At 47.3% G+C, this 65,969-nt stretch overlaps 1 protein-coding gene across 2 annotated transcripts; it reads left to right on the top strand.

Moving 5' to 3' along the window:
- The first annotated feature begins 6,669 nt into the window (after positions 1-6,669).
- On the top strand, positions 6,670-57,348 carry HCK (HCK proto-oncogene, Src family tyrosine kinase). 2 transcript variants are annotated; one of them, XM_033186072.1, is made up of 13 exons: positions 6,670-6,954; positions 25,871-25,991; positions 28,764-28,806; positions 29,162-29,261; positions 30,069-30,167; positions 34,789-34,892; positions 38,906-39,055; positions 39,413-39,565; positions 41,334-41,513; positions 43,262-43,338; positions 48,852-49,005; positions 54,171-54,302; positions 56,809-57,348. In XM_033186072.1, the coding sequence occupies exons 2-13, from the start codon at positions 25,872-25,874 to the stop codon at positions 57,009-57,011; spliced, it is 1,515 nt and encodes a 504-aa protein (XP_033041963.1). In that variant the 5' UTR covers positions 6,670-6,954; position 25,871; the 3' UTR covers positions 57,012-57,348. The 2 variants fall into 2 exon arrangements, with proteins under 2 accessions (XP_033041963.1, XP_033041964.1); XM_033186073.1 differs by lacking the exon at positions 6,670-6,954 and adding an exon at positions 23,460-23,484.
- The last annotated feature ends 8,621 nt before the right edge of the window (positions 57,349-65,969 follow it).

Here is a 65,969-nt window from a genome sequence, read left to right on the forward strand (position 1 = left end):
TCTCTCTGAGCTCCTTTAGTCGTCAACTGCTACCACTCTGACCCAAGCTCCCATCATCTTGCCCTTGGATGATTCTCTCCCTGCTTACTGGTTTCCCTCCTTTCCCTTGCCCCTCCAATTCATTCCCTACCTAGCAGCCAGACAGATCCTGTGAAAACATAAGTTTGGCTCACTCCTCTGTTTAAAACCCTCCAACAGGGCTGGGCGCGGTGGTTCACACCTGTCATCCCAGCACTTTTGGGAGGCTGAGGCAGGCGGACCACCTGAGGTCAGGAGTTCAAGACCAGCCTGGCTAACATGGCAAAACCCCATTTCTACTAAAAATACAAAAATTAGCCAGGCGTGGTGGCAGGCACTGTAATCCCAGATACTTGGGAGGCTGAGGCAGGAGAATCGCTTGAACACAGGTGGCAGAGGTTACAGTGAGCTGAAGTCATGCCACTGTACTCCAGCCTGGGCGACAGAGTGAGACTCCATCTCAAAACAAACAAACAAAACCCTCCAACAGCTCCCATCTTGTGTCAATTAAAATTTAATATTGATATCAAGATGTCTGTGGCCTTCACAATATGACCCCACTCACTACCTCTCCAACACTGTCTCCATCACTCTTGTCTGCACCCTCTGTGTTCCAGCCACACTGGGCTGTTTGTATTCCCTAAACACACCACGTGCTGTTGCTTCTCAGGACCTTTGCTGTTACTGTTGCTTCTGCTTGGAACACAATTCCTCCAGATTATCATATGACTTATCTCTCCAATTTGAAACATCTTGCTCACATGCCACCTCCTCAGAGAAGCCTTCCCTGACCACCCTGTCTCAAGTCATACCGTCACTCCTCTTCATCCCACTACCTCTCCCTTTGCCCTCCCTAGTTTTCTTATAACCCATATCATTCCCAAACATGGGATGAGTTTTCAGTATCTGTTTATTATCCATCTTCCCCTCAAGAATGCAAATTCTAAGCATATAGGAAGGAATTAATTTTGTTTATCGCTGTATCCTCAGCATCAAACATAGCGCATGGCACATAGTAGGTGCTCCATAAATATTTGTTGAGTGAATGAATTATCATACCACTCCCCTGTTTATAACCATCCAACAGCTTCCCATGGATGGTAGAATAAAACCTATGCCCCTCACAGAGGCCTACAAGGTCCTGAGTGGCCAGGTCAATTTCATGGACCTCACCTTGGGTCTCCCTCCTGTGCTAGACACAATGAGGTTCTTCAGACACACAAAGCACCCAGTTTCCTTAAGGCCTTTGTGTATTGTATTAGTTATCAACATTGCATAAAAACTACCCCAAAGTTTAAAGGCTTGAAACAATAAGAATTTATTGGCAGGGCATGGTTGCTCATGCCTGTAATCCCAGCACTTTCTGAGGCTGAGGTGGGTGGATTACCTGAGGTCAGGAGTTCGAGACCAGCCTGGCCAACATGGTGAAACCCTGTCTCTACGAAAAATATAAAAACTAGCCAGCATGGTATCAGGCGCCTGTAATCCCAGCTACTCAGGAGACTGAGGCAGGAAAATCACTTGAACCCGGGAGGTGGAGGTCGCAGTGAGCCGAGATTGTGCCACTGCACTCCAGCCCAGGCAACAGAATGAGACTCTGTCTCAAAAAAAAAAAAAGAAAAAAAGATATTGCCCATTCAGGGGAACCTTCCCTACCTTCCCCTGTTAACCTCTCAAAGCCCCTGTATGGAGCCCCACCCCTCGATAGTGCTTGTTGCAATTCCAACCTGCCTTTATTGGGGCAACCATTTGTCAAATGCCCTCCAGTAAGGGGAAAACACAATGAGAGCAGGGATTTTGGCTGCCTCCATTCTCTGTTGTGTTCCTTAACACTCAAGACTCATCACGCAGTATGTGCCCATTATTATGTTTGCTGACCAAGTGAGAGAATCAGAGACTTCAAACGGTTTGCTCAGGGCTACACGTCTAGAGATGGAAGGAGCACTAGAATCTAGGCCTTGTTACTCCTGATCTAGAATTGGCCCCCTGCCCCAGGACACAGTTTGTTCTCCAGACTTAAGTCACAGCAAAGTCCACCCTCATTTCAGAGTTCCTTTTATTCCATGTTCAAAAGGGTCCACTACCCACAGGGCAATATCTCCTTTTTAAAGTTATATGCTCCTTCTTTTATCTTTGGAACAAGGCAGAGTGAAACAAAAGCGATTTCGAAATTATACTTGAATCAGTGCCTGAGCAGCAGTTTGAAATCTTAATGATTAGGCTGTACTAATGATATTGATGCTATCCATATATAGCATACCTAAGCACTTTACTTACATTTCATTCTCAAAATGACCCGCTGAGGTAAGTAATAGTATTATTCCGACTTGACAGATGAGGAAACTGTGACTCAAAGAGGTGACAGTCAAGTCACCTCTTGTACAACATTACCCAGTTGGTAACGGCAGTGCCAGGTTTGAACTCTAGTCTCACTCCAATGATGGAGCATTTAGCACCCCTTTTTTTTTTTTTTTTTTTTTTTTGAGAAAGAGTTTTGCTTTGTTACCCAGGCTGGAGTGCAATGGTATGATCTCAGCTGTCTGCAGCCTCTGTCTCACAGGTTCAAGCAATTCTCCCACCTTAGCCTCCCGAGTAACTCAGCCTCCGGAGTAGCTGGGATTACAGATGCCTGCTACCACACCTGGCTAATTTTTGTATATTAGTAAAGATAGGATTTCACTATGTTGGCCAGGCTGGCTCAAACTCCTGACCTCAGGTGATCTACCCACCTCAGCCTCCCAAAATCCTGGGATTTCAGGCGTAAGCCACCGCACCTGGCCCTTAGCACCACTTTTGTGGTCAGCTATAGTCTCCATGACAATGAACCAATGAATAATTGAGTAGACAAAATGTTTGCCACCCCCAAAGACTTGTAAGGGGGTGTTTCAGAATACAATTTGTAATTGTATAAATGTTCTTTGATGCAAATATTGGTTAGATGGGAATTTTTTGAATTGAAAAGAATGACAATGCCAAATGTTGGCAAGGATGTGGAACAACTAGAAATCATAAATCACTGGTGGGAATGCAACATGGTGTAACCACTTCAAAAACCAATTTAGGCCAGGCATAATGGCTCACACCTGTAATCCCAGCACTTTGGGAGGCTGAGGCAGGCAGATGGCTTGAGCCCAGGAGTTCAAGACCAGCCTGGGCAACACGGTGAGACTGTATCTCTACAAAAAAAAAAAAAAGAAAAAGCTGGGCATGGTGGTGTACCTGTAGTCCCAGCTACTCAGGAGGCTGAGGTGGGAGGATCGCTTGAACTCAGGAGACAGAGGTTAAAATGAGCCAAGATCATGCCATTGCACTCCAGCCTGGGTGACAGAGCAAGACCCTGGCTCAAAAAAAAAAGAAAAACAAATTAGCAATTTATTGCAAGTTAGACATACACTTGCTATATGACCCAGCAATTCCAATCCTAAGTATTTACCCAAGAGAAATAAAAATATGCCAACACAAACACTTGTACATGAATATTTATAGCAGCTTTGTTTATATAGCCCCAAACTGAAAATGACCCAAATGCCTCTCAACAAATAAATGGATAAGCAAATAGTGTTACTTCTATACTATGGAATACTACTCAGCAGTAAAAATGAACAAACTACTGGAACATGCAACAGTGTGGAAAAATCTCTGAGTATAAGAAGACAAACACATAAGAAACATACTGTATGACTCTATTTATGAGAAATTCTAGAAAAGACAAAGCTAATGTATAATGGCAAAAAGCCAATCAGTGGTTACCTAAGGCTACCTAAGTGTGGGAGGAGTTGACTGCAATAGGACATAAGGGAACTTTTTGGGGTGATAGAAATGTTCTATATCTTGATTGGGGTGGTGGTTACACAGGTATATATATTTGCTAAAACTCATCAAGCTGAATATTTATGATGGTAGATTTTATTCACGACAATAAAGTTGACAGAAGCTTTGGGAAAATGCACAAGGATTTCAATTGCAGCATTACTGTTAGGACAAAACATTTGGGAAACTGTCCATGAACAGGATCACGTGTCAGCTCTCTTGTTCTTTACTATCAGAATAGCAAACTTTTGGAAGGAAATGTAGCTGATGCTAGTGCGGACCCTCTACTGCCCCCTGGGCCTTTACTAAGAGCTGCACTTCTCTTCCTGGAGACCCTCTGGTGGCTGAAGCATGCATCAGGGAGGCCAAAATGCTGGAGGGTCAGTATCCCCGAAGTACCCCTCATCCGGTGTCCAACAGGAGTTGGTGTGTAAGTGCCCCAGCTCCCTCACCTGACAGGTGGAGTAACTCTGAAGTGGGTATATCTCCAGAGATCCCCTGCAGAATTGAATTCCAGTTGCCCATAATGGTAACTGGCTTCATGATACTCTTTTTAACTGGCTTCCCTCCCTTCCCTGTCTCATCCACCTACTCCCCTACTATTGTCTTCTGCATCTCTTAAATAAACTATTTTCACTTGGATCCATGTCCAGGGTCTGCTTCTGGGGAACACAAATTAAGACCAATGGATAATACCAAGGGTTGGTAAAGATAAGGGGAAATGATGGGAGAAAGAGTGGGGCAGTGGCGATTCTGCAAACACCTGTCATTCTTGGCAAAGCAAGTCCTTACAAAATTCTAATGTAGGACGGTAATGTGTATGAGGATGTCCACTGTGGCACTATTTACAGTAGTGGGAAATTGTGTGCAATCTAGGTGTCCATAACTAGGAGAATGGATAAATAAAATGTGAAGGATGTAAACAGTGACTACACATATGGGCACTATCTTTGGAAACATGGCTGGATATTAACAACAGTGATGGGGTGGTGGGAGGGAATGTACAAAAATTGATGAGTAACATTAAACATACATTCAGAACCTTATCTGTTTTTATAAAAAGCATATACAGGCTGGGTGCAATGGCTCACACCTGTAATCCCAGTACTTTGGGAGGCCAAGGCATGAGGTTCAGTTGAACCCCAGAATTCAAGACTAGCCTGGGTAATATAGCAAGACCCCATCTCTTTTTTTTTTTTTTTAATTTATCTATGCCATACCACACCGAACGCATCTGATCCTGTCTGACCTTGGAAGCTAAGCAGGATCAAGCCTGGTTAGTACTTGGATGGGAGACCCCCTTAAAATAGCACTGTAGGATAAAGAGAAGGAAAAAAGGCACATATACCAAAAACGTAAGAGTAGGGTCATTGTCTTTTCCATTCATGGTTCTTCCCCCCTTGCCCACCAGGGGACATTTTACAAATGTCTGGAGACATTTTGTTGTCACAACTAGGGAGGAGGACGCTATAGACAACTAGTGGGTAGAGCCCAGGAATGCTGTTAAACATCCTATCATTCACAGGACAGTCCCCCACAACAATTACGTGGCCCAAATGTCAATAGTGCCAAGTTAAGAACCCTGCATTCCCCAGCCCCCAGGACAGCACTGCTGAATGAATTATGAATGAATGAATGAATGAATGAAGAAATGAATGAAGAAATGACGGTAGCCTGATCAGCTGGTAGAACGGGAATAGAGAGACACAGTATGATTCTTGTACATTTTGGAGATTTTGGAGGTGTGTTACACAGAATTTAGGGTGATAGCCCCTGTCTTTTCAGGAGAGGGTGTGTTCTGCCCTTGCCTGGAGCTGGGCACAATCCCATCCACTTGGGGCCTCAGTCACCCTCCAGCCTGACTCCTCACCTCCCCAGACCACCTCCCCCAGTTTGGGAGTCCTCTGAGCTGCCAGGAAACCAGGGTGGTTCCTTCGGGCGGGGAACTTTGCATGGCCAGGGTAGTTCCTTTGGTCGGGGAACTTTGCATGGCCACGGTGGTTCCTTCGAGAGAGGAACTTTGCATGGCGTCTGAATGGAGCAGGCCTGCGGAAGGGAAACCGCTGACCACAGACAGGCCTGGAGGTCTCGGGCCGCGGCGCTGGGGAGGGCCGGGCCAGAAGGGAGGGGTCGGAGTGGTGGGGGAAGGGGATCACGATGCTTCCGGGGTAGGGTAAGGCCTTTCCAGGGTGGGGTTGGAATCTTTGAAGACTGTAGCAGGAATCCTTTGATAGGTGGGGTTAGGATCCCTGAAGGACAGAGTTGGAGTCTTTGGACCGGTGGGATAGACCCCTGGGGATTAAAACTCTTAGGCTGCAGGACATTGGGATCGCCCAGGAGCAGGAGCGGTATTGGAACCCCGGGGTTAGTGTTCTAAATCTTTAAGGCAGGGTTAGAATCCACTGAAGTGAGAGTTCGGATCTTTCCATTGGGCAGATTAGAATCTTTGGGGGCAAGTTTAGTTTAAAAATCCTTTGGCGGGGCGGAGTTAGGATCTTGGGAGCATGGGGGCGGGTGCTGGGGTTCTTAGACGGGCGGGTTCCAATCCCTAGGGGTGGCATTTGGGATCCTTCGGAGACTGCGGTAGGACGCTGGGCGGTGGGATGGGGAGGTGTTAGGGAGAGTAGAGCGGAAGGAATGGGGGTTAGCATTCTTGGTGGACGCGTTAGAAGCCTCCGACGGATGGTGCTAATTTTTTTTGTTTTCTCTCTTGGTGGCGGGTTTGGGATCCTGCTTGCAGGAGACGGAGGCTATGACCCTTGGGGAGCCGGTTAGGATCCTGGGGTGGCTTCTGAATCTTCGGGGCGGTGTTAGGACACTTGGGGCGGAGTTAGCATCGCTCAGGGCGCGGCTATAGCGCCCAGATGGCCTGCGGGCACCACCGCGTCCCTGGTCCCAGTCCGGGAGCACGTCGGAGGCTTAGAGGCGAGTGGGAAGGGACCCAGACAGTGCAGGGCGAGACACGCCCGCGGCACCAAAGCCCCTCCGAGCGTCGCCCCCGCCTCTAGTTCTAGAAAGTCAGTTTCCCAGCACTGGCACCCCGGAACCCCGGGGGGCTGCCGAGCTGGGGGGGCGCTCGAGCTGCGAGGATCCGGGCTGCCCGCGAGACGAGGAGCGGGCGCCCAGGTGAGTGCAGCGCACAGGGGACCGGGAATATCCGGCCCGCGAGGGGGTCCCAGGCGGCGGAGGGAGTCCAGGGGAGTGGGGAGGGCTGGTTACCGGTGCTGCTGAGGGCAGCCAGGGGAGACGGGAATGTCGGGGGAGCCGCGGGTAGCCTGCGGGATGAGGGGTCGACAGCCAGGGGAGGGTGCCCAGGAGAGGGGCGGCACTGCTGCGGACTGGTGGATGCCCGGGGGAGGGGAGGGGAGGCCAGTGCAGTGACTTTATCCACCACTTCTCTGGGCTGTCCAGGTTCCCCTTCTGCGGCGGGGTGGGGGGTGGATTTTTTTTTAATTTTTTTAACAAAAAAGAAGAAGGAAAGGATGGGGCTTCACAGAGCCCGGGAGGGGAAGGCCTTTACGGTTCCCGGTGGGGGCCGGGTCACGCCGGGTTGGCAGCCGGCTTGGGGAAGGGGGCAGATGGGCCGAGGCCTGACGTGTGAGCCACACCCAGGCCGGCTGCAGCTGGTCGGCTCTCTGCCCCTCCTCCCACAGCAGGTCTAGGTCAAACCCCTAAACCTCCTGGCCCAAGACTGCTGCATGCCCTGACACTTTCCTCCTTGTTGGACGAATTCTCCCTCTCAGGATTCTGTGAGACGGAGCTATGAAGTCTTTCTTGCAAGGATGCAGGAAATTGGAGTATGTGAGAGGTGGTGCGTGTGAGAGACAGTTAGGCTAGTGGGTAGGGGAGGGGGCTTCTAGAGGCAAACTGCCTGTTGGGCCTGGTGTAGAGGATCTGGCCTTTCTTTGCTTCTGTTTTCACAACTGCAGGATGGGGAGAGTAATAGTACCTCCTTCACAGGGTTGTTTAGAAGATTAATTGGGTACTGAAGGGGCCGGGTAGCGTGACTCACTCCTGTAATCTCAGCTTTTTGGGAGGCTGAGGCAGGTGGATCTCTTGAGGTCAAGAGTTTGAGACCAGCCTGGCTAACATGGTGAAACCTCGTCTCTACTAAAAGTACAAAACTTAGCCGGGCGTGGTGGCACGTGCCTGTAATCCCAGCTACTCTGGAGGCTGAGGCACAAGAATCACTTGAACCTGGGAGGCGGAGGTTTAGGTGAGCTGAGATCCGGCCACTGCACTCCAGCCTGGGCGACAGAGACTCTGTCTCAAAAAAAAGAAAAAGAAAAGAAAAATACTGAAGGAAAGCTCTGAGAGTACTGTCTGACAGTACACAGGCTTAATGTATCTTAACATTGCCCTAGCTAGACACATGGCCCCGCGTTCTCAGACTTCAGCCTACATCAGCATCACCTGGACTGCTTGTGAAAACACAGATTGCTGGGCCAAATCCTAGAGTTTCTGATTCAGTAGCTCTGTGCAGGACACTGAGAACTTCCATCCCTGGTGATGCTGCTGCAGCTGATCCAAGGATGACACTTTGAGAACCACTGGGGTAGCCTATGCCTGGCACAGAGAAAGGCCTCAATACATATCAGTTGCCTTATCCCATGGTTTTTTCTTTATGGTCCTTTTTTTTTAGGGGAGGGGGTGACAGGTTGAAATACAGAAAAGTGAAGAGAATCATATATTAAATATCCTAAGAATCCACCATCCAGAATTAACAAATGATAGCATTTTGTTGTGTTTGCTTCAGATTTTAAAAAATTAATTTACTAAAAGTAACAGAAAAATTTGAAGTCTCCCCACCTTGTGTCACTCTCAGTCCTGTTTCTCTCCCTCCCCAGAGGCAACCGCTGTCATGATTACAGTCCTTCCAGGCCGTGCCTTTAAAAAATGGATTTTGTATAAATGTATGCATAAACAGCACATATTATTGTTTTGTGTGCTTTAAAAATGCTAACTATGTGGTGGCTTATGCCTGTAATCTCAGCTGCTTGGGAGGCTGAAGCAGGAGAATGGCTTGAACCCGGGAAAGCGGAGATTGCAGTGAGCCGAGATCGCGCCATTGCACTCCAGCCAGGGCAGCAAATGCGAAACTCCATCTCAAAAAAAAAAAAGCTATCTAACTGTGAAACTTTTCTGCAATTCTGAGAAAGGGGATAGCAGAGGAGCATATTTGCCCCTTCTTATCATTAAGTTGTCAAAATCTATACAGGATGAGAAATAGAAATAGAGGCCTCATTCATTCCTTCCAGCTACTGCAGAGTATCCCAGCAGGTGACCACTCTACAGTATTTCTCATTCCCCTGTGGGTAAATACTCAAGTTGTTCCTAGGTGTACACTACAACGAACAATATTGCCAGGAGCATCCTGGATATGTAGCGTTCGCCCCATGTACGGGTGTTTCTTGAGGAAAACACCAAAAGGATGGATGGCTCCCCAGAGAGGGCACCTGTCACCCTCCCCTTTGTGCGACAGGAGTACTGAAGCCCGAAGGGTTACCCAGGGACTCTGGGGCAGAGAAGAGAAAAGAATATTGCTCTGCTGACCTCCCAGCTATCTCTGGATCAATGGCCCTTTTTCCAGGCCTCATGTTCTCTGCTGTAAGGCGCTTCACTTGCCTTACTCACTGTGCCTGGCACTTAGTAAGTGTTCAAGAAAATGGAAGCATGAATCTTTTGAGGGAACAACAACAATATTTTCATATATCTTTATGTAGTCTTCTCTATGCACTTTTAAATTAACATAATTAATATAATGCTACACATAGATTATATTTATCTTATTTGCTTTGTATTACATTGCAGCATTTTCCAGGTCATTAAAATGTTCTTAAATTTTTAGTGGCTGCATAATATTCCACTGTTTGCCTGTATTATAATTTGTTTAACGTTTTTGCCTGTATTATAATTTGCTTAACGTTTCTAACAGAGCAATCTTTTTTTTTTTTTTTTTTGAAACGGAGTCTCGCTCTGTTCCCCAGGCTGGAGTGCAGTGGCACAATCTTGGCTCACTACAAGCTCCGCCTCCTGGGTTCACGCCATTCTCCTGCCTCAGCCTCCTGAGTAGCTGGGACTAAAGGCGTCCGCCACCATGCCCAGCTAATTTTTTGTATTTTTAGTAAAGACGGGGTTTCACCATGGTAGCCGGGATGGTCTCGATCTCCTGACCTCGTGATCCACCTGTCTCGGTCTCCCAAAGTGCTGAGATTACAGGTGTGAGCCACTGAGCCCGGCCAGCAATCTTTTATACAGTTCAAAATTTTAAGAAATATTTTAATTGAGGTGAAATTCACATCACTTTATAAAATTAACTGTATGATTTTTAAGTGAACAATTCAGTGACATTTGGTATATTCACAACATTGTACAAGCACCTCTCAGTAGCTCCTAAACATTTCCATCACCCCTGAAAAAGGAAACTTCGTACCCATTAAGCAATTACCCCCATTCCCCCATCCCCCTGGCGACCACCAATCTGCTTTTTGTCTCTATGGATTAATTTATTCAGGACATTTAATATAAATTGAAGCATACTATGTGACTTTCTGTGTCTAGCTTCTTTCACTTAACATAACGTTTTGCAAGGTTCATCCACATCGTGGCAACTATTAGTGTTTTACTCCTTTTGTGGCCAAATAATATTCCATTGTATGAATATTCCACAATTTATTTACCCATTTAACTGCAGATGGAAATTCGGGTTGTTTCCACATTTTGACTGTTGCGAATAATACTGCTATGAGCATGCATGTGCATGCATGTATTTGTTTGAGCACCTGTTTTCAATTCCCTTGGGTATATACCTAGAAGTAGAGTTACTGGTTCACACAAAAGTTCTGTCTTTAACTTTTTGAGGAACTGCTATGCTGTTTTCCACCATCTTACATCTCCACCAGTAACATACAGGGGTTTCGATTGGCTTCACATCCTTGCCAATGCCTACTATATTTATTATTACTATTATTATTATTATTATTACCATTCTAATGGGTACAGAAAGCATGAATCTTAAACTCATTCAAACCAGGCTGCCCTCTGGGGGTTCTTACCCCTAGGAAGTAAGGCGAAAGTTGTCTACACTCTAAGGACTAGCCAGGGCTTGGACTTTAATCTCTCCTAGAAAGTACATTCTACAAGAGCACAAACATGTTTGTCCTATAAGCCACTGTATCTTCTAACGCCTGGCACCTGGCACATAGTAGGGCCTCAAAAAACCACTGAAGGGGCAAACGTAATGAATGTTGGACAACCTCCTCCCTGCCTTGCCTGAGATATTTCAGCTGCTCTCCCCCAACACCCCTCCACCCACAGTGATTATTTTTAATTAGTTGCTAACATTTAAATTCAGGAGAGCTCACATAATCTGGATTTCTGTCTCCTAAAAAATTAGAAGAGTTAGCAGCCCTGAGACTAGAACCCATGACTCCAGTTCTCCTCAGACAACCTCAGTGGAGCCGGGGACTGCCCTGGGCTGTCCAGCTTGCACGGCCCTTGCCAGGCCCACTTACCTCATGCGCAGAACCCTCCAGGTCCCTACAGCCATTTGAGTTTACAAACCCCACCCTTTGGGTCATGACAAGGCTTCCTTTTTTAAAGAAAAGGAACATGAAGGGCTGGGCGTGGTGGCTTACTCCTGTAATCCCAGCATTTTGGGAGGTCGAGGCAGGCAGATCATCTGAGCTCAAGAGTTCAAGACCAGCCTGGGTAACAATGCAAAACCCTGTCTCTACAAAAAATACAGAAATTAGCTGGTTGTGGTGGCACATGGCTGTAGTCCCAGCTACTCAGGAGGCTGAGGTGGGAGGATCGCCTGAGCCCAGAAGTTGAAGGTTGCAGTGATCTAAGATTGCACCACTGCACTCCAGCCTGGGTGACAGAGCAAGACCCTGTTTCATGAAAAGAAAAGAAAAGAAAAGAAAAGAAAAGAAAAGAAAAGAAAAGGAATTTGAAGCCTAGAGAGGGTAAATGACTTTCCCAAAGTCACACAGCAAGTTAGTGGCACAATCTCTCTCGGCCTCTGTCTTTCTTTCTTACATCTTTTTTTTTTCTTTTTTTTAGTTTTCTTTTTCTATACAAGTCATCAAGCAATCAGCTTCTGCCTTTCTAAATAAACCCCAACCATATATTGGTCCCCATCCCATTTCTCCAGTTTCCTCCCCCACAGGACTGGGAGTTTGAATGTGCTTTCAGAGGAGTGGGTAATTATGCAGAAGCAGCCTATGCTTGATAGTAAATGTGCCCTGGTCTTGGCCCCTGGTTGTGGTCCCACAAGCTACATCTTCTGGATGGCACTGTGCTAGGACGTGCACTCCTGACTCTCCCCTCGGGTCACCTCCCTGAGTTCCAGGCATCACCCTGAAATCCTTTGGCCCGGGAGATATAAGTGCAGCCAAGAGAACAGGAGTCCCCACCTCATCTCTACCAGAGAAATGACGAACAGTCAATACAGCACAGTAGACGACCCCGAGTCTGAGTGCCAGCTCTGCCAAAGACAGGTTGTGATGCACTGGGCAAATCTCTTCCGTTTCTGAGCCTCAGTTTCCACATCCAAAAAAAAAAAATGGAACTGAGGCCAGGCGCGGTGTAATCCCAGGACTTTGGGAGGATGAGGCAGGTGGATCACCTGAGGTCAGGAGTTCGAGACCACCTGGCCAACATGGTGAAACCCCATCTCTACTAAAAATGCAAAAATTAGCTGGGCATGGTGGTGAGTGCCTGTAATCTCAGCTACTCAGGAGGCTGAGGCAGGAGAATGGTATGAGCCCGGGAGGCGGGGTTGCGGTGAGCCAAGATCATGCCATTGCACTATTGCACTCCAGCCCGGACCAACAACAGCAAGACTCCGTCTAAAAAAAAAAAAAAAAAAAAAAAAAAAAGAAGAACCGAGAAGGATACTACTCATGATTCCTGCAGCATGATTCCCTTTATGTCAAAACACACAGACACACAGACACACAGACACACACAGACACACACACACACACACACACTAGTCCATCATAGCATATATGTCTTAGTTTGAGTTTCTCCAGAAGCAGACCCTAGGCAAGGTTTCAAACGCAAATAGTTTGTTTGAGAGCTGATTCCAGAGACCCTTCTAGGGGAGTAAGGAAGTGAGGCAGAGAACAAGAGGCAGTCAGTAAAGGTGTCTTCTCAGTCCAGTTACCACTGCAGGCACCTGGAGCTCAATCCCACTGAGGAGCTGTGGGAGCCAGGGTAGAACAGACTCGAGAGGTGAGGGAACCGGGGTATTTGTCCATCCACTCTTGTCTTTAGTTGAAAACTACTCCTGGCGGTGTGATAATTCTCTAGCACTTTCGGCTTGCCAAGCCCACAGGCAGAGCAGGCACCCAGTAGCCACAGAGAAATCTCTGAAGGTGCCGACAGCTGGAAGTCTAGCCAGAATGTGCGGAAATGGTAAAGGGCGGAGTGATAGAGGCAGGGCACTGACAGCCTCTGCTTCAACATACATGTTTGTAAATGCAGAGGCAGAGGCCGAGGCCAAATGCTGGCAGAGGCTAGCTGGGTCAGGGAAGAGGTGGCCATGGAGGGCTTAGAGAATTAGTAATCCAAGAGCGTCCTAAATGTATCTGTAATGTTTTAATCTTCCTTCCTTCCTTCCCTTCTTTCTTTTTCTTTCTTTCTTTCTTTCTTTCTCTTTCTTTCTTTCTTTCTTTCTTTCTTTCTCTTTCTTCTTTCTTCTTTCTTTCTTCTTCTTTCTTTCTTCTTTCTTTCTTTCTTTCTTTTCTTTCTTTCTTTCTTTCTTCTCTTTCTTTACCTTCCTTCCTTCACCCTCCTCCTCCTCCTCTTCCTCCTCCTCCTTTTTCTTCTTCTTTCTTCTTTCTCTTTCTTTCTCTCCTTTCCCTTCCTTCCTCCTCCTCCTCCTGCTTTTTTTCTTTGCTTCTATTTTCTTTCTTTCTTTCTTTCTTTCTTTCTTTCCTCTCCCTCTCTTTCTTCTTCTTTTTGAGACAGGGTCTCACTCTGTCTCCCAGGCTGGAGTGCAGTGACGCTATCATGGCTCATGCAGCCTCAGCCTCCTGTGCTCAAGCGATCCTCCCACCTCAGCCTCCTGAGTAGCTGGGACCACAGGCACATGCCACCATACCCAGCTAATTAAAAAAAAAAAATCTTATAGAGATGGGGTCTTGCCATGTTGCCCAGGCTGGTTTTAAATTCCTCTGCTCAAACGATCCTCCTGTCTTGACCTCTCAGAGTGCTGGTATTACAGATGTGAGCCACCATGCCTGGCCTGTAATGGTTTAATTTTTTTTTTTTTTTGAGACGGAGTCTCACACTGTCACTCAGACTGGAGTGCAGTGACGCGATCTCCGCTCACTGCAAGCTCTGCCTCCTGGGTTCACGCCATTCTCCTGCCTCAGCCTCCTGTGTAGCTGGGACTACAGGCGCCCGCCAACATGCCCGGGCTAATTTTTTGTATTTTTAGTAGAGACGGGGTCTCACCGTGTTAGCCAGGATGGTCTCGATCTCCTGACCTCGTGATCCGCCCACCTCGGCCTCCCAAAGTGCTGGAATTACAGGCGTGAGCCCCTGCACCTGGCCAATGGTTTAATTATTAACAAGAAGGATGCACTAATGTTTCACTAGGTGGTAAAAGGTCATTTTAAAAACAAAATACATACCCTTCAAAAATGAAAGAAACTGAGACCTTGAGCTTTGTCAATTATTAAAAAAAAAAAAAAAAGTAAAAGGATCAGCACATGTGTTACTGTGGCTTTGAGGATTCCATTTGTGGAGGACAGGTTTGGGGGCAGCTGACCTCTCAGTATCACAGCAGGTTAAAGTGAAAAGTGACCCTGGTGGTGAACTGGCCACTGTGTCCTCTCTGGAGGAGGAAACTTCCACTGAGTAGCAGCCAAGGAAAGACTGCTCCTCTCCCAGCGGAAGCGAGCAAATGTGCATCACCCTTCTCAGTTTAAACATATATTTATAGCTATTGGATTTCTTTTTGTTTGTTTGTTTTTGTTTTGAGATAGGGTCTCACTCTGTTGCACAGTCTGGAGTGCAGTGGCACAATCTTGGCTCACTGCAATCTCCGCCTCTTGAGTTCAAGCAATTCTCCTGCCTCAGGCTCCCAAGTAGCTGGGATTACAAGTGCCCACTACCACACCCAGCTAATTTTTGTATTTTTGGTAGAGACAGGGTTTCACCATGTTGGCCAGCCGGTCTCAAACTCCTGACCTCAGGCGATCCACCCGCCTCAGCTTCCCAAAGTGCTGGGATTACAGGCATGAGCCATTGCACCTGGCCTATTTATAGCTATTGTTTAGACAGGAAGTCTGGGGGCATCCAGCAGGCTAAAGGGGACTTCATTCAATAAGAATTTATTGAGCACATGCTGTGTTCCAGTTTTACATACTGGGGATATAGCAGTGAACACAACAAAGTCCTTACTGTCATATCTCATATCCTAATGGTCAGATGGATAATAAACAAATCAACAGGTAATACATTAGGTGTGTTAGTCCAGGTCCTTTTTTATTTTTTATTTTCTTTTTATTTTATTTTTTTTTAATACTTAACTTCAGCATACCCTGAGATGGTTCAAGTCCTTTGAGAAGCAGACTCCCATAGCATTAAATGTGCAAGACATTTATTGGAGGAAATGGCTATGAGAGAAAATGGGAAGAAACCAGGAGAAGACAGGAGAGCCATCAGATATTGAGGCACCTCTGGCCACGAATGAAAAAGAAAAGGAAGGAAAAAAGGAAGGAAGAAGAAAGGAATAAAAGGAGGATGTGTCTTGGACTGCCGTGCCATTTTTTTTTTTTTTTGTTGTTGCTTTATTTTGGTTTTTTTGAGACAGAGTCTCACTCTGTCGCCCAGGCTGGAGTGCACTGGCACAGTCTTGGCTCACTGCAACCTCCACCTCCCGAGTTCAAGCAATTCTCCTTCCTCAGCCTCCTGAGTAACTAGGATTACAGGCATGCACCACCATGCCTGGCTAATTTTTGTATTTTTAGTAGAGACGAGGTTTCACCATGTTGGCCAGGCTGGTCTTGAACTTCTGACCTTGTGATCCGCCCGCCTCGGCCTCCCAAAGTGTTGGGATTATAGGTGTGAGCCACTGTGCCCGGCTGCCATGCCAGTCTAAGGAAAGTTTGTCAAGGCTGTTAAGGAGCCTTTGGCCAAAGTCTCTTGACAGAGGTCCCCCAGACATGGGCAGGCTTCAGTCTCCCTGCCACACTCAGTCATTGGCTGGGAGCAGCCCACGACAGCAGTGATGGAGCCCATGAGAGCAGCTCTGAAGCATAGCAGCTGAGCCGCTGATCAATTTCTCCAATTGTACTCCTGCAGTTGGAGATCTGAGAGGTGCATCCTCATAACCACCATGTTTAAGAGGTGGTTAGGGGTATGAAGACTATAGCTGGGAACAGGCTAGACAGTGATGGCACGCGCCACCATGCCTGGCTAATTTTTGTATTTTTAGTAGAGATGGGATTTCACCATGTTGGTCAGGCTGGTCTCCAACTCCCGACCTCAGGTGATCTGCCCGCCTCAGCCTCCCCAAGTGTTGGGATTACAGCTGTGAGCCACAGTGCTCAGGATGACTTACATTTTAAAAGACTCACTTATTTGTAAGAGGCAGAATAAGGATTCAAACCCAGCTCCATCTGACTTCAAATCTCATGCTCTATTTTCAAACTGCCCTGCCTCCTGCCTACCTTGGAGATAAAATCATTCCAAGGAGGTTCACAGTTGCTCTGGAATTCTGAAATTGACCAAGGGATCCAAAAGTAACATTGAACATGCTATGAGTTTCATATGTGGTTGAACAAGTGGTTGAAACACATGCATCTCAGAGCCAACCCTATGGCTGAGCCAGGCAAATGACCAAAGGCCCTGAGGTCTCCTTCAGTATGTTGCTCTGTCGCTTGCCATCATGTGAGCCAGGGCCCACACAGCTTCTTAGGGCTGTTACTCCACCTGTCCAATGAAAATGCTGATCTCCCAAGTTTCTTCCTGCTTGCAAAATCAAAGTTTTGAGCTCTGTGAGAAAGAAGCTGAGGCTCAGTAAAGGGAAGAGGTGAGAAGTCAGGAGTTACCCCTAACTGTTTATTAGAGACAGTAGTCACTCAGGGATAAAGACAGTTCATTCAGAAGACAGTCAGGGAACCTGAGGAGAGGGAGCTGCTAGACTCTGCACCCCAAGGCACTGCTCAGGAAATTGACTCCTGTTGGGGAAATACATTTTTCCCACCCACCCCCATGGCTGAGCTGTTCTGAGAAGAGAAAGTTCCTGTAACTGAACAGCCTTAAGCCCTGGGCCCCCAGCGGTCTGCCTTCTTGAGAGTTCTGTTTGGGTTCCTCATTCTCCCCTTCCCCTTCATCGCCCACAGCCTCTAGGGCTGACCTCAGTGGATGATGAGAGGCAGGAGAGCTGAGTGCCAGTTGGACCTGCCACTGACTAGCCGGGGGACCCACTTTCCCATGGGCTTCCATTTCCCTATATGAAAAATAACTTCATAATTCTGCTCTGTTGACTTTAGCCAAGTATGATGAGGCCTATAGAGAGTAGAACATAATACATCCATTCCGCAAATGTGTATGGAGGGCCTATTAGATACCAGGAGCTTCTTTTTTTGAGACAGTCTTGCTCAGGCTGTAGCCCAGGCTGAAGTGCTGTGGCATGACTACAGCTCATTGCAGCCTCAACCTCCCAGGCTCAAGTGATCCTCCCACCTCAGCCTCCTAAGTAGCTGGGACTACAGGCACATGCCGCCATGCCCAGCTAATTTTTTTTTTTTTGGCAGAGACAGGGTCTCACTATGTTGTCAGGACCGGCCTCGTGCTTCTGGGCTCAAAGCAATTCCCCCACCTCAGCTTCCCAAAGTGCTGGGATTACAGGCATGAGCGCCTGCACCCAGCCTCTATAACCAGACCCTTTTAAGGCATAGCTGCAGTGCCATCAGCTTAATGAGATCCGTATTCCTCCCATCCTCACCTACTCTAATAGGTTAGTACCATCTTACCTTCTCTTCTACCAAAACCTGGTATCAGGGAGGTCTTTGCCATCAGTCATTCACACTTAAGTGTGAATCACAATCCCTTATAAGAAATCCCTCTGCACTCTTTGGGCAAGACTCTTCGATGTTTAAGGGGGAATAAATCCAACTCAAAACTGGCTCAAGCAGAAGGAGGTTACTGGAAAATCCCTGAGATATCAGCTTCAGGCAAGGCTTAATCCAAAGCTGGGAGTCTATATTTCTCTAATTCTTGACTTTGCCGTGCTGCTGCAGGTCTTTTTTTCCAGCTAGAAACCAAAGGCTGGCTCTTGTTGGCCAGAATTGAATCACATGCCCATCTCTGCTTCTTTCTTTCTCTCTTTCTTTCTTTCTTTCTTTCTTTCTTTCTTTCTCTCTCTCTCTCTCTTTCTTTCTTTTTGAGATAGAGTCTCGCTCTGTCACCCAGGCTGGAGTGCAATGGCGCGATCTCGGCTCACTGAATCCTCCACCCCCCAGGTTCAAGCAATTCTCCTGTCTCAGCCTCCCAAGTAGCTGGGATTACAGGTGCCTGCCACCATGCCTGGCTAATTTTTTGTATTTTTAATAGAGATGGGGGTTTCACCATGTTGACCAGGCTGGTCTTGAACTCCTGACCTCCGGTGACCCACCTGCCTCTGTCTCCCAAAATGCTGGGATTACAGGCAGGAGCCACTGCGCCCAGACACCCATCTCTGCTTCTATTACTGCAACTCTTATTGGCTAGATTTGGTTACAGACCCACCTCTACAGCCAGGCGTTGGAGTCAACTCTATCCCAAGCCGTAAACTGAGACTAGGGGAGGAGTAATTCCCAAACGAAAATTGGACAACTGTGTTAGAAGAAGGGGGAATGGATTCTATGCAGGAAAGAACTGCAGCTGCTTCTTTCAGAGAACTTCTCATCCAACATCTCATTTCACATTTGGAGAAACTGAGGCTCAGAGACAAGTTGAGACTTGCCTAGGGTCACACAATGACCTTATGGCAGATATGGGACCACAATCCAGGGCTTCACACCCCCAGCCCTTGCAGGCTTCTGCTTAAGCATAGAAGCTCCCAGAAAACCATCTCCAGCCCACTGCATGGATGCTCAGGCAGGCCCTGGCCTCTCCCCCTTGAGCTTGACTCTGAGAGCACAGGCCGAGTCTCTGAGGCCTCCACAGCCAGCATGGTGACTGTGGGAAGCAGCCTGTCACAAGCAAGCGGACCTCTCTCATTTCCCTCAGCAGAGGCTGAGGTGATGAGGAGCAGGTTTCAGGTTCCCAGGGTCAGCAGTGGCCTGAGGAAGTGTCTTTACCAGGGATCAGCAGTTCTGAGTGGGTGTGCAACCAGGCGGGCTACTTCTGCTCTCAGAGCCTGCTTTTGAAGCACATTAGACGAGAAATGCATATGCAGAAATTTTACACAATCCTTCACATCCCTAGTCACATAGGACCTCAGGCCAAGCCTGAGAAGCAAGGCCCCCTATTTAGCAGGAAAGAAAAATAAGGCTCAGAGAGGGCAAATGACTTGCTCAAGGTCACATCCCCAGTCAGTGGCAGAACTGCGATCCAAACTCAAGTATTCTGACTCCCAAGTTCAGCCTTCATTCTGCTACATTGGTGGATCTCAAATTTTAGTGTATATATTAATTTCCTGCAGAATTGTTAGAACTACAGATTCCAGGCCCTCACTCCCAGACACCGGTTCATTCAATCCAGAGTGTGACCCAATAATATGCAAGAATCAGTGAAGACTTTTTGAGTTCAAATGGCAGAAACCCAACTCAAATTGGCTTAAGCAAAACTGAGAATTTATTTGCTTGTGGACTGGAAAAATCCTGAGGTGTATAGGCTTCAGGCACAGCTGGATCCAGGTGCTCAATTTATCTTCAGGAATTACTTAATCTCCATACCTCAGCTCTGTTGTCCTCTCTGGTGGCTTCACTCTAAAGCAGCTTTTACTTTGATGACGTTGAGGTGGTTTCCAAGAACTCGAGGTTCCTACATCTCAACAATCCTTGTAGAAAGAGGGTGCTTTTCCCCTAATTTTTCCAGCAAAATCCCAGGGCAGACTGCCTCAGTGAGGAGGACGTATATGCCTATAGCTGAACCAATATCTATAGCCAGGGGGCCAGAGGATACGGGATTCTCTGATTGGCCAGGCCTGTGTCAAGTTGCCAATCCCTGAAGGCAAGGGTGGGATCCGCCCCACCAAACCCCATGCACTAAGTGGGAGAAGACTGGTGCTCCAAAGGAAAATCCAGGTACTGTTATCTGAAGAGGGACAGATGCTGAGGAGGCAGGAGCAAAAGAGGTTCTCTAGGCTTCTTGGCTAGAATGTTCACATGAATCGCCTGGGAACCTTGTTAAAATGCACATTCTGATTTGGGAAGTGGGGCCTGAGATTCTGCATTTCTTACAGCTCCCCTGTGAGGTTGAGGCTGTCGGTTCTCAGGCTAGCCACACTCTGAGCACCATATTGCATTTCTAAAGTCACTCAAGCCACTTTGTCACAAGGCACTCTGCAGAGAGGCCCTGGACTACATAAACCTCTTTCTTCCATCATTCTCTCCCCACCTTCACCCCATCGCCTGTTCCCAAACCCACCCAAATAATATCAGCGCCATCTGTTTGGGAACCACTCACCAACATAAAATGCTGCTGACAAATCACAGTTGAAGAAATTGTCCATTGTGCCCTCCAGTGACTTCTTTTTTTTTTTTTTTTTTGAGACAGAGTCTTGCTCTGTTGTACAGGCTGGAGTGCAGTGTCATGATCTTGGCTCACTGCAACCTCTGCCTCCCAGGTTCAAGCGATTCTCCTGCCTCAGCCTCCTGAGTAGCTGGGATTACAAGTGTGCGCCACCACACCTGGCTAATTTTTTACATTTTTGTAGAGTCAGGGTTTCACTATATTGGCCAGGCTTGTCTCAAACCCCTGACCTCAAGTGATCTGCCCACATCGGCCTCCTAAAGTGCTGGGATTACAGGCATGAGCCACCGCACCCAGCCCCCGTGACCTTCTTATGAGGAGCCACAGAACAAATTATCTTGAATTTATACTCAAAAAATACTTGTTTATGTTGACAGACAAATTGTTGTGCTTCCTGGGATCTTATGGTGATGTTGTACAAGTTTCCATTTTTATCTTGGCTACTAGGAAGCTCAGAGATAAATCTAGTACTCAATGGTAGTAGCAGTCCCATCCTGGGCTTCTAGTTCTATAATCTTTCCCTTCTATATGGTGCAGAGTAACCCTTTTTCAGACTTGCAGTGCTCTGTATATGGTTTAATATTATAAGCTCCCTCAAATCCTTTTTGGAAGTCAGTTCTTCTTTGGAATATTCTTGACTTTCCCCCAATCTTTATCTATTCAGATCCTCCCTGTTCTTCAAAACCCAACTCATTATCTTGCTGCTCAATTATTATTATAAACAGGTTGCTTTTTATACGAACTTATTAACATACACATAGGCACACACATTCATTTTACAAGAGTGGTTTGATGTTGTACATGTTTGCAGTTTGCGTTTTTCACCCAATAAGTATTTTAGCAATCTTTGCATGGCCCCTCCTATCTTTAGCACTCCCTAGTAGCTTCTTTTTCTTTCATTCTTAAAATTGTGGTAAAATACATATAACAAATTTTCTGTCCTAATCATTTGCAAATGTACACTTCAGTGGTATTCAATCCATTCAGAATGTTGTGCGACCCTCACCATCATCCATCTCTATAACTCATTTCATCTGAAACGCTACACCCATTGAACACTAACTCCTCATTCCCCCTTCCCCCAACCCTTGGCAACCACCATTCTACCTTCTGTATCTCCTAATAGCTTCTTAGTATGTGGCTTCGGAATGTAATTGTGTGTCCAGTCTCCCTTTCTCAACTCGGTCGTAGGAACTATGTCCTGATGCTTTTATTTTCTTTTTTTGTTTGTTTTTTTGTTTTTGCCCTGTCTTATGGTGCTGACAGACGCTTTTACTTCCTACTACATAAAGCGTGGCATGCCAGGCATGCAGCCATTCACTCACTGTGCATGACACTCCTACTGTGTGCCAGGAGGCACTGGGCTAAGCACTGAGGAATGCAGGCGTGAGCACCAGCCTTTCCTGTACTGCAGTGATGGGAGCATTCTCTCTCTGCATGTTTGGATACGGTAGCTCTGAGCCACAGAAGGCTGTTGAGCACAGATGGAGTCATAACTGAGATGTGCTCTAAGAGTAAAATCCACACTGAGATGTGAAGGCTTAGTACAAAAAAAAGAATGTAAAGTATCTCATTAATAATTTTTTATTTATTATATGTTAATAATTTTGATATATTGGGTAAAATAAATACATCTTGAAATTAATTCACTTGTTTCTTTTTACTTTTAAAAACCTGACTGTAAAAGAAATTTTTTTAAATGAAAAATAGGCCGGGCGCGGTGGCTCACGCCTGAAATCCCAGTTGTTTGGGAGGCTGAAGCGGACAGATGACCTGAGGTCGGGAGTTCAAGACCAGCCTGACCAACATGGTGAAACTGTGTCTCTACTAAAAAATGCAAAAATTAGCCAGGTATAGTGGCACATGCCTGTAATCCCAGCTACTCAGGAGGCTGAGACAGGAGAATCACTTGAACCTGGGAGGCAGAGGTTGTGGTGAGTGGAGATTGCACCACTGTACTCCAGCCTGTCTCAAAAAAAAAATAAATAAATACAATTTAAAAAATAGAAACTAAAAATAAATTTAAAAGGGAAATAAAAATAAATAATTTTTTAAAAAGGAAAAAATAAAATAAAATAAAATTTTAATTTTTAAAAATCAGGCTGTAGAAAACTTCAACTTATATTTGTGGCTCACATGACATTTCTGGGCCTAGTGACCATGAACATGGACATTTCTGATGCCCGGTCCACACCAGGCAGTACACATGGTTCTCTCATTTAGGGGGACAATCACATTTTACACAAATTTGACTCCTGCCAGTGTATCACTTTTAGAAAAATCACACTTTCAGCTGGGCATGGTGGCTCATATCCCAGCACTTTGGGAGGCCAAGGTAGCAGGATCACTTGAGGTCAGGAGTTCAAGACCAACCTGAGCAACATTGTGAGACCTGCCCCCTTCTCTGCCTCCTGTCTCTGCAGAAAATACATTTTAAAAGATTGACCAGACATGGTAGTTTGTAACTGTAGTCCCAGCTACTCAGGAGGCTGAAGTGGGAGGATCACTTGATCCTGGGAGGTCGAGGTTGCAGTAAGCACCACTGCACTCCACCCTGGGTGACAGAGCGAGACTGTCTCTGAGAAAAGAAATCACGCTTTATAGTGAGAAAATGGAACTCATGGGAATTCCCTATTTTAAAAAGAGCGAACTTCTCCAGTGTTGCAGTATCTAGGCTTGTGAGTCAGAGGAATTGCAAACTGTGCTTGCTTCATGCTCTGGGGCAGTGCCACGTCTGCCAGTAAACAGAAATGGTTGTGGTTAATGTTTCTGCAGTGCTTACTGCATGCTGGGCACTTTGACACTCATCAACTTGCTCAATGCTCACCACCACCCTGTGAGGTAGAACCCTCACCACCCTTTCTCAGAGGTGGCCTTGGATTGTGAATGAACACAGGTCTTCCAAGACCCCTCCCTCGGGACCCTGTGACCATCTTGAATATGTACATTGATCACGTAAGTGAAGCATACGAGGTGCTCAACACGTGTGGATTGGGAATCACAACGCTCGCAGCTGCAGATCGGTGGGTGCCCAGAGAGACAGAGTGAGCTGTCCTACCTCACACAGCGCTGCTCTTCCCAGAACATCTTTATGCTGACCAAAACATACGAAATGTGAGATCATTTTATGTCATACACGCCACACAAGATGCGTGTTTAATTTCCCAGAACTGTCATAGACATTTATCTCAAAGAGAGGTGCTGGTTTCAGTTTTAAATGCATGCAAGTACATTATAAATCTGTGATTAATTGTGATAATTTTTCAAATTAATGATCCAGCACTCCAAGAGTCTGAATGTGTTCCTTACTTTATTTCCAAAAGACAAATGAAGCAAAACTGCTCAAATCTTGAAGTGGCAAATCTTTCCCAATTCCCACCAGAAGAGGCAAATCCTTGTAAATAAAAGGAATCTTTTTTCGTTTTTAAAAGTAACTCGTCTGAGCCTAGAAATTTGGGCGTTTTTTTTCTTTGTTTTTTTCTTAAACCACAACACATGTTTATTTTAACAAGATAAATATAACTGAGTTCTAACTGCTTTAGAAGAAAATGGCAATTGTGCAGAGATGAGAAAAGCAAGCACTTCCTTATGTGGTTGTCACAGCCTGCCTTCTCAGCAAATGTGTGTGCACATTTTGAGAAAAGAAATGAAACATTTCTTCCACTTTTACAATTATGTTTTTACTCTACTCGGAGTAAATGTGTTTTGTTTAAGCATCCTTAAATTAATTGAATACAGCAGCAAAGTCTGCAAGCTCTACCTCCAAAATGTTCCCCAAACCTGTCCAATGCTTAACTCCTCTCTGCCCTCACCCTGCCCCGGGCCACCATCATCTCATACCTGAACATTTCGGCAGATTTCTCACAGGGTTCCCTCCCCTGCTCCCTACTGTCCATGCCTCACTCAGCCACCGGTGGGATTATTTAAAGTGCAAACTGAATTCCATCATTCTCCTGTCAGAAACTTTCCATCATCCTTAGAATAAAATCCAAAGTCCTCACTGGCCCTACAGGGTATGGTGGCCTCATCACCACCACCCTCTCCCCTGCCCATGAGCTTCAGCCACACTCTCCTGCTTTCAGTGCCTCCAACTTCTCTCCAAGCACGTGCCAGCCTCAGGGCCTTTGCATTTGCTGTTCCCTCTGCCTGGAACACTTTTCCCTCAGAGTGTCCCCTGACTGGCTCCTTCATGTCATTTAGACCGCAGGTTCTGTATCCCCTCCTCTGAGAGGTCTTCCCCAAATGCCCTGCCTAAAAGAGCCAGACCTGTTGTTTCCCGTAGCATCCTCTCTTACTGTCCTCACACTTTTCACTAACTCAATTTGTCCTGTTATTTGTCCTGTTATTTATTTGTTGGCCTATTTATTGTCTCTGTGTCCCATTCGGCTGCAGTTGAGTTCCTGAGGGCATGAACTTGCTTCCCTTTTTCACAGTTTAGAAAAGTGCCCAGTAAGTGTTGGCTGTGTAAATGGATGAATGAATTACCAAATAACTCAGAGAGAGACAGAGAGAAAGAGAGGAGGAAGAGGAAGAGGAAGAAAAAGAAGGAGAAGAGAGAGAGGAGGAGGAGGGAGGAGGGAGGAAGGAGAGGAGGGGGAGGAGGAAGGAAGGAAGGAAGGAAGGAAGGAAGGAAGGAAGGAAGGAAGGAAAGAAAGGAGGGAGGGAAGGAGTTATAAGCCATTTACAAAATGATACCAGGAATACAGTGCCTTGACAAACTAGATTGTTTGAGCCATGTTATGTGACCTCATCTTGTTATTTAACATAAAAATGGCAATTTATCATCTGATAACACTGTAGTTTTTCTGTAGTGTTTGCTCTGAGCCTGACACTGCACTGAGTGTTTCCCCACCATAGGTCTTATTATTGTCCCCATTTTGCCGATGAAGACCCGAGAGGTGGGTAGGGGGCAGGAAAGTGGTCAGTGAGGTGCTGCTGGGGTGGAGGGGCCAAGGATCAGCTGAGGCTTTCTGACCTGAGAGCCGGCAGTGCCCACACCTGCTCTGCCCCCCAACAGCTCGACCTGTTACATTTCTGTTATCCTCATGCCATCCTCTGAATAAACACCCATCACGCTGGTCCTTGGTACCCATGACAATGACAGCTCGTCAGCCCTGGGCCAGTGCTATGGCACGTGGACATGGGGAAGCCCAGAGGTGGCAAGGATGGAGTGGGCTCCGTGTGGGGACGATGAGCGTGCATGGAGCTGGAAGGGGAATTAATACTGGGAAGGCCAGTGGGAGCCAGTCTGGGGGCAGGGGACCTGGAATGCCAGCATCAGAAGACTTCCCCGCGTGAGGCTCTTGGTAACCGGGGCTCACCTCCCTTCTGTCTGCTGCAGGATGGGGTGCATGAAGTCCAAGTTCCTCCAGGCCGGAGGCAATATACTCTCAAAAACTGAAACCAGCGCCAACCCACACTGCCCTGTGTACGTGCCAGATCCCACATCCACCATCAAGCCGGTGAGTAGGGGAGGTCCCAGTTTCCCTGTGGGCTGCCAGATGCTGCCCCAACATTGCCTTAACAGCCTCCTGTCTTCCCAAGGCTGGGCAGGGTGAGCTTGGAGTGAAAGGGAGCTGACTGGCCACCAACAGTGACCTGACTCCACTCTCCGGGATGCAGTGCCAGCATGCATAGGGACAAAGAAGTCACCTCTCTTTTCCTGCAGCCCAGGTTTGACCCGTCAGCCTGGGCTCCACCAAACAGGTTGAGTGAGCATCTCAGGCCTCAGGCCTGGGCGGAAGCAAAAGCAGTGCTGAGAGTAATGAGTGACCAGTCATGATAGCAGCTGAAGTGACCATGTAATGGCAGTATCAGCAGCACTGCAAAAATACAGTAACAATTGTCATAGTAATAGTACCAACCATAATTACACGAGTATAAGACCAAGAGTAGCAGCAGGAACAACAGCAAGAGTTGGGCCGGGCGCGGTGGCTCAAGCCTGTAATCCCAGCACTTTGGGAGGCCGAGACGGGCGGATCACGAGGTCAGGAGATCGAGACCATCCTGGCTAACACAGTGAAACCCCGTCTCTACTAAAAAATACAAAAAAAACTAGCCGGGCGAGGTGGCAGGCGCCTGTAGTCCCAGCTACTTGGCAGGCTGAGGCAGGAGAATGGTGTAAGCCTGGGAGGCGGAGCTTGCAGTGAGCTGAGATCCAGCCACTGCACTCCAGCCTGGGCGACAGAGTGAGACTCCGTCTCAAAAAAAAAAACAAAACAGCAAGAGTTGAAAAAAGAGAAGCAGTCATGCTAGGAGAGGTATTTACCAACTTCTTTTATGTTTATACAGAGCTCACTATGAACCAAGCACTGTTCTAAGCCTTTACGGTTATTAGCACCCTAATCCTTACAATAATCCTACTGTGTGACACACAAATACATTCTTCTCAAAAATGAAACCACAGACCAGGTGCAGTGGCTCATACCTGTACTCCCAGCATTTTGGGAGGCTGAGGCGGGAGGACTGCTTGAGCTCAGGAGTTCGAGACTGCATGAGTTATGATCACACTACTGCACTCCAGCCTGGGCAATACAGGGAGACCCTGTCTCTTTAAAAAAATAAATAAATAAATAAAAAGAGAAGCTGCTTCGAACACCACAGTTTAGGTGTCATTTCCCCTATGCATGGACACTTAGATTATTTCACACATATAATGGAGCCTTTATTTAGGGACTATAAATCATTGGTGGGCCTATGATTTTTTCAAATGTAGTCAGAAAACACTGATCTGGACCAACCCCCTCACTGTGTTTTGAGGGGAAGGGTCAAGCAGCATCCCCAGTATGTCCAAGACCGAAGGCCAAGGCCACAACTCAAGAAACCTGGATCCTGGCTGGGCACGGTGGCTCTCCCAGCACTTTGGGAGACCGAGGGGGGCAGATCACCTGAGGTCAGGAGTTCGAGACCAGCCTGGCCAACATGGTGAAACCCTGTCTCTTCTAACACTACAGAAAATTAGCTGGGCATGGTGGCGTGCGCCTGTAATCCCAGCTACTTGGAGGCTGAGGCAGGAGAATGGTGTAAGCCTGGGAGGCGGAGCTTGCAGTGAGCTGAGATCCAGCCACTGCACTCCAGCCTGGGCGACAGAGTGAGACTCCGTCTCAAAAAAAAACAAAACAGCAAGAGTTGAAAAAAGAGAAGCAGTCATGCTAGGAGAGGTATTTACCAACTTCTTTTATGTTTATACAGAGCTCACTATGAACCAAGCACTGTTCTAAGCCTTTACGGTTATTAGCACCCTAATCCTTACAATAATCCTACTGTGTGACACACAAATACATTCTTCTCAAAAATGAAACCACAGACCAGGTGCAGTGGCTCATACCTGTACTCCCAGCATTTTGGGAGGCTGAGGCGGGAGGACTGCTTGAGCTCAGGAGTTCGAGACTGCATGAGTTATGATCACACTACTGCACTCCAGCCTGGGCAATACAGGGAGACCCTGTCTCTTTAAAAAAATAAATAAATAAATAAAAAGAGAAGCTGCTTCGAACACCACAGTTTAGGTGTCATTTCCCCTATGCATGGACACTTAGATTATTTCACACATATAATGGAGCCTTTATTTAGGGACTATAAATCATTGGTGGGCCTATGATTTTTTCAAATGTAGTCAGAAAACACTGATCTGGACCAACCCCCTCACTGTGTTTTGAGGGGAAGGGTCAAGCAGCATCCCCAGTATGTCCAAGACCGAAGGCCAAGGCCACAACTCAAGAAACCTGGATCCTGGCTGGGCACGGTGGCTCTCCCAGCACTTTGGGAGACCGAGGGGGGCAGATCACCTGAGGTCAGGAGTTCGAGACCAGCCTGGCCAACATGGTGAAACCCTGTCTCTTCTAACACTACAGAAAATTAGCTGGGCATGGTGGCGTGCGCCTGTAATCCCAGCTACTTGGGAGGCTGAGGCAGGAGAATCACTTGAACCTGGGAGGTAGAGGTTTCAGTGAGCTGAGATCACTCCACTGCACTCCAGCCTGGGTGACAGAGTGAGACTCCATCTCAAACAACAACAACAAAAACAAAAAACAAAAACCTGGATCATTTTGTTTGCTAGCTCTGCCGCTAATGTGCTGTGTGGTGCCAGGCGTGTCCCCTGCCCTATGTGGGCCTCCTCCCATGACATACAGGGCTAGGGTAAGATGGTCTTGGGTATCCTTCCCAAGACAGACCTTTCGTGGGTCCCCACACATTGGTCAGATTCATTCCCTTCTCCCATTTCTTCCCCACAGGGGCCTAATAGCAACAACAGGAACACACCAGGAATCGGGGAGGGTAAGTATCTCCGAGCAGATGCAGTGGAATCATGTGTCCTGCAGAAGATTCCACTAGGCTCACTCAGCTTGAGGCAAAAATCCCAAACAGTCAAACCCCCGTCGAGAATCCCCGAAATTTCCTCTGAAGTACTTTGCACAGGCTATTGTGTTTCTAGAACGCTGTTTAGTAACATGAACAAAACATATGTAGCTTTAAACTTGAGAATCACACCCAGCATGGTGAGATGCCTACTTATACTAGGAGCCACATATTGATGGGTGCGGAGCTGTGCCAGGTGCCAGGCGAGGGTCACCCAGGCCTGTGGATGCACTTAGACAAAACCTCACCCTCCGTGTGTCTCCCTTCCCAACAGGCTCTGAGGACATCATCGTGGTTGCCCTGTATGATTATGAGGCCATTCACCATGAAGACCTCAGCTTCCAGAAGGGGGACCAGATGGTCGTCCTAGAGGAGTGAGTCCCCATCCCACTCCCCCTAAGACAGACCTGCCTCCTCTACTCAACTATGTGCTCTTCTGTGCTTCCATAAAGAACCTGATAGATGGGCTATCTTATCCTGGGTACAAATGTCTAAAGAGAAGCTAATCACAATAGTGGAGGAAGGGTTTGCTGTCAACCTGGATGAAGGGGATTGTGCACTTACTAAGAGTGCACATCCAGCCTGGGATGAACAGGTGAAGCTTTCTCAGGGAAGCCTTCCTGGGGCTCCTGTGATTAAGCCACCGGTTTTTACCTGTGGACCAGGCCCCATCAAGGTGACCTTGCATTCGGAAATCCTTGGATCTCTGAGTTTGCCACCTCTGATCTCCTACAGCCTTTACCATCGTGGGTATAGTGTCCAGTATGTGCTGAATCCCGAGAACGGGAGAGGTCATGCCTGGTTGGGCCCCCAAGCCCACTCTCCCCTATTATCAGCCCCAGCTGAACCATTCTGAGTCTCCATGGGCACAGGACCCTGCCATGGGTATAGCCAATAAGACCAAAGTTACAAGTCCAGGGAAGAGGAGTGGAGCCAGATACCCAGGGCTCTGGGCTGTGGACAGGGTGATTCCAGACCCTCAGATGCACAGCAGGAACTGTCGTAAGGATCCCTACCCTAATCATGGGCACATGCTGGGGGGCTGACATAGTCACAGCCCTGTCCCTTACCCTACTGGCTTTCTGGAGGCAGGGGATTTTCTAGGTCAGTGCTGGGGAGCTTGAGGAGACTGGAGAATGATCCTTCTGCCCCTAACACCTTTACTCCCTCCTGTCCCTCAGATCCGGGGAGTGGTGGAAGGCTCGATCCCTGGCCACCCGGAAGGAGGGCTACATCCCAAGCAATTATGTCGCCCGCGTTGACTCTCTGGAGACAGAGGAGTAAGTATCCTATTTCCTACCTTCCAGAAAGAGTCAAGCAAAGTCAGCCTTGTTTGCAACTCAGGACCTCTGCACACACTGTACCACTGCCTGGCACATACTCTTCCCAGGGCTCTGGGCTTGACTGGCTCCTTCTCTTCCTTCAGGTTTCATCCTTCCAGTCAGGGAAGAGAGGCTAAAGTGGGTCCCCGCTGTGACTCTGTCTTGTGGAAACCTGTTTTATTCCCTTCTGAACATGTTTTACTGCAAAACGACCTTGTTTCTTTGGTTGGTTACACGAGCATTCCCTGCCTGCCCTGCAAGGAAGAGAGCTGGTGAGAGCAAGGACTTTGTCTGCTGCTTCATCCTCAGCACAGGCTGGCATGCAGTCAGTGCTCAGTAAATATTGTTGAATGAAGCATATGGTCTTGCCAAGAAGGGTCTCTGGAGAGGTGAGACAGCTCACACCTGGCCAGTCATCCCTCATTTGTTGTTTTGTTTTGTTTTGTTTTGAGACGACAGGGTCTCACTCTGTTGCCCAGGCTGGAATGCAGTAGCACCATCACAGCTCACGGCAACCTCAGCCTCCCCAGGCTCAGGTGATCCTCCCACCTCAGCCTCCCCAGTAGCTGGGACTACAAGTGTGCATCACCATGCCCAGCTAATTTTTTAGTCTCCCTATATTGCCCAGGCTGGTCTCAAACTCCCTGGCTCAAGCGATCCTCTCGCCTCAGCCTCCCAAAATGCTGGGATCATAGGCCTGAACCACCGCACCTGGCCCATCCCTCATTTGATTCATTCGACAAACACATGCCCATGACTCTTCAAGCCCAGTACCAGGCTAAGGGCTGTGGAAACAAATAAGATATCTCCCTACCCTCAAGGAGCTCCCCGTAACCCATCGTTCTTGGCTGTGGGTTCTTCTTGTGTCTAGCTTGACTCTAAAAATATACTTCAATCATCCATCCATCCACCCATCCATCCATCCATTCATCCATCCATCCATCATCCAACAGATACCTGTTGATTCCCTATTCCAGGGATACAAGATGACTCAGATGGGGCTCCCCGGTGGAGATGTTATCTGTATGGTGGATGAGGTTGATGAGTAAAAAGATGACTACACTGAGGGGTGGCAGTGCATCCCATTAAAAACCAGCCAATCAGAAGTTGACAAATGACAGTCCCCATTGTTTTGTCTCTTCTGCCTCCTCTTTCTAGCTAGATGGTACTATGGGTTTGGGATGCTTGCCTGTTAAAAATGAAAACGTTTGGGCTTTTCCCATTATAAAGCTGCCGCCTTCTGGTTGGGCATCGTGGCTCACACCTGAAATCCCAGCACTTTGGGAGGCCAAGGCATGCAGATCACCTGAGGTCAGGAGTTTGAGACCAGCCTGACCAACATGGTGTAACCCCATCTCTACTAAAAATACAAAAAAAGTAGCTGGGTGTGGTGGTGCACACCTGTAGTCCCAGCTACTCAGGAGGCTGAGGCAGAAGAATCACTTGAACCCGGGAGGTGGAGGTTGCAGTGAGCTGAAATATCACACCACTGCACTCCAGCCTGGGGTACAAGAGCGATATTCTGTCAAAAGAAAAAAAAATAATAATAATGCCACCCCTTCTTAGTGATCATGGAACTGGGGGCTCTGAGCTGCTTCTCTCTCCTTCTTCCAGGCTTTGCCCTGGGTCATCCCATTCTCTGTTTCTCCACTCCAGGGTCTGAACACTTACAGAATGCCTGGGTCACCTCATGTGGTCCTTGCAGCAACCTTGGAGGAGGCATGGCTGGTATTATTTCTCAAAGGCGACATAATTGCTAAGTGGAAAATGTAGAGTGTAGACAACATGAATGGGAGGTTATCATTTGCAAACAAAGGCAAAATAACCTAGGTGGGGGTTTCTCAGACATGAGCAGCATCAGCATCGCCCGGATTGCTGGCTAACAAGTGCTTTCCCGCGCCCCACTGTCAGATTCCGAATGTGCATTTCTAACAGGTTCTTGGGTGAGGTAGCTGCTGCTGCTGCTGCTCCCAGGACCCAGCTTGGGAACCACTGATCTAAATACACATATCTGGCCAGGCGTGGTGGCTCACACCTGTAATCCCAGCACTTTGGGAGGCTGAGGCAGGCAGATCACTTGAGGTCAGGAGTTCGAGAACAGCCTGGCCAACATGGTGAAACCCTGCCTCTACTAAAAGTACAAAAATTAGCCAGGTGTGATGGCGGGCGCCTGTAATCCCAGCTACTTGGAGGCTGAGGCACGAGATTCGCTTGATCTGGGAGGCAGAGGTTGCAGTGAGCTGAGATCATGCCAATGCACTCCAGCCTGGACGATACAGCAAGACTCTATCTCAAAAAATAGTAATAAAAATTAAAAATGAATATGCATATCTGTCTTCAGGGCACTCAGGGGTCCTTATGTCTGAATCAAGAAACTGCTAACAGAGGTTGCCTCTGGGGAGCACAACTGGGACCTTGGGAATCAGGGCAGGATGGAATCTTAGTTTCTCTCATTCCCCCTTGAAATAGGCAATACTTTCAAATGTTTCAAAATGCAAATGTGGGGAAGCATGCAGAAGAGAGAGTGAAAAGTCTTCTTCCACCCTGTCCCCAACCAGCCACTTCCCCTCCCCAGAAGCAACCAATTTCTCGAGTCCTCCCAGATGCTTCTTCCTTATATAAGAACAGACATCTCCTCCCACTTGTCTCACACAAGTGGTAGATACCACACACACTGTTCCATACCTCTCGTTCAGACCTTCCATGCAGCACCTCGTTCCTTTTTTTTTTAGACGGAGTTTCACTCTGTCGCCCAGGCTGGAGTGCAACGGTGCGATCTCGGCTCACTGCAACCTCCGTCTACCGGGTTCAAGCAATTCTCCTGCCTTAGCCTCCCAAGTAGCTGGGATTACAGGCATGCACCACCATGCCTGGCTAATTTTGTATTTTTAATAGAGACAGGGTTTCTGCATGTTGGTCAGGCTGGTCTCGAACTCCAGACCTCAGGTGATCCGCCTGCCTCGGCCTCCCAAAGTGCTGGGATTATAGGCGTGAGTCACTGCTCCCGGACACTTCCTTCCTTTTTATACCACAGGGGGTCTGTCCCGTAGATGTCCATTTAACCTCTGCCCCATACAGTGGTCTCTTAAGTTGTTTCCAGTCATGTACTGCAGCGAATCTCCTGGTGTATATGTCATTTCTCCCTTGTGCAAGATACATGGGATAACTTCCTAGGAGCAGAATTGTCAGGGAGACAGTTCTTACTTCTACATTGTTGAATATTTTACCATGGCACAAGTCACTTTACAACATGAAAGCAAACAAGGTAGATGGGCAACATAGCATGGTGATTAAGATCTTGAGTTCTGGAGTTAGACTGCCTAGCTTCAAATCCTGCCTCTACAACTTCCCAGCTGTGTGACTCTAGGCAAATTACTTGCCCTCTCTGTTCCTCAATTTCATCACCCATAAAATGGGGCCGGGAGCAGTGGCTCACGCCTGTAATCCCATTACTTTGGGAGGCCGAGGTGGGTGGATCACCTGAGGTCAGGAGTTTGAGACCAGCCTGGCCAACATGGTGAAACCCCGTCTCTACTAAAATTACAAAAAGTAGCTGGGTGTAGTGGTGCATGCCTGTAATCCCAGCTACTTGGGAGGCTGAGGCAAAAGAATCGCTTGAATCTGAGACGCAGAGGTTGCAGTGAGCCGAGATCATACCACCACACTCCAGCCTGGGTGACAGAGCAAGATTCGGTCTCCAAAAAAAAAAAAAAAAAAGGAAATGATACAGGTGATAACTCCATAGAGCTGTTGGGTAGACAGCAAGATAGATGTTAACTTTCTCCCCAGTTGTTAACAGAGGAACCAAAGGCCCAAAGAGGAAGGCAACTTGCTCAAAGTCAGACTGCAGGTTTGTGGCAGGGCCAAGGTGGGCTGAGGTCAGGTCTGCGGCTTTTTTCCAACTGCTCCTCACCCTAGTGAACATGAGAATGGATTCAGCTGCTGCTGCTTGAACTTTTCCACCCAAGTATCTCCAATACTCAGGAAGAATGAAAAAAAGATCCCAGGATATGATCCTAAGCATTAAATTCTTTCCAATCTCAAGTTGTAGCTTAGAAGTTCATGCCAACTTTACATTCAACTCTGTATATGCAGAGGAGGATTGGTTGTAAAGCTAACAAAACTCAGGCCCTTCACAGGCTTCCAAGGTCCCAAGAAGCCTGCAGCCTTGTGAAATCTGCAAAAGTAAGACTTTGACCACAGTTGGTTAAGACTGCTGTCTGTTTCCACTCTGTCTTCCTGTCCCTCACAGCAAACGGCACCGGAATGACCTGTCAGCTTTTTGCACTTGTAATGCTGTATTATTTTTCTTAAAGGAAGCTCCCCCACTCCAAATTGCATAGGTTTCAGTCTCAGCAAACAGAATTCACCTTGGTAAAATGTCTATTTTGATATCAAAAGAGTGGCTCCTTTCCCCTCTCTCCCCAAAAAAATCCTTGAGTAAAACTGATGCTGCAGGAAGCCAGACCCTCTGTCTCCTGACATCCCCCTGGGACTTGCATGGCCACAGGCACCCTGTGTAGGCAGGACAGGACTGCACAACCCCAAGTTCACATTTGTCCCCTCCCTTTTCCATCAGGTGGTTCTTCAAGGGCATCAGCCGGAAGGACGCAGAACGCCAACTCCTGGCTCCTGGCAACATGCTGGGCTCCTTCATGATCCGGGATAGCGAGACCACTAAAGGTGACACCAGCCCGCCCCACACTGTCCTCCCTGCAGAGGTGTCCCAGGTGGGACTGGCCACCACCCTTCCCTTGGAAAATGCCTTAGCAAAGGCTGAAAAATCTAACCAGGTGCTGTGGCTGCCAGGTTTCTCCTGCTCTTGACCACCTGAGCCAGGGAGGGTTGAGGCTCTGTGCCTGGCTTGGCCCTTCTAATTCCCCATAGCTGCCAGTTTAGGTCAGTGGCACTACTGCCATGTGGCTTAGGCCCTGAAAACAAAGAAACATCCAGCTGAAGCTTGATCTTCACTAACTTGGTTTTTCATTTGTTTTGGTTTTTGTTTTGTTTGTTTTTTGAGACAGAGTCTTGCTCTGTTGCCAGGCCAGAGTGCAGTGACGCGATCTCGGCTCACTGCAACCTCCGCCTCCCGGGTTTGAGCGATTCTCCTGCCTCAGCCTCCCAAGTAGCTGGGATTATAAGCACTTGCCACCATGCCCAGTTAATTTTTGTATTTTTAGTAGAGATGGGGTTTCACCATGTTGGCCAGGATGGTCTCGATCTCCTGACCTTGTGATCCACCCCTCTCGCCCTCCCAAAGTGCTGGGATTACAGGTGTGAGCCACTGCGCCCAGCCTGTTTTGTTCTGTTTGAGACAGAGTCTCACTCAGTTGCCCAGGCTGGGATGCAGTGGCACAATCTCACCTCACTGCAACTTCTGCCTCCTGGGCTCAAATGATGTCCCATCTCAGTCTCCCGAGTAGCTGGGACTTCAGGTAGGTGCCACCACGCTGGCTAATCTTTTCTTTCTGTCTTTCTATCTGTCTGTCTGTCTTTCTTTTTAGTAGACATAGGGTTTTGCCATGTTGCCTAGGCTGGTCTCAAACTTCTGGACTCAAGCAATCTCCCTACCTCAGCCTTCCAAAGTATCAGGATTACAAAGTATCAGGATTGTTTTTTGCTTTGTTTTTTTAAAAATACCCATAACAGACCAAGTAGGGGAGGCCAAGGCAGGAGGATTACTTAAGCCCAAAAGTTTGAGACCAGCCTGGGCAACATAATGAGACCCCATCTCTACGAAAAATTTGAAAAATTAGCCAAGCGTGGTGGCGTACGTCTGTACTCCTCAGTACTTGCAAGGGTGAGCTCAGATGATCTCTCAAGTCCAGGAGTTCAAGGCTGCAGTGAGCCATAATGGAGCCGCTGGACTCCAGCCTGGGCAACACAGCAAGACCCCATCTCTAAAAAAATAAAATAAAATACCTATTACAATATATCTTATCCACAAGCCTCTTTCCTCCTTTCCTTCCTCTGTAAGGAAATGAGGTAGGATGAGGTCACCAGAAGAGAATCAAGCCAGCCTTCTCTGGGACTCTGCTGAAAATGCTCCTTGGAAGCTTTTGGAAGTTTTAATGTCAGGTGACCAGCTTCCTGAAATTTCTGTGCTGCAAGGGTGGATTCATGCTGGCTGGGTGCATGGATGGCAAGAACAGGCCTGGAAAACATTGCGTAGCTCAAACTGGTATCAATTGAGGCTCACTGCCTCAAAGGAATGAACATCAGTAGGATTCTTGTGATTTCAGATTCCATGCGCTAAGTCCACCTTTACTATTTAGGTTCACAATTGCTTGACTCAAATAAGCCAAGTACATTGTATAAAATGTGACCTCACGGTACCCTGAAGCAAACAGATATGGGGACATTGATTAAAGGCATGTTCCTCGTGTGGCCCTCTACTTGACCCTCAGCTATCTGAACTGGCGACGCTTTCATGTGGCTAGGATAATGCTACTCACAGTCAGTGTGGCAGCTCAGTAAATGCTGGGGCTTTGCCTCCTCCCACCCAGCGAGCCCTGTTCAAGCCCCCAGGGGGAAAAAAAAGGAGACAAAAAGACAAAGCCGTGCACAGCCCAGCGCTTCTCCTCTCTAGCTGTGCCCAGGACAGCTTTTGGCTTGGGCTGGTCCATTCTGCAGACAAGGGCAAAGAAATCAAAGAAACCATCACAGATCTGTGGGGCAGGAAAATGAGCCTGGTCCAGCTTTCACAGCCCTCTGAGATGGGGCATGGTGGGAAGTGCAGCCGATGTAATAACAGTTGCAGCATGAGGCCCCTGAATCCCACCCTGCTGCTTCCTGGATCCTGCCACGCCCCATCCAGCCGCAACCAAGCCAGTCTCACCCACAACTGGGACAGAGTGGCTAAGAGCGGCTCTGGAGCCAGCTGCCTGGATTTGAATCCCAGCTGTGCCACTTACTAGCTGTGTGACTGTGGGTGAGTTACTTCACCTCTCTGGGCTTCAGTTTCCTCAATCTATAAATGAGGATGATGATATTATAAAACCCCTACCCCAGGAAGTTATTCATTTATTAAATAAATAATATAATTTATATAGTTATAATTCATTATAATGAATATTATTCTTATTCATTCATTGTTTATTTATGCCAAGTGCTTTGAACTTGCCTGGCATGTATGGTAAGCTACTATTCATTCAACAGTATAAACTGGCCAGGTGAGGTGGCTCAAGCCTGTAATCCCAGCACTTTTGGAGGCTGTGGTGGGTGGATCACCTGAGCTCAGGAGCTGGCAACCAGCCTGGCCAATATGGCGAAACCCCATCTCTACTAAAAATACAAAAATTAGCTGGGCGCAGTGGCACATGCTTGTAATCCCAGCTACTCAGAAGGCTGAGGTAGGAGAATCACTTGAACCTGGGAAGCAGAAGTTGCAGTGAGCCAAGATTGCACCACTGCACTCCAGCCTAGGTGACAGAGTGAGACTCCAACTCAAAAAAAAAAAAAAAAAGTTTAAACTTCCCCAAATCCTATGGCATTGTGCTATTATCATGGTAGAGAAAACTGAGATATAAGGACTAATAACTTGCCCAAGGGCATTCAGCTCATAAATGGCAAAATGGTGGTCATGAGCTGAAAGACTTATGTGTTTCTGGTCTATGTGATAATATAGGGTGGTGCAAAAGTAATTTCAGTTTTTTCCACTACTTTCGATGGCAAAAACTGCAATTACTTTTGCACTAGCTTAATATGTATGTTAGGTTCCCATTGCTGCTGTAACAAATTAATACAAACTTACTGGCTTAAAACAACACCCGTCTATTCTCTAACAGTTCTGGGGATCAGTAGTCTGACCTCACTGGGCTCAAAATGTCAGCAGGGCTGGTTCCTTCTGGGGGCTTCAGGGGAGAACTCATTTTCTTGCCTTTTTTAGCTTCCAGAGACTACAGCATTCCTTGGCTTATGGCCCCTTCCTGACATCTGTCCAAGCTCTTGTTTCCATCTTCACCTCTTCCACTTTGACCTTCCTACCTCCCTCTAACAAGGACCCAAGTGATTACACTGGGGCTACCTGGATCATCTGGAATAATCCCCCCATCTCCAGATCCAGATCCTTAACTTAATCACATATCTAAAGTCCCTTTTACCATGTAAGGTAACATATTCTCAGGTTCCAGGGTTTAGGGCATGAGCATCTTGAGGGACCATTATTGAGCCTACCACAGCATGTTCACATTTCAATAACTGAACTGGATTTCTGGATTTTTTCCAGAAAAGTCATAGCCTGAGTTCTTATGAAAAAGTAAAAAATACAGTATGGTTTCTTGACTTTTTGTAGGGTAGATGATAGAAAGATGGATCAATAGATCAGAAATAATGAAGATGATGATGATGATAGCCAACATTTGCAGAGTGTTCAGTTTCCAAGTAGTTTACAGGGGTTACTTCTTTTAGCCATCAGGCAATAGGATCAGGTAGGGAGGCATGAAAATGATTCCCATTTTACAGATGAGGAAAATGAGGCATAGAGAAGTGACATAGTCACGTGGCCAAGGTTTCACGGGCAGGGGTGTGGTAGAGCCTGGATGAGAGCCCAGGATGCCTGACCCCCACAGCCCACTCAGACCCTCGTGCACGTCTGCCGAGGTGCCAGCGGTAGCCTTATGGGGTGTGAGAGTGCTAACGCAAGGTGACAGGCCTCCAAGATGCCATTCTGAGGGGTTTCTCTTTGGTCAATTCAGGAAGCTACTCTTTGTCCGTGCGAGACTACGACCCTCAGCAGGGAGATACTGTGAAACATTACAAAATCCGGACCCTGGACAATGGTGGCTTCTACATATCCCCCCGAAGCACCTTCAGCACCCTGCAGGAGCTGGTGGACCACTACAAGAGTGAGTCCCACCCTGGGAGCGGGGGGGCGGCGGCATCCCCACCACGATGGGCCTGGAGACTCCTAGTCATGGATGCACTGCAGCCCCTGAGACCTGCTGTGTTCTTCCTGGCCATCCCCAGACAGATGCTTTGGGTGCTTCTGAAGGCTTAGGACTGTTGAGCAGGAGGGTGGGGTGGCCAGGATGTAGAGGTGGCACCCCGTCACACTCTGCTTGCTTGGGAATGTCTCTGATGGTGGCAACCAGGTGGAACACTGGACAGATCCAGTGGACCAGGCAGGGCGGCCTCCGAGGAGCAACCTCTGGCTGGCTGGCTCGGTGCTTGTTGCTCTCAATTGACCAGGGACTCTGTTCCAGAGGGGAGCGATGGGCTCTGCCAGAAACTGTCGGTGCCCTGCATGTCTTCCAAGCCCCAGAAGCCTTGGGAGAAAGATGCCTGGGAGATCCCTCGGGAATCCCTCAAGCTGGAGAAGAAACTTGGAGCTGGGCAGTTTGGGGAAGTCTGGATGGGTAAGGACCCAGGGCCAGAGCCCACAGGGCCAGAGGGTGGAGGGGAGAGGGAGGTCACTTGCTTCTAGGAGCACCTTATGGCAAAGTGGGAATGCTACCCAAGGCAGAAGTGGAGATTTGAATAATAGCCATAAAGAAGCAGTTCTCTGATAGCAAACCAAATTGTCTTGCTGTGCAAACACTGATTTGCCTTTGAGACCAGTCCTGTAGGGGTCAGAAACTTCCTTCTGGGAAGCAGGTGTGACAGATGAGGAATCCCTCCCTCATACAGAGTGGGGACTGCCTAATAGTTTAGGAATGAGATAACCAGAGACCTTTTCAGATAATGAAAATTAAGAATGGGGAAATGCAGCTTGGAGATTTCCAGGCAACTGATGAATAGGTTATTCTGAGCATCTACTGTGTGCTCAGCACTGTTAGGGTCTTGTGGGAAAATCAGAAAAGCACATCTCACAACTGCTGATTTTCCCCAAGAACTTAAAAACAACATTGCCTGCTTTGCAGGGGTGTGGGGTAGATGCAGTGCCCAGCCCAGTGTGGGGACCCTGCTGTGTTAATACTCCACTACGTTCCAAATGGGAGCGAAGACAACTTACAGGGATGCAAACAACTCAGCCAGATAAAATAAGTTTAAAATCCATGTATTTTGACTGCATTTATTGAGATTCTGCTGCATGCAAGGCCGGGCACGGTGGCTCACACCTGTAATCCCAGCACTTTGGGAGGCCGAGGCGAGTGGATCACTTGAGGTCAGTAGTTCGAGACAAACCTGGACAATATAGTGAAATCCCATCTCTACTAAAAATACAAAAATTAGCCAGGCGTGGTGATGGGAGCCTGTAATCCCAGCTACTCAGGAGGCTAAGGCAGGAGAATCGTTTGAACCCAGGAGGTAGATGTTGCAGGGAACCAAGATCACACCACTGCACTCCAGCCTGGGACACAGAGTGAGACTCTGTCTAAAAAACAATAATACAATTAAAAAGAATATGACAAAAAAGAAAATATGGAAAGGAAGGTAAGACAGATCTGAGTGGTGAGATTGGAAAGCCAAAAATATCATATAAGGCCCTAGACTCCTACTACAGGAAGCCCACAGTTCTAGATTGGAGCTTCCTGGAAGCCAAGGCAAAATAGAAACCCAGGCAATTATAAAACTGACAAGACCCATCAAATGAAGCAGGGTGGGGTGAGGTGAGGGAACAGCATGTGCCAAATCCCTGTGGTGGGAGGGGAGTTGGGTGCTTGAGGGACTGAGTGACCTGCAGGGTGACTGGCACATAAAAGGGAAGGGGAGTTTAGTGGCTGATGAGGCTAGAGAGGAGGACGAGGCTGGGCCATGCAGGGCCTGGGGGTCATAGTGAGTCTGGCATTTATTTAAGAACAATGTTAAGATTAAAGTGGGCAGTGTGTGTGTGTGATATAACCTGAGCGGTATTTTAACGCTATTTTTAAATCCTTGCAACAGCACTTCAAAGGCAAGGCTTACCATTTCCACTTTACAGATGAGGAAGCTGAGGAAGCACATTTCACACCTGCTCAGAAAGGTTAAGCAACTTGCCCTAGTGTGCACAGCTGGGAAGTGGTGAACCCGCCTTTCAACCCACATTTGTCTGAGGCCTAAGCCCATGACTTCGCTTCCCTCTCTGAGAGTTGAGATGAGCAGGAAAGGCTTTCTGGAGGAGGCAGGTCTGCAGCTGGGCCTTCTAGGGTGGTAAGGGAGACCAGTGGGCTCTGATCACCTTCCCTGCTCTCTATCCCCCTCCAGCCACCTACAACAAGCACACCAAGGTGGCAGTGAAGACAATGAAGCCAGGGAGCATGTCGGTGGAGGCCTTCCTGGCAGAGGCCAACCTGATGAAAACTCTACAGCATGACAAGCTAGTCAAACTTCATGCGGTGGTCACCAAGGAGCCCATCTACATCATCACGGAGTTCATGGCCAAAGGTGCTGCATGCTGGGGCTGGGGGTGCAGGCTGTGGCCTATACTGGTCAATTGCAGGCTCAAAGGTAGCTTGGACATGGTTCTTGCCCTTGAGATGGCCCCAAACTGGCCAGGAGCTCTTCCAACAAGTACTCATTGAGAATCTAATATGCAACAATTCAGCCCTTCTGGTTAGTGCGGTGAAATCATGTTAAGGGGTCACCGGGGGAGAACAAGGGGCTCCCAGGAGAAGGGAATGGGGCCAGAATACTCCTGGGCGATGGGAGAAGGGGCTTATGGTTCACAGTGAGCCTTAGGGGCCAGGGTGTGGTGGGGTGGTGGGGGTGCCACTCTCCCGCATCAGCCGTCTTCCCTGTACTTGCCAATGCCCTGGGAGAGGGAGCTGGCAAAGCAGCAGTTCTGCCCCCACCCCCACCCTGCCACAACTCAGGATTTCTTGGGGATTTTTTTAGGCCACTGTTTCACAATCATTTTCAACCCCTGACATTTTTTTTGTTTGTTTTTTAGGGACAGGGTCTTGCTCTGTTACTCAGGCAGTGGTGCAATCATAACTCCTGGGCTCAAGTGATCCTCCCACCCCAGCCCCCCGAGTGGCTGGGACCACAGGCCCATGCCACCACACTCAGCTAATTTTATTTATTTATTTACTTATTTATTTTTAGAGACAGGGTTGCCCTCTGCTTGCCCAGGCTGGAGTGCAGTGGTATGATCATAGTTCACTGTACCCTCAAACTCTGAGGCTCCAGGATCCTCCCGACTTAGTCTCCCCGGTAGCTGGGACTACAGGCATGCCCTACCACATCCAGCTCATCCCAAAAAAAAATTTTTTTTTTTTTTTTTTTGAGACGGACTCTCACTCTGTTCCCCAGGCTGGAGTGCAGTGGTGCGATCTCGGCTCAATGCAAGCTCCACCTCCCAGGTTCACGCCATTCTGCTGCTTCAGCCTCCCAAGTAGCTGGACTACAGGCGCCTGCCACCATGCTTGGCCAATTTTTTTGTATTTTTAGTAGAGACGGTGTTTCCCCGTGTTAGCCAGGATGGTCTCGATCTCCTGACCTCGTGATCCGCCTGCCTCAGCCTCCCACAGTGCTGGGATTACAGGCGTGAGCCACCATGCCCAGCTTCTAAAATTTTTTTCTAGAGACAAGGTCTCGCCATCTTGCCCCAGCTCGTCTCAAACTCCTGGGCTCAAGTGATCCTCCCAAAGCTCTGGGATTACAGGCATGAACCACTGAGCCTGGCCTAACATACATATTTGTAAATTTCTTCTAGAGATGGGGTCTTTCTATGTTGCCCAGGCTGGTCTCAAACTCTTGGCCTCAGGTGATCCTCTCGCCTCAGCCTCCTAAAGTGCTGGAATTATAGGTGTGAGCCTCATGCCTAGCCACTCTGCCCAGTTTTTGATAAACAGAATCATCTCACACAATCCCATTTAGGGCGATTTGAAACCTCAAGCCTTTTTCATTTTAACTGTGCAATTATGCCAGTCCTGTGAAGGCATGATCCCAGCCATCCAGGCCCAAGGGCTGTCTCAGTCACAGAATTCATCTAGCAATCAAAAAGTCACTTCACAAAAACTCAAATTCTCTTTCTCAAACACTAGGAATTGCAAACAAATATTTGTATTTAAATCTACTACTATGAAAAATCTTCACCACACACTACAGTATCAGACTGGTGCAAAAGTAATTGTGGTTTTTGCCATTAAATAGTAAAAGTAGTAAATGTTCCTCCCTTCTCCCCCATATAGGAAGCCTGCTGGACTTTCTGAAAAGTGATGAGGGCAGCAAGCAGCCTTTGCCAAAACTCATTGATTTCTCAGCCCAGGTGAGAGCCTAACGAGGAAACCGGGAAGGAAAACAGGAATTCAGTTTCTTTATTTGCCAAATATTTACTGACCACATACTGTGATGACAGCAGTAATAATAATGGGTAAAATGTATTGAGAGCTCAGTATAAAACTATGCTTTTTGCATGTATTTTATTATACATGTATTCATTCATTTAATCATCCTATAAGTTTTATAGGCTGGGATTTTTGTTATCTATTTTGGTATAACAAACCACCCAAGTCCTAGTAGCTTGAAACAACAATTGTTATTTCTCATGATCCTCTGGGTTGCCTGGGGTTCAGCTGGATGGTTCTTCTGCTTGTCGTGGTAAAATGAGGTGTGGATGCATCCTGTTGGCACTTGCCCAGGCTAGAATGTCCAAGACATGGCTCAGCCTCCAGGGTATCTCCACATGGTCCCTAACCACCCAATCACCCAGCCTGAGCTTCTTCACGGCACAGCAGCTGGGTTCCAAAACGGAGCTGGACCAGGAGCCAAGCCTTCATGAGCAGGCTCTCAGTAAGCCTCTGCCTGCATCAGGCTTGCTAATGGCCCATTGGCCAAGTCACATAGCCATGCCCAGAATCAGTGTGGGAGGGGACTGACCAAGAACACAAATCCCAGGGACGCCCCCTCCACCGATACAACAGTCTGGCCACAGGTAGATAATTATCAACCCATTTTACAGAATAGGAAATTGAGGCATAGAGCAGAAGGAAAGTACAGATGCAGAAACTGAGCCCCAGTGTGGTTAACTGGCTTGCATAAGTTACTGTGCTAATTATGGGGGATATAGCAGTGAACAAAATGAAAATGTTCCTGTCCTAATAGAGTTCACAGTCCAGAAGGTAAGATAGGTATTAAATAACTGAATCTCTTAGGGACCATGACCCAAGTGGTCCTGGCTGAGTCAAAACAGCACAGTATCTAACAAAGTAAATGATGTTCACAAATTGCAGAAACACTGCTAAAAACCTCATTTTCTTTCTCATGTTCCCCGTGCCCCTTGCAGCTTCTCTCACCCCCAGCCTGAGCAGTTTTTTACTTCTGTCCTCTCTCATGCTCTCTCTGATGTATGGAAAAACAGAGTGTAAGGACTGGGTAGTATTAGAGTGCATAGCTAGAGCATTTAGCCTGGTCCAGGAGCAATCAGAGAACGCTTCCTGGAGGAAGTGGCCTCTAGGCTGAGCCTGAAGGATTAGTAGAAGTTCAATAAATGAAGAGAAAAGGGAAGGGTCTTCTAGACAAAAGAAACAGCCTGTGCAAAAGTAGGTGAAGGAGTTCAGCCTACTCAGCAGGAGCCCAGAGGGTGGCTGGAGTTGAGTGAGACCCTGCCTGGGCCTCAGCTGGGCCTGCTGGAGATGGGCCAGGCAGGGCAGGGCTCATTTGAGTATGCAAATTCCAGGGGCCCATAGGACACCACAAGGTGTAACAAAAGACCCTATTTTCAGAGCCTGGAATGCCAGAGGCATACGGAAATGTGTTTTCACTCCAATGGGCCAGGTCCTCTGGGAGACAAGAGACTGGTCTGTTGCTAAATTATCATCTTCGAACTAGCAGAAACCCTGCTGGGCAGCAGTTACAGACTGGGAAAGAGCCACTCTCCCCATTTCACAGAGGGGAAAACAAACCAAGGGAGGAAAAGAGGATCTGGGCCTTCTTCATCTGTCCAGAAGCAGAGGTAGATTCAGAGCCCAGGGACAGAAAGGAGCCCACCTGGGGCCTTGGCCTTCACCTCCAGACTCAGAGAGGCAGCTTGGAGCAGCAGGTGGAAATAAGAGAACTGGACCATGCATGTGGTGTTTTTGTGGTCACAGCTCTGTGGTTGAAATGTTATGCAGTAGCTGCATATATACAAACAGGTCAAAACAGAGCTGCTCTGACTGAAGCAGGGTGGGGGCTTATCTGTGGCCTTTCTTTTGTCTCCCCCACTCATACAACCTTGAGGCATCCATAGGATTCAGTTTGAAGAGCTCTACAGGTCCTTCCAGCTCTGATGCTGTGACTCCCTTCGGAAGCAAAACCAAGTTCCAAGGCACGCTATTTGGGGGTCATGAAATCTCACCACCTTATCAACCTGCAGTGCTTACACCTGGGCCCAATAAACCTACTCGTTATTCATTCAGTCAGCAAATCCTTGAGAAGCAACACTATTAGCATCTGGGCTTAGGAGTCACACAGAGTTTTGTTTTGATCTCACCTCTGCCTGTGTAGCTTCGAGCAAGTTGCCTAACCTCTCTGAGTGCCACTTTCCCCCACTGGGAGCACTGAGAGCCACTCTTGAAATAAATACTTAACTATGTGCCAAACACTCTACTAAGCCTTTGATGTAGGCTTAAGGGATTCATCTTCACATGACCCCTTGGAACCAGGTGCTATTACAGAGAAGAAAAGCGAGGTACAGAGAGATGACACAACTTGCTAGACATCACAGAGCGGCAGTGCTCAAGCTGAGCTGGTCCAGCTCCAGAGCCATTAAGCGATTACCCTCTGCTGTCTCCTAAGTGGGGTGTCATCCCTGCCCCATTGAGCTCCTGTGAAAATCAGTAGCATATGGGCATCTGCCAGTGAGGATCAAACAGTGGTAACTACCAGCATTAGTTTAGTGCTTGCTCCAGAAGAAAAGCGAGGCAAAAAGGCTGGGCCGAGTAACAGATAAGTGTGGACCCCAAGCAACGCTTTTGGAGCTCCATCCCTGGCTCCACAACTTGCAAGCTGTGTAAGCTGGGGCCACTTACCTATTGCTCTGGGCTTCAGTTTTCTTATCTGTGGAAATGGGGCTGATAGCAAAAGTGCCTCCTCTAAAGCACATGGTAAACGTCACATAAGTGTTTAAGTATCATCTTATAAATAAGCTATGATACCTTCCATCAACTAAATAATTTTTGTTAACTGTTCATCTAAGGACCCATAAATTTCCCACACTCCGAGGGCCAAGATGCTGTCTCACTCCACCCTGGCAACCTCATCCCCATTTCATCCCCACCCCCACTATTTCAAACAAAATCAGAGTCTCTTCCAAGTTTTTATTGAAAAATCTGGGTCTCTGGGTCTCCCTTGGGCTTGACAGCTCAGGCCTGTAATCCCAGCACTTTGGGAAGCTGAAGCAGGAGGAGCCTTTGAGCCCAGCCTGGGCAACATAGTGGGACCTCGTCTCTCTAAAAAAAAAAAAAAAAGTTCTTTTTAAATTTAGTCTGGCGGCCGGGCGCGGTGGCTCAAGCCTGTAATCCCAGCACTTTGGGAGGCCGAGGCGGGCGGATCACAAGGTCAGGAGATCGAGACCATCCTGGCTAACACAGTGAAACCCCGTCTCTACTAAAAAATACAAAAAACTAGCCGGGCGAGGTGGCGGGCGCCTGTAGTCCCAGCTACTCGGGAGGCTGAGGCAGGAGAACGGCGTGAACCCGGGAGGCGGAGCTTGCAGTGAGCTGAGATCTGGCCAGTGCACTCCAGCCTGGGCGACAGAGCAAGACTCTGTCTCTAAAAAAAATAATAAATAAATAAATAAATAAATAAATAAATAAATTTAGTCTGGCATAGTGGCATGCACCTATAGTACCAGCTACTTGGGAAGCTGAGGTGGGAAGACTGCTTGAGCTTAGGAGGCACAAGTTGCAGTAAGCTGTGATCCCACCACGGTACTCCGTGACAGAGAAAGGCCCTGTCTCAAAAGAAATAAAAAAAAGAAGAAAGAAAAGAAAAAAGAAAAGCATGGGTCTCCATTCTAACTGCCTCGGGTGCCCCCTGCTGTCCACTCACTGCAAGTGCGCCGCCCATTTGCCTCAGACCTTGAGAAGCCCGCCGGTGGTGCTTTGATTTTCTGTCTGGTCAGATGCCCTCGCTTCCAGAATAATTTCATCAGACTGCACCCAGCTGCAGTCCGCTGGAGCTCTGGAGTGCTGGGTTATTTAGAGGCAGCAGGAAGCACTGGATTGGGAGTCCTCAGACTGGTTTGAGTCTGACATTCACAATTTTCCTGGTGGTGTGATCTGGAACAAGTGGTTCCATGTCTGTAAAACAGAGATCATGGTCATTCCTGCCTCAAAGAGCTCATAGTCCAGTTTGCAAACCAAAAGTGCTGCTTTCTGGGCATCTAAGGGTTCATCTTCAACCTCTCTTGTCCAAACCCTTGTAAGTAAAAATGTCTGCAAGATATAATCCCTGTGTTTTCATTAGAGGCTTCTAGGGCCCCTGGTGTGAATAAGAATCCTCCACGCAGTCTGTTATTCACTCAGCAGCCATGGTGATCTTTAAATGTACATCAGAACATGTCACGCTCCTGCTGGAAGGCCTCTACTATCTCCCCAGCACGCTCAGAATAAAACCCACCCTCCTCTCCTGGCCTACAAGGCAGTTCATGATTGGCGGCCTTCCTCTCCACTTCAACTCTCCACACTCTCTGTGGCATCATCTGCAGCCACACTGGCCTCTACTGTTCCATGAACACCCAAGCTCTTTCCTACCTCCATGCCTTTGCACCTGATGTTCTCTCTGCCTAGAATATTCTTATGTGACACACTTATTAATATCACCATTCAGATCTTTGATAAAATCTCACCCCCTCAAAGCAGGTTTCCCTGAACGCCCAATCTGAAAAAGCTCTCTACAGGTCATATTTTGTTACTCTGTTTTATTTTTTTTTCTTTTTGAGACAGAGTCTCGCTCTGTCACCCAGGCTGGAGGACAGTGGCACGATCGCAGCTCACTGCAGTCTCTGCCTCCTGGGTCCAAGCAATTCTCGTGTCTCAGCCTCCTGAGCAGATGGGATTATAGGCATGCACCACCACGCTCATCTTCTTTTTGTATTTTTAGTAGAGATGGGTTTTTGCCATGTCATCCAGGCTGGTCTCGAACTCCTGGCCTCAAGTGATCCACCCACTTCGGCCTCCCAAAGTACTAGGATTACAAGTGTAAGCCACCATGCCCAGCCTATTTTATCTTTTCTTTATGGTACTTACCATCTGCAGGAGCTTTGCCTAGCTCATCACCTGTTCAAGCAACATGTCTGGCACCCACAAGACACTCAGTAGATTTCTTTTGAGTAAATAGGTGAATTTTCCTTACCCAGGCTGGGGCATGAGGAAGATATGAGAGGTATAGCAGAATATGACATGAGCCTAGGTTGTCCCCAGAAAGACAGTTGAAGGTGAAAGTTCTTCATAGTATCCTAGGGTTCGTGTGTGTGTGTGTGTGTGTGTTCCTGGAAGAATAGGTCCTGGAGAAATAGTCCCATTGCTTTTTCCCTGAGAACATTTCAAAGTGCTCTCTGGAAGTCTTGGAACTCTTGAGAATCCCCCAAACTGGCCCAGGCCTTAGGGATGCCCCTAACCTGAATGGATTGATGGACGAATGCCACCCTGAGCCCTGGGGCCCTCCTGACAAAAGAGGGAGGGCTGGTGCAGACATTTCCCATTTTCTTCCACTTAAACACCTCTCTGCTGCTTTCTGGTGGGGCCATCTTGGCATAGGCCAGGTCTGAGGACAAAGGTGTCTCTGTTTGGGGTACAGATTGCAGAAGGCATGGCCTTCATCGAGCAGAGGAACTACATCCACCGAGACCTCCGAGCCGCCAACATCTTGGTCTCTGCATCCCTGGTGTGTAAGATTGCTGACTTTGGCCTGGCCCGGATCATTGAGGACAATGAGTACACAGCTCGGGAAGGTAGGGAACGCTGCCAAGCAGCCCCACGTTGCCCATTTGGATGGTTGTGAGTGTTGAGAGTTGATACTTGTGAGAGCGATTGGTAAAATGTGAGGGTCTGCCCCCGTATTAGCTGTGCATTCTTGAGCTTGGTGGATCCTTCTGGATAATGTTCTGAACTTCAGAGTCTCACCCAGACATTTTGAGGAGATTTTAGATCAGATTGAGAAGTACCGATAGATTTTAGAGGAAGTGGGCAAATATATGTTGAAATTAAGGGTAAGAGCAGCTTTGTGCATAACAGACAAAAATGGGAGGATATCCAGATGTCCATAGCAGGAGGATGGATGTATACACTGTGGTACATTCACAAAATATAATACCACGCAGTGATGGAAAAGCACAAACCGGCCAGGCTCAGTGGCTCCCGTTGTAATCCCAGCACTTTAGGAGGACTGCTTGAGCCCAGAAGCTCAAGACCAGCCTGGGCAACACAGGGAGACCTAGTCTCTACAGAAATTTTAAAATTAGCCAGGCATGGTGACGCATGCCTGTAGTTGTGGCTACTCAGGAGGTTAGGGTGAGAGGATCACTTGAGTCTAGGAAGTCGAGGCTGCAGTAAGCCATGATCATGCCACTGCACCCAGCCTGGTGGACAGAGCAAGATCTTGTCAAATAAAAAAAAAAAAAAGAGAGAGAGAAAGAAAAAAGCACAAACCAATGCTAAATGCACCAAAATGGGTAACTCTCACAGGTATAATATAAAAATGAAAGAAATTACACCAAAAAAAAAAAAAAAAAAAACAGAGTAGATGCCGATTGGTTCCATTTTTGTGAAATCCAAAAAGAGACAAAACTCGTAAATGGACATTCATGGCAGCATTCTTCCTAATAGCCAAAAAACGGAAACAACGCTCTTTAATGTCCACCAATTTATGAACAGATAAAGAAAATGTGGTATATCCATACAATGGAATATTATTTGGCCATAAAATGGAATGAAGTACTATGCCAGGCTAGAACAAAGATGACCCTTAAAAACATTACGCTAAAGGCAAGTCAACATGAAGACCACATATTGTATAATTCCTCTTCTATGAAAAGTCCAGAACAGGCAATCTTTTATTTTTCTTTTCTTTGAGATGGAGTCTTTCTCTGCCCAGGCTGGAGTGCAGTGGCTCAATCTCGGCTCACTGCAACCTCTGCCTACCAGGTTCAAGCGATTCTTGTGCCTCAGCCTCCTGAGTAGCAGGGATTACAGGCATGTACCACCACAGCCTGCTAATTTTTGTATTTTTAGTAGAGATGGGGTTTCACCATGTTGGACAGGCTGAACTCAAACTCCTGACCTCTGGTGATCTGCCCGCCTTGGCCTCCCAAAGTGCTGGGATTACAGGCGTGAGCCACTGCGCCCAGCTCAGAACAGACAAATCTAAAGAGACAGAAAGTAGATTATTGGTGCCTACAGCTGGCAGTGGGGAGTTGAGAGAAATGAGGAGTGACTTCTGTGGGTTTTTTGCAAGGAAATGTGATGAAAATATTCTAAAATCCATAACTTTGTGAATATTCTGAAAGCCACAGAATTATACACTTTAAATGGGTGAAATATATGGTCTGTGAATTCTATCTCGATAACGCTATTAAAGAAAGAAACAGGCAAAAATTTGTATAGCACTAGAGGTCAGAATTGCAGTCACCTTTATTTTCTGTTAGCTTAGTTTTTATTTATTTATTTATTTATTTATTTATTTATTTATTTAGAGACAGAGTCTCACTCTGCTGCCCAGGCTGGAGTGCACTAGCATGATCTCATCTCACTGCAACCTACACCTCCTGGGTTTAAGCGATTGTTGTGCCTCAGCCTCCCAGGCAGCTGGGATTACAAGCACGCGCCATCATGCCTGGCTAGTTTTGTATTTTTAGTAGAGACAGGGTTTCACCATGTTGGCCAGGCTGGTCTCGAACTGCTGACTTCAAGTGATTCACCCACCTGACCCTCCCGCAATGCTAGGATTATGGACGTGAGCCACTGTGCCAGTCCTATTTATTTTTTAAAGAGATGGGTGCAGCCGGGTGCAGTGGCTCATGCCTGTAATCACAGCACTTTGGGAGGCCAAGGCAGGTGAATCACAAGGTCAGGAGTTTGAGACCAGCTGGCCAATATGGTGAAACCCTGTCTCTACTAAAAACACAAAAATTAGCCGGGCGTGGTGGCGGGTGCCTGTAGTCTCAGCTACTCGGGAGGCTGAGGCAGGAGAATTGTTTGAACCCGGGAGGTGGAGGTTGCAGCAGTGAGCCAAGATTGTGCCATTGCACTCCAGCCTGGGTGACAGAGTGAGACTCCCTCTCAAAAGAAAAAAAAAAAAAAAAAAAGACAGGTGCTTACTCTGTTGCCCAGGCTGTAGTGGAGGGGTGAGATCACAGCTCACTGTAGCCTCCAATTCTTGGGCTCAAGCAATCCTCCAGCCTCAGCCTCTCGAGTACCTGAAACTACAGATACATGCTACCATGCCCAGCTAATTTTTTTTATTTTTTGTAGATAACAGTGTCTCACTGTGTTGCCCAGGCTGGTCTCAGACTCCTGGCCTTAAGTGATCCTCCTGCCTCAGGCTCTGAAAGTGCTAGGATTATAGGCATGAGCCACCTTGCACAGCCTGCAGTCACCTTAAGTAAGGGGGTGTTAACTGGAAGGAGGTAGAAAGGAGCCTTCTGAATTGCTGAAAATGTTCTACACCCCAACCTGATGGTGATTACAAGGGTATATACATATATAAAGCTGCAGCAAAATGGATATTAAAGATTTGTGCATATTATTTCATGTATGTTATAACACAATAAAAAAAAAATTTTAGGCCGGGCACAGTGGCTCATGACTGTAATCCCAGCACTTTGGGAGGCCAAAATGGGCAGACTGCTTGAGCCCAGGAGTTTGAGACCAGCCTGGGCAATATAGCAAGACCCCATCTCTACAAAAAATTTAAAAATAAGTCAGGCGTGGTGGTGTGAGCCTGTGGTCCCAGCTACTCAGGAGGCTGAGGTGGGAGAACTGCTTGAGCCCAGGAGGTTGAGGCTGCAGTGAGCCAAGATCATGTCACTGCACTCCAGCCTGTGTAACAGAGCAAGACCTTGTCTCAAAAAAAATAAATAGGGCCGGGCACGTTGGCTCATGACTGTAATTCCAACACTTTGGGAGGTGGAGGTGGGTGGATCATGAAGTCAGGAGATCGAGACCATCCTGGCTAACACGGTGAAACCCCGTCTCTACTAAAAACACAAAAAATTAGCCGGGCGTGGTGGTGGGCGCCTGTAGTCCCAGCTACTTGGGAGGCTGAGGCAGGAGAATGGCATGAACCCGGGAGGCGGAGCTTGCAGTGAGCCGAGATGGCACAACTGCACTCCAGCCTGGGCAGACAGAGCAAGACTCTGTCTCAAAAAATAAATAAATAAATAAATAAATAAATAAATAAATAAATAAGGGTAATGACTAAAGGAATAAAAGTAGAATGTATAATGTCTAAACCAGAAGAAGATAAGCAGGAAATCAAGAAAAGTCTCTAGATCCAAAGGAGGAAGGGAGAAAACACATATACACACACATACTCTCTCTCTCACACACACACACACACAAACACACACACAGAACATTTTCAAAACCTGACCGTGTACTCGGTCATAAAGCAGGTCTCAACAAATTCCAAAGAACAATATTCTATAGACCATGTTCACCAACCATGATATAATTAAGATAAACACTAAAAATGAATAACTAGGCCGGGTCCGGTGGCTCACACCTGTAATCTCAGTGCTTTAGGAGGCCAAAGTGGGAGGATTGCTTAAGTCCAGGAGTTTTGAGACCAGGCTGGGTAACATAATAAGATATTGTCTCTACAAATTTTATTTTATTTTATTTCATTTTTGAGATGGAGTCTGACTCTATCATCCAGGCTGGAGTGCAGGGGCATGATCTCAGCTCACTGCAGCCTCCGCCTCCTGGGTTCAAGCAATTCTCCTGCCTCAGCCTGTAGCTGGAACTACAGACACCTGCCACTACACCCAGCTAATTTTGTATTTTTAGTAGAGATGGGGTTGGCCGGGCTGGTCTCGAATTCCTGACCTCAGGTGATCCTCTTCCTCAGCCTCTCAAAGTGCTGGGATTACAGGCGTGAGCCACTGCACCTGGCCAAAAAAATTTTTAATTAGCTTGGCATAGTGGGGCACACCTGTGACCCCAGCTGCTCGAGAGGCTGAGGCAGGAGGATAGCTTGAGGTCAGGAGTTCGAGGCTTCAGTGAACTATGATTGTGTCACTGTGCTCCAGCCTGGGCAACAGAGTAAGATCCTGCTTCTAAAAGAAAAAAAAAAAAAAAATGAAAAGGCTAACTAAACCCATGTCAGGCCGGGCGCAGTGGCTCAAGCCTGTAATCCCAGCACTTTGGGAGGCCGAGGCAGGCGGATCACGAGGTCGGGAGATCGAGACCATCCTGGCTAACGTGGTGAAACTCCGTCTCTACTAAAAAATACAAAAAATTAGCTGGGCGAGGTGGCAGGCGCCTGTAGTCCCAGCTACTCGGGAGGCTGAGGCAGGAGAATGGCGTAAACCCGGGAGGCGGAGCTTGCAGTGAGCCGAGATCCGGCCACCGCACTCCAGCCTGGGCGACAGAGTGAGACTCCGTCTCAAAAATAAAAAAAAAAATAAACCCATGTCAGACTAGGTGGGAGGAGGGGCGAGTAAAGGGGGAGACACACAGTGACTGGTGGAAACCTCATGGGCTGGGAGCCAGAATCCTCCCTTTTCCCATCACCCGGGGTGAGAGGACTGAGACATTGGCTGCAACCTGGACTCAAGGCCCTCTGAAGTCTCCTTCTGTCCCCAAAGAGCTGTGGCCTCTGGGATTCCACTCTTCGGAGTTGTAGTTAACTGGGGTATCAGCTGAATCAACGAGGAGGCTTCTAGAGTGAACTTCCATGCCATACCCCAGGCCCCTCTGCCCACTCCTCCTTGTTTAGCCATCTGTCCTCAGGATGGATGTCCCTTGGTTCCACAGGGAGGCCACGTAACAGGGGAATTGCAGGTCTGCATGGGCAGATGTTGGCAACTATTGCCCTTGCCTGTTCCCCCACCTCAGCAGAGTCCCAACCCTCACAGCTCCCCAACCTTCCCCGACTCTGCTCTGTTCACCCCTGCAGGGGCCAAGTTCCCCATCAAGTGGACAGCTCCTGAAGCCATCAACTTTGGCTCCTTCACCATCAAGTCAGACGTCTGGTCCTTTGGTATCCTGCTGATGGAGATCGTCACCTATGGCCGCATCCCTTACCCAGGTAGGGAAGAGACATCAGCTCGAGGCTGCTTCCAGGGCATCCTGGCAACGGGTTCATCTAGACAACATGTCCATTCAAACTGAGTTCTTGATCCTCACCCCCAACTTTCCCTCACCTTTCCCATCTTAATTAAAGGCACCTCCATCCATCCAATGTCTTACGCCTGAAATCTGGGGGCTTCCTTGGCCCTTCCTTCTCTCTCACCCCTATGACTTTTTTTTTTTTTTTGAGACAGAGTCTCACTCTGTCACCAGGCTGGAGTGCAATGGCATGATCTCGGCTCACTGCAATCTCTGCCTCACAGGTTCAAGCGATTCTCCTGCCTCAGCCTCCTGAGTAACTGGGATTACAGGCGCCCGCCACCATGCCTGGCTAATTTTTGTATTTTTAGTAGAGATGGGGTTTCACCATGTTGACCAAGCTGGTCTCGAACTCCTGACCTTAGGTGACCCGCCTGCCTCAGCCTCCCAAAGTGCTGGGATTACAGACGTGAGCCACTGTGCCTGGCTGCGCCCCTGTGACAATGGAGCAGTCACAAGATTTTGGCCACTCAACTCCAAAACATATCCCACATCTCACCATTTTGAACCCCACAGTCTCCACCGCATCCAGGCCAGCGTCATCTCCCATGGATGGTGCAGCAGCCTCCTCATCAGTCTTACTGCTTTCTCCCTCCTCATCCTACAGCCTATTCTCCACTTACAGCCAGAAGGATAATTCTAAACTGTGAATCAGATCTTGTCCTTTCTCCACATTTTCTTTTTTTTTTTTTTTTTTGACAAGGTATCACTCTGTCACCGAGGCTGGAGTGCAGTGGTGCGATCATAGCTCACTGCAGCCTCGACTTCCTAGGCTCAAGTGATCCTCCCACTTCAGTCTCCCAAGTATCTGGGACTAGAGGCATGTGCCACCATGCCTGGCTATTTTTTATTTTTTAAATATTTTTGTAGAGACTTGGTCTCACTACATTGTGCAGCCTGGTCTCTAATTTCCAGGCTCAAACGATCCTCCAGCCTTGGCCTCCCAAAATGCTGAGATTACAGACACACACTACCATGCCCAGCTAATGTTTTAAATTTTTTGAGAGACAAGGTGTTGCTATGTTGACAGGCTGGTGATTTCCATTTTTAAGCGATGCTTTGGTTCAGCATGGAGAGTAAATGGGAGGGAAGGGGAACAGGGTGGCAGCCAGTGAGGAGGCCACAGCAGTGGCCCAGGCAGAGGTGATGATGGTCTGGACAGGGTGGTGGCATTCGTGACTGGCATACGTTGATGAACTGGTGCTACGTTTCAAAAGAAGAGAAGATCTGACTTGCTGACTTAGGAGGTGAGAGAGAGAGAATCAGGGATGATTACCCTGGCTTTGCACCATAGCGTGGGTAATGGTCTAGGGACAGAAATTGGAGAGCTCTGTTTTAGCTCTGTTAAATTTGAGATGACTTAAGTATAGAGACATCCAAGTAAAGGAAGCACTTGAGTTCATGAGTTTGGAGTTTGAGACTAATAATATAAAATTGGGGATCACAGATATTGAATGGCTATTCTTTTTTTTTTTTTTTTTTTTTTTGAGACGGAGTCTCGCTCTGTCGCCCAGGCTGGAGTGCAGTGGCCGGATCTCAGCTCACTGCAAGCTCCGCCTCCCGGGTTTACGCCATTCTCCTGCCTCAGCCTCCGGAGTGGCTGGGACTACAGGCGCCCGCCACCTCGCCCGGCTAGTTTTTTGTATTTTTTTAGTAGAGACGGGGTTTCACCGTGTTAGCCAGGATGGTCTCGATCTCCTGACCTCGTGATCCACCTGTCTCGGCCTCCCAAAGTGCTGGGATTACAGGCTTGAGCCACCGCGCCCGGCTGAATGGCTCTTCTTATGAATAACTAATAAAAACTTAAATTGAACAAGAAAATAGTCCCATCCATAGGTTGACATTGAATCTGGCCACCTGACTGTTTTGTCTTAAGGGTGCACTAGTCAAAACCAGGCAACACACAATAGAAGCTAAATCCATTAGGATGTGTTCCGCAGCAAGCAACAAAATAACAGACAAAGAGTAACTGAAACAGAAGCAAGCTATTACTCCCCATCTGCCATGGGTGACTGGTTCAGCAGTTCAGCAGCTGTCAGGACTCTGGGTTCCTGTCTCTGTGATGGTCTTGTCCATGTTATCAGATGGTTGTTGCAGCTCCAAGTATCATAAGTATCTCACAGTGTTCAAAGGAAGACAGAAAGGGTGCATTCTCCAAAGACTCTCCTCTAAGTGGGAGGAAAACCTTTCCTGGCACTCTCCCAGCAGACCTCCCCAGTAGCTCCCATTGGCCCAGACTGGGTCCCGGGCCTATGACCTAGCTGCAAGTGAAGCTGAGGGTGGAAGTCTCTGGCTTTCACAGTGGGAGGGGCTCAGCTTGCAAGCGAGGTGGGGAGTGATGGCTGCTGGGGAGGCCACAGGGCCTGCCACCCCTGGGCTCTCATTTCCCAACCGCTTCCTTTTTTAATTCCACGGCTCCTTTTCAGGGATGTCAAACCCTGAAGTGATCCGAGCGCTGGAGCGTGGATACCGGATGCCTCGCCCGGAGAACTGCCCAGAGGAGCTTTACAACATCATGATGCGCTGCTGGAAGAACCGTCCGGAGGAGCGGCCGACCTTCGACTACATCCAGAGTGTGCTGGATGACTTCTACACGGCCACAGAGAGCCAGTACCAACAGCAGCCATGATGGGGAGGACCAGAGTAGGGCCAGGGGGTGCCCAGGTGGTGGCTGCAAGGTGGTTCCAGCACCATCCACCAGGGCCCATGCCCCCTTCCTACTCCCAGACACCCACCCTCGCTTCAGCCACGGTTTCCTCATCTGTCCAGTGAGTGGGTTGGACTGGAAAATCTCTTTTTGACTCTCGCAATCCACAATCTGACATTCTCAGGAAGCCCCCAAGTTGATATTTCTGTTTCCTGGAATGGTTGGATTTCAGTTACAGCTGTGATTTGGAAGGGAAACTTTCAAAATAGTGAAATGAATATTTAAATAGAAGATATAAATGCCAAAGTCTTTACCAAAAGGTTAGTTTTCTTGTCCTTCCAATTCCTGAATATCTATTTGCCATCTTGCTGTATGACAAGTCAGAAAGTGTGAAGGACTCTCCTGGAGACCAGAAGTACAAAGACAAGTGGGGTTCAGACTGGGTGCAGTGGCTCCCACCTGTAATACCAGTGCTTTGGGAGACTGAGGGGCGGAGGATTTCTTGAGCCCAGGAGGTCGAGGCCGCAGTGAGCTATGATCACGCCACTGTACTCTAGCCTGAGCAACAGAGTAAGACCACGTTTCAAAAAAAAAAAAAAAAAAAAAGGAGAAGAAAGAAAGAAAAGTGGGGTTCAATGCTTGAGGTTTTCTAACTGTCCTAAAATAGTTGCTGGCTGTATTCGTTTCCTCTTGCTCCTGTAACAAATTACCACATATTTAGTGGCTTAAGGCAACACAACTGCATAACGTTACTGGGCCAGGCATAATGGCTCATGCCTGTAATCCCAGCATTTTGGGAGACTGAGGTGGGTGATCACTTGAGATCAGGAGTTCAAGACCAGCCTGCCAACATGCTGAAACCCTGTCTCTACTAAAAATACAAAAATTAGCCAGGCATGGTGGTGGGTGCCTGTAATCCTAGCTACTGGGGAGGCTGAGGCAGGAGAATTGCTTGAACCTGGGATGTGGACGTTGCAGTGAGCCGAGATTGTGCCACTGCACTCCAGCCTGGGCAAGAGATGGAGACCCTTTCTCAATAAATACATACATACATACATACATACATGTATAACCTTACTGCTCCAGAAGAGTGAGACCCTGTCTCAATACATACATGCATGCATACATACATACATACAAGTATAACTTTACTGTTCCAGAAGTCAGAGGGACTGAAATGGGTTGGCAGGGCTGCATTCCTTTTGGAGGCTCTCGGGGAGAATTTGTTTCCATGCCTTTCCCAGTTTCTAGAGGCTGCTCCCATTCCTTCACTCATCAGCCCCTTTCACTCATTACTCTAAATTTTGCTTTCATCATTTCTCCTCTGACTCTGAGTCTTCTCCCCCTCTTTAATTTGTAAGAACTCCTTGGACCTACCTGGATAATTCAGAATAATCGTTTCATCTCAGGATTCCTAATCACCTTTGCAAAGTCCCTTTTGCCATGTGAGGTAACATTTTCATAGGCTCTGAGGGTTAGGGCATGAACATCTCTCGGCGGGGGGCGCTGTCCTGCCTTCTCCACTGGTATCCAGGTGCTGGATGGGTTTTGCCTCCAAGGAGCTGGGTCTTCCAGGATGACAGGAATGGTTTCTCACGATTTGGGACCCTGACTTTCCTGTTAGGTCACATTGCTGCAAGAGCTGGTCAGTTTACAGCTCCCCAGAGCTGGGGGCTGCCTCCAGGGCTGGGGGCTGCCTGCAGACCTGACATTTCCCATGGTCAAGCAGCCATCATACTTGTCGAGGTGGTATTTGCCACTGCAGGAATCCTGGTCTGGAGATATGGCTGCTGAGAGTATCTAGTACCCTACAGAGGAAGCTCTCAGTGGAGAGGTGGGAGACCTGCATAGGAAGCAGAAGAGACAAAGTGGTGGGGGCTTCCCGAATGTTGCCTCAGCTGAGAGTCCCTGGCAGCTAGTTATTATCACACAGAGAAAGACAGAAAGAGGTGGACAATGGTTAAAAAGGAAACACCACCTTTCCATATTATTGCATCCCCTGAAGGTTGTACATCACATACCCGCCGGGTCCCAGGGAATCCTACACTAACTTGATTTTGTACCTCTGAGTAGGGTGGGGTTCTGACCTTAGGAACTGAATATAAGAACAGTGGAAAATAAAGCTAGTAGTGTTTCAACTTACCTAATTGGTAATTTCTTTCTTGCTGTCTAGTTTGGGATGTGGCTTGGGTACATGAAAGCAGAGCCCAGGGTCTTCTGATGGAAATTTGCCCTTATGATTTGTGATAATAATCTGATGGGAGGAATATACTTCCTTGTGCCACCAGTGTTGAACTTGACCATGAGACTTGCTGTAGCCAATGGGATGCTAGCACATGTGATGCAAGCAGAGGCTTGAAACGTGCTTGTGGGGCTGTGCTTGCCTTCCAGTCTTTTGCCCTGAAAAGAACATGGTCCAAGGAAGATGAGTGACAGATGGAGCAGACCTAGACCAACCTGCAGGCCTGAGCGCAGCCTAGATCAACTGAACTCCATCTGACCTGCGGACATGTGAGAGAGAAATAGATGCTTATGATAATAAGCCTTTGTGTTCCGGGGTTGTTTTGTTACATAGAAGTGTGACAGCCACAGCGAATGAGGCACGATCTCAGGAGTTGAAGCCTATTGCTTATGGACAAGGTTAAGGGATCAATTTCTGCTTTCTGCTCTTTCAATTTATACTGCCCAAACCAACACTGACATGTCCCTCTGGTCACTGAAAAGACAGGTCAAAACATGGGGATAGATACAACACCAAAAGCATGATCCACAAAAGAAAAAAAAAAGATAAATTGTACCTCTTTAAAATCAAAAACTCTGCTCTGCCAAAGACACTATTAAGAAAACAGAAACATGGCCGAGCCCGGTGGCTCACACCTGTAATCCCAGAACTTTGGGAGGTCAAGGCGGGTGGATCACCGGAGGTCAGGAATTCGAGACCAGCCTGGCCAACATGGTAAAACCCTGTCTCAATTAAAAATACAAAAATTAGACAGGTGTGGTGGCAGGTGCCTGTAATCCCAACTACTGGGGAGGCTGAGGCAGGAGAATCGCTTGAACCCAGGAGGCAGAGGTTGCAGTAAGCACACCATCGCACTCCAGTCTGGGTGACAAGAGCAAACCTCTGTCTTAAAAAAAAGAAAAGAAAAGAAAAGAAAAAGAAAACCATGATCCCCGAACTTGTAAAAAATATTTGCAAAAAATATCTCCGATGAAGGACTGGTATCCACAATATATAAAAACTCTTAAAACCCAACAATTGAAAAAAAAATCTGCTAAAATAGCTAAGATTCAAAACACTGATGACACCAAATGCTGATGAGGATGTGGAGCAACAGGAACTCTCATTCATTGCTGGTGGGAATGCACAATGGTACAGCCACTTTGGAAGGTATTTGGCAGTTTATTACCAAACTAAGCACAACCTACCACACAATCCAGCAATTGTGCTCCCATATGATTTGAAAACTTATATCTACACACACAAAAAAAACGGCACATGGATATTTATAGCAGCTTTATTCATAAATCCCAAAACTTGGAAACAATCAAGATGTCATCCAATAGGTGAATGGATAAACAAATTGTGGTATATTCATATAATGGGATATTATTCAGCACTAAGAAAAAAGAGCTGGCCGGGCACGGTGGCTCAAGCCTGTAATCCCAGCACTTTGGGAGGCCGAGACGGGCGGATCACGAGGTCAGGAGATCGAGACCATCCTGGCTAACACAGTGAAACCCCATCTCTACTAAAAAATACAAAAAACTAGCCGGGCGTAGTGGCGGGGGCCTGTAGTCCCAGCCGCTCGGGAGGCTGAGGCAGGAGAATGGCGTAAACCCGGGAGGCGGAGCTTGCAGTGAGCTGAGATCCGGCCACTGCACTCCAGCCTGGGTGACAGAGCGAGACTCCGTCTCAAAAAAAAAAAAAAAGAAAAAAGAAAAAAGAGCTGACCGGGTGCAGGTGCAGTAGCTCACACCTATAATCCCAGCACTTTGGGAGGCTAAGGTGGGAGGATTGTTTGAGCCCAGAAGTTTGAGACGAGCTTGGGCAACAAGTGGGACCCCTCCATATCTACAAAGAGTTAAAAATTTAGCTGGTTGTGGTGGCATGCAGCTGTGGTCCCAGCTACACAGGAGGTTGAGGAAGGAGGATCACCTGAGCCCAGCAGACTGAGGCTGCAGTGAGCCGTGACTGTGCCACTGCACTCCAGCCTCAGCAAGACAGCAGGACCCTGTCTCAATAAATAAATAAATAAATAAATAAATAAATAAATAAATAATTTTGGCCGGGCATGGTGGTTCACGCCTGTAATCCCAACACTCTGGGAAGCCAAGGCAGGTGGATCACTTGAACCCAGGAGTTTGAGACCAGCCTTGGTAAGATGGTGAAACCCCGTATCTACAAAAAATACAAAAATTGGCCAGACATGGTGGCGGGTGCCTGTAGTCCTAGTTACTCAGGAGGCTGAGGTAGGAGAACTACCCAGGAGGTCTAGGCTGCAGTGAGCCATGATTGTACCACTGCACTCCAGCCTGGGTGATAGAATGAGACCTTGTCTCAAAATAAATAAATAGCCAGGCACAGTGGCTCACACTTGTAATCCCAGCACTTTGGGAGGCTGAGATGGGTGGATCACTTGAGGCCAGGAATTCGATACCAGCCTGGCCATCATGGTGAAACCCTATCTCTACTAAAAATACAAAAAAATTAGCCAGACTTGGTGGCAAACACCTGTAGCCCCAGCTACTGGGGAGGCTGAGGCAAAAGAATCACTTGAACCTGGGAGGCAGAAGTTGCAGTGAGCCAAGATTGCGCCACTGCACTCCAGCCTGGGCGACAGAGTGAAACTCTGTCTCAAAAAGAAAATTTAAAAATAAATAAATAGGCTGGGAGTGGTGGCTCACGCCTGTAATCCCAGCACTTTGGGAGGCCGAGGCGGGTGGATCACTTGAGGTCAACAATTCGAGATCAGCCAGGCCAACATGGTGAAACTCTGTCTCTGCTAAAAACACCAAAATTAGCCTGGCGTGGTGGCAGGTGCCTGTAACCCCAGCTACTCAGGAGACTGAGACAGGAGAATCACTTGAACCTGAGAAGTGGAGGTTGCAGTGAGCCGAAATCGTGCCACTGCACTCCAGCCTGGGCAACAAAGAGCAAAACTAGAAAGAAAGCAAGAAAGCAAGAAAGAGAGAGAGAAAAAAGGAAGGAAAGGAGGGAGGGAGGGAGGAAAGAGAGTGAGAGAGAGAGAGAGAGAAGGAAAAGAAATTTTTTTTTTTTTTTTTTTGTTGAGACGGAGTCTCGCTCTGTCGCCCGGGCTGGAGTGCAGTGGCCGGATCTCAGCTCACTGCAAGCTCCGCCTCCCGGGTTCACGCCATTCTCTCGCCCCAGCCTCCCGAGTAGCTGGGACTACAGGCGCCCGCCATCTCGCCCGGCTAATTTTTTTGTATTTTTTTTTTTAGTAGAGACGGGGTTTCACCGTGTTAGCCAGGATGGTCTCGATCTCCTGACCTCGTGATCCGCCCGTCTCGGCCTCCCAAAGTGCTGGGATTACAGGCTTGAGCCACCGCGCCCGGCCAGAAAATTTTTTAAAAGTGCTATCCAGCCATGAAAAGACATTCAGGAAGCTTAAATATATATTGCTAAGAAAGAATCCAATCTGAAAAGATTTCATATTACATGATTCCAACTATATGACATTCTGGAAAAGCAAAACTATGGAGGCAGTCATAAAGTCAGTGGTTGCCAGGGGTCTGGCAGTGGGAGGGAGAGAGAGATGAATAGGTGGAACACAGCATTTTTAGGGCACAACCACCATATCAGCCTGGACAATCTTCCTCTAGACTCTCACCTCCAAGGGTACAGCATGCACTGCCAGTGCCCCACTGGTATCTCTTAGAGTGGGGTGGACTTTTCAGGGGTCATTATCCTGCGTCACTGTTTCTGAGGACTTTTTCCTTAAACTGCAAAAAGCTTCAGCTGCCAGTGTTCCCAGAAGGCTGAAAGTGCCAAGGAATTAACACCCTCTGGGAACAGTACTCAGCTAATGACTTCCAGAAGTTGATGTATAAACAGCCTTGCTCCCTTGCCCCTCGGTGGGGTAACTCTAAGATGTGTGGTTTGCATCATTTCCCAGAGCTGCTCCATGGGATTAAGCTTCAGTTGCCCACAATGGTAACTTGCTGGACAAATAGGCTTTCCCGGTATAGTATTAACATGAATGTGGGTTGATAGTTTTGGTTATATTCAGGAATAAGATGAAAGTGAAATAAAGAAGACATATATCAGAACTTGACTTAGTCAATGATATAAGCAAATTCTTTGCTGATCAGGGAAAGACTTTCAAATAAAGTCACATTTTTGTGCTAGTTACAAGGTAACAGCTATAGACACTGCCCACCATTACATTTAATCTGCAATATTAACATTTTTCTCGATCACTTTAAGTCTAGACCAGGGTTTGGCAAACTATGGCAAACTACGCTTTATTGGAACACAGTCATATCTATTATTTATGTAACGTTTGTGGCTGCTTTTGTACTAAGATGGCAGAGTTGAGTCGTTGTAACACAACCGTATGATTGGCAAAGTCCAAAATATTTACTAATCTGGCCCTTTACAGAAAAAAATGTTGCTAGCAAAACAAAAATTCAAGCCCCGTTTGGTAGCACTTCCTGACTTTTGTGGTGTCAACATTCCCATGAAGGCAAATTTCAAACTACCAACCAGAGCTGCATGATGATTTTCATGGGCACTTTTGCCTTTGTGGAACATTTCCTCCATAACATATATATATATATGTTACATATATATTTTATATTTATAAATAGAAATAATATATAGTTATATACTTATATTAAATATAGATAATAGTTTACAGCTGCAGTGTTTCCATATCTTGGCTATTATGAATAATGCTGCAATAAATATGGGGGTGCAGACATTGATTTCATTCCCTTTTGGATATATACTCAGAAGTGGGATTGCTGCATCATATGGTAGTTCTATTTTTAATTTCAATTTTGATGAACATTCATACTGTTTTCCATAGTGACCGTACCAATTTATACCCCTACCAACAGTGCGCAAGAGTTCCCTTTTCTCCACATCCTTGCCAATACTTATTGTGTGTCATTTTGATAATAACGGTTCTAAGAGGTGTGAAATGACTGCTCATTGTGGTTTTGATTGACATTTCCCTGATGATTAAGGATGTTGAGCACCTTTCCATTTACCTGCTGGCCATTTGTCTATCTCCTGAGAAATGTCTGCTTAGATCTCTTGCCCATTTTTAAACCAGGTTATTTGGGAGTTTTTGCTATTGAGTTGTTTAAGCTCCTTATATATTTTGGATATTAACCCCTTATCAGATCATTTTTGATTGGTAAATAGTTTCTTTAGCTCTGGTGGTCACCTTTTTACTCTGTTGTTTCTTTTGCTGTGCAGAGCTTTTTAGTCTGATGCAATCTCACCTGTCTATTTTTGCTTTTGTTTCCTGTGCTTTTGGTGACATATCCAAAAAATCATTGCCCAAGCCAATGTCAAGTTTCCCTATATCTTCTTCTAGCAGCTTTACAGCTTCTGGCCCTATAAGTCTGTAATCCATTTTGAATTGATTTTTGTATATAGTGTGAGATAAAGGTCCAATTTCATTCTTTTGCATATGGATACTCATTTTCAGGGATGATGAAAATGTTCTGGAGATGGAGGATGGTAATGACTGGCAACATTGTGAATGTAGTTCATGTCACTGAATTGTGCACTTAAAAATGATTAAAATAGTCAATATTTTGTTACATATATTTTACAACAATGAAAAAAATTTAGGCTGGGTTCAGTGGCTCACACCTGTAATCCCAGCCCTTTGGGAGGCTAAGGCAGGCAGATAACTTGAGGTCAGGAGTTCTAGACCAACCTGACCAACACGGCAAAACCCCATCTCTACTGAAAATACAAAAACTCAGCTGGGCTTGGTGGCATGCACCTGTAATCCCAGCTACTCAGGAGGCTGAAGCAAGATAATTGTTTGAATCCAGGAGTCAGAGGTTGCAGTGAGCCAAGATTACACCACTGTACTCCAGCCTGGGAAACAGAGTGAGACTCCATCTCAAAAAAAATATTTTTTTGGGGAAAAAAAAGAAACTTGCCCATGTTATGGAGCTAATGAGTGGTAGAGATGGGCTCTGAACCCAGGCAGTCTAGTTCTAGGATTCTGGCTTATGTCACCAAAAGAGATTGGGATGTGAAAGCCCTTTAGGGGAAAATACAAAGCATGAGAAGAAAAAAAAGTGGAAATACTAAAAAATAATAAGCCATTTATGGAGCTTTGCTCCTTATCAGTTATTCTTCTTCAGGCAGCTAGAAATGGTGGGAAACACTCAGGATCGAAGCTCTAGAAAAACTGGTTCCAAGTTTGGAACATATGAGACTGCAGCAAATTCCTTCTAGTCTCTCAAGCTTCCTCCTCCTTAGGGTTAATAGCCAATCTTCCAATCTTCGGGATGGTTATGCAGATCACAAGAGTTAATGGGTGTGTGTTTCAATGATCTATTCCTGAAACGATCTATAATAAACCACCCCACTCTAAAACTGCTGGGCTCAGCTGGGCAGTTCTTTTGGTCCACATGGGGTTCATGAGGTTATTCATGTAGCTGCATTCAGCTAGTAGCTCAGTGGGGGCTGGAATGTCCAAGATGACTTCAACTGCTTATTACAGTGCTCAGCTGGAGTTTCTAGGATGTCTTGAGGAGTTGGCTGGGCTTCCCTCTCTCTCCAGGTGCCTTTCCAGCAGAGTAGCTACACCTCTTTATAACTAAGAAGGTAGAATCAGGCGTTTTCAATCCTCTTAAGGCCTAGGCTCAATACTGGCAGAATCACTTGTAGCACATCCTATTAGTCAAAGCAACCGACATGACCAGCCAGATTCAACAGGAGGTAAA

The sequence above is a fragment of the Trachypithecus francoisi genome, unplaced genomic scaffold, assembly GCF_009764315.1.
Source record: "Trachypithecus francoisi isolate TF-2019V2 unplaced genomic scaffold, Tfra_2.0 Lachesis_group21, whole genome shotgun sequence".
Classification (NCBI taxonomy): domain Eukaryota; kingdom Metazoa; phylum Chordata; class Mammalia; order Primates; family Cercopithecidae; genus Trachypithecus; species Trachypithecus francoisi.

Coding starts and splice junctions, on each gene's coding strand:
- HCK (XM_033186072.1), top strand. CDS start 25,872: ATGGGGTGCATGAAGTCCAAGTTCCTCCAGGCCGGAGGCAATATACTC. Junction 25,992..28,763: donor CCACATCCACCATCAAGCCG/GTGAGTAGGGGA, acceptor TCTTCCCCACAG/GGGCCTAATAGCAACAACAG. Junction 49,006..54,170: donor TGAGTACACAGCTCGGGAAG/GTAGGGAACGCT, acceptor TCACCCCTGCAG/GGGCCAAGTTCCCCATCAAG.